The following is a 72,089-nucleotide window of genomic DNA, read 5'->3' as shown; positions in this document are numbered from 1 at the left end:
CCTTTCTCTGCTTCATTGCCGACACAAAATACAAACCACAAACAGTACACTATGCCCACAGTGTAATGCATCCGCCCACACCATAACACACTCATCACATATACTACACTGTCACACCACACTACCACAACAATCTCCACATATACCACAGTGTAATGCCTTCTCCCACATGACAACACACTCACCACATGTACCATACTATTGCACCACACTACCACAACACACTCACCACATGTACCATACTATTGCACCACACTACCACAACACACTCACCACATGTACCACAGTGCAGTGCCTCCTCCCACATCACAAAACACACACCCCATGTACCACAGTGTAATGCATCCTCCCACACCACAACACACTTACCGCATGCACCACACTATCACAACAATCCTTCAACATATATCTTGGAGGCTGCCAAGATTTCTGTAGTCAATCCTCTGAGTATATGTATAGATGAGCTTGGAGTTGCAGCCACCACCACCAACCAATTTAAATCTATTTTATCCAGGGCCTGGGAGAGGGGGATGTTCCAAAACACAGGAACCTGAGCCCAGAAGCGGCCCACAAACCAAGGCAAGATTTACTAATACGTGGTAAATATTCTTCAGAGCTACGTAAACTTGAATTAATAGGTTTATTATCTATTGACAAAGGAATAAAATCTAAGAATTATTTTTTCTGCTTGAAGGGAAGGTGAGGGGAGAGACTGTTAGTATACTGTAGGTGATGGGAGGGTCAGAGGCCTGTAATGGTTTTTAGCACTAGGGCAACAGGGTCTCTCTCTCTCTCTCTCTCTCTCTCTCTCTCTCTCTCTCTCTCAAATCGCAAACCACCACAACCTATTCTGACAGACATCAACGCTATCAGAAACGCCCCAAAAGATCCACAGACAAAGAAAAAGCAACAACGTAGGAGAAACCAACAGCATAGCCTAAGATTTGCCTTAACAATCTTGAATACACCTAGTAAACATAAAAATCACCACCACCATGAACTAAAAAGATCCACAGACACACAGAAAGCATCAAAGTGGGAGAAATACCAACAGCATACCCAACAAACACCCTTGGATATATTACTCGAACTAATAAGCAATTGGCTGTGATGTTAGAAAGCTTACAACTTTATACAACATACTCTTCCTAACCTAATATTGCATACTGCACAAACTAATCTGCTCAAATAATATTGCTGATTTCTGAGCTGCAGTGGGTTCATAGATGATAGGGACTTGACATACAAATTAGTTCTTGCACATGCTTAAGAAAATATGGCAAATAACTGTGATTTGAAACTATATCAAAATGGTTCAGTCCACTGGGGCATCTTAGCATCATTCCATACAACATAAGGCACATTTTCCAATACCATTGCATATAAGAATAAAAAAGAAAATAACATAATTCAGCACATACATACCTATAGTCAATTTGTTTTCATCTGACAAAGCCAGTCATTTTTTATAACTTCAGTACTATTCATGGGTGTATATAGTTCAAAAAACCATTGTGATGAGGTAGGGATGAGCCTCCTTGTTTACTAGTCCAATTAACTCTCTAGTCTGACAGCACTTCATCAACCAAGCTAAGAGGTAATGGATCTCTGTCAGGTGAAAACAAACTGACAACAGAATAAATCAAGGGAAATAAAAAAGCACCAAAAAACATACCCACATCAATATATAAATGTACAGTAGGCCACAGGAAAAAAAATGAACAAAAGATGCAAACTGTATTAACGACAAATGTTCATATTTATGAAGGGAAAAACTCAGTTCATTAATCTCTGATATAAATGAAGGGAATCAGGTGGGAATGTGTAATGAGGGGAATCAACTCGGAATGGTTGTTATTCTTGGATATAAATGAAGGGAAACAACTCAAGACGCTCATTAATAGTTAGCTAAGGATGCTCATTAGTTTTTATTTTCCCAAAGATATGCAAGGCAGTATTTTTTTTTTTAATGCTGAGAACAAACAAAAGGCTTTAAGAAATAATAAACAAAAGATAAACTAATTCAAGATCCGTTTATTTTGATATTCCTGTACACATTGTTTAAAAGACTTGAGGTCACAGGTGGAGGGAAATACAGACTGAGGAAGACAATTTCAAAGTTGACCTGTTGCCAGTTAAAATCTTCTAAACAAGGACTATTGCATATTTTTCAGCATATTTCTTCCTGTGGCAGATTGTGCAGTACATCATTATGACATGGCGATAATAGAAATGAAAAAATAACATCTCAATATGAGAAAATAGGCATAAAAATATGACACAACAAAAATCAATATTTCAGGCAGGATAATATATGCAAAACATCTATTGTTACTGTTGGGTAAAAATGCACTATGACTTTCCAGAAGTCCTTTTATCTGCCACATTCTAGCAATTCATCTGGCTAACACTTATAGCAATCTACTACCTATGTGTATGTGTCCTGTTTATCTATCCATATGTGTATTTTTCTGTCTACCATCTAGGTGTATCAGAGTAATCTATAGCTATCTATCTGTGTACTTGAATGTCTATCTATCTGTCTGTCAACTTGAAATAATGTTGAGTTGATGCAATAACTTAGCAAGGAGATGCGCTAATCATGAAGATGTGCAATGGAAAGGTTTCAGAACTATCTGGTACTGGTATACCTTGGGAATTTGCTTAGAATACTCTCATTACTCTAACTTGGCATAAAATTACTATCAACAATAGTTATAATTTATCAAACAGAATAATGCAAGTCATGAAAAATTGCTATGGGAAGGATGTAGACTTGCACACTAATATAAATAAATACACAGATTATAAACTAAAGATCATGATCATCCTTAGACCCCAGGAATCACTCTCAGTTAAAAAAACATCTGGTGTTAGATGGAATAAAGACAGTTGCTTTCCCACTTACAAACATTTGAGCTATGAACTTTTGCTATCAACAAGATTAAAGATTTACTAGCTTGAGATTTTATTAGGCCCTGTGGCTAGTTTTACTGCTTAGAAGCTGACAACTTGATAGTACCAAGGACAGTACCAAGGACTGATTCCTGGCACTGCATCATCATCACTGTTGTCCATTAGCAAGTAAATTGAGTACCTAGATGAAGTAACTGGACTTGTATACCCCAGTGGTGGAATGATCTAGTTATGGAGGCTGGCACTGCTGTTGATCACAATCATCATCATCATCATCAGCCATAACACTCTTTCCCACCCAAGTATGGGGGGTGTAATTCTTAAGAAAAAATCCTGAGTAGGGGAGCAACTGTTAACATAATCTGTCCACATCAACTTGGCTTAAAAGTGATTTAGAAAGGATGCAAAGCCACAGTATTGCTATCATTGTCTTAATCTGCTTCTGGGTTATGAGAATTAGGCCACCAAAGAACAAAAATCTCTGCCAAGTCAAGGTGGACAAACCAAATAATGTGCAACTCATATATTTCAGGAGTTTGGTAGTAGCTGTACCAGTAGTAGTAGCTGCAGAAACTGGAGTCCAATGTCACAGGCCTAGCGGCAGCAGCATCACCAACCAACCCTAGTGGCAGCAGCATCACCAACCAACCCTAGTGGCAGCATCATCGCCAACCAACCCCACTGGCAACAGCATCACCAACCAACACCAGGGGCAGTAGCAGCAGTGACAGCAACAATCCTAGCAGCAGAACCACCACCTTCAACCACAGCAGTAGCAGGGAAAGCAACACGAGTAGCACAGGTGCTCTAAAAATATGACAAGTTTTTAGGAGATAACTTAGGTATGTTGGTGATTTAACCCTTTCTTTGTGGAGGAGTTCAATACTGATCTTAATTAACCCCCATAGTATTAGTGGTGGAGAGGGACTCCTTCATGTGGTGGCACCAATAGGACTGAGGGGAAAAGATACTTATATTAACATTTCTCAGTCCCATCCGTATCCCCTAACAGGAGATTGGAGGACTACAAAAGGGTAGTTCTTCCTACAGTCCACTAAGCCCCAGGTCCTTATGCTCCTAATGGGGTTGTAAAAGGTTGACTGATGTGTGGGTGGGTGGGTAATCTCGCAGTACACACGACTTGCCATCATGTGCCATTTGTGTATCGTTACATCAGTATGTGTTAGGCTGTGGAGTGCTAATTTTAAGAAAGAGATGGGGTCCTCACTGCTTATGTTAGAATGATAGTGGCACACTGGAGGATGACTCTTTTTGGCAATAAGCACTCTGCTCTGGTTTCAGACAACCAGATGATAATATGAAGCACATAAAACAGTGTGAGAAGGAAGGGTACTCTGTCATTCGGGGAGGACTGAGAAGTATGGAGGGCAGAGCATAATCCTGGCAAGGATTGTCTGTGAACTTTTGGGGACATTAATACCAACGGAACTTAAACTGTCATTTTCTTTTTCAGTAAATTAGTGGGGACACGCACGCACGCATGCACGCATGCACTTGCCAAGAACTTTCTTACTATCCAGCACCAATTCCATACCATGGTTCCTGTAGTCCGTTCTTCCCCGGGTGGCACCACTTGATCAAAAACCTCCAGGCACCTCTTGGGAATTGAATGTATGCAAGGCCATCACCCAGAGGCATTCTGACTAACAGACCACCAGGTACCTGAAACAAAAAGTCGTGCATGAAGACACCCTGATCCATGATAGCAAGAAAACTGCCCTGCAAGATGAATATATGTATGTAAATCAGTATTATCAGCTCATTTCCCACCTATGAATACAGTAAGGTGGGGTTCAAGGATCAAGAGAAACACATACACACTGTGATAGGGTTCAGTGGGCAACAAGAACACACACATTCACAGTGAGAATGGGTTCAAAGAGTGAGAAAAACACATACACACTGTGTTAAAGTTCAAAAAGCCACACACACGGACAGTCATAAAATAAATAGAAAACAATAAATAACCATAAAAAATAAAGCAGGGACATACATAACTGCATCTGTACGAGTACTTGTGAACTTATTTGGGACTGGGTTGCCCCATAATTCAGAAAATAGAATATGAAGTATGGCAATACTATTTACTCTTGATAAAAATGTAGTAATCATTGGTGAAGAATTGAACTCTGGTAGCAGTTGAAGCAGAGCACCAATGTTTTTTTTTTTTTCTTTTATCTTAAATATTCTGTACAGTACAGTATGTACAATGTTTGGTAGATAAAATGCAAGAGCTGTAACTCAGCAGGCTTCCTAAAAAGCATGCACCTCTAAAAGTTCCGAACATGAATGTTTGTGAGTTGGGTTGCAGCTATACAGTATAGGCAATGTTAAAAACTTTGTGAGTATATAGCACATGTGTTGGTGTGCTGGAGTTTGTGGGTGATTGTGACAGCTCTTTGTACTATAATTCTTTTATCTTAAATTGGCCTAAATACAGTACCAGTGTTTACCTTGTAGCTTAGTCTCTAGCTCATTGGCAGAAAAAGACATTGCTTTGACTCAACCTCTTATCCATAGTATTTCTTCATGACAATGATCATGCTGGCAACCTTCCCAAGTTCAAACTTCTAACCATGAAATATGTCCAGTGGTCAAGTACATTAAAGTAGCTGCCTAAACCTGGCTGTTTATGAATTTTACTATTTGTTTTGTGTGATGAGTAAGGATGGAGGTTTGGAGGGTGAAGTGCTTGAAAGGGTACAGCAGGGAAGAAAGGTTGCTGGTTCCTTGAAAGCAGTGATAAGAAACAGGGAAGTGAGCATGGAAGTGAAAAAGTTACTACATGACAGTATTGTGATACCAACTCTAACGTACGGAAGTGAAGCTTGGACATTGTTGGAAGGACACAAGTCAAGAGTGAGAGCAGTGGAAATGAGTTATTTAAGAGGAGCCTGTGGAGTCACGTGGAGAGACAGGCTGACGAATGAGGATATAAAGGAACGTTGTGGTGTGGATGTGGATGTGATAGGAAGCGTTATGAGGAATACACTGAGGTGGTTTGGCCATGTGGAGAGGATGGAGGGTGAAAGACTGACGAAGAGAGTGTATATGAGTGAGGTGGAGGGGGAGAGAGGGAGGGGGAGGCCGAGGATGAGATGGAGGGATGGGGTGGAGAGGTATATGAGAGAGGGGGGTGTGAGTTGGGAGCAGGGCAGTGAAATGGCGGGGGACAGGGCGACTTGGAGGCGATTTGTTTGTGGCCACCCCAAACGAGATTGAGGCGTCTGGCAATAGATAGATAGATAGATTAATTGGTGCTCAGACAACATATAACAGTCCACATGCAGTCCCTGAATTTATTGCAGGCTCTGACAGTGGATGTGTGTTTCTCTTTGACTACACTAATTTGAATTTTTAATTCTTGATAGTGGCCACCAAAATGCAACATATTAGTAGTTTTGAATGCAGTGTTCCAAAAATAGAAATATGTGAAACTTCCATTGTACAAAAAGTTGAAAGACAGTACATTTTTACAGAAGTTAGACAAGGCTGTGCAACCGGTTCCCATGAATCCATCATGGTATTGGACGTGCAATATGTTATAACAAAGTAATGAAAAGATTTTTTAGTTGTTGGTGAATCAGATTTGGGAATAGTTTAATGAAAGTCATGGCAGAGTGTTTCATTCAGCTGATTATGTCCCCAGGTTTTAAGTATTGTAAGAAAAGTAAAATCATTTTATTGTTCTGATAACGTATCCTTGCCTTTTTCAGCCACTTTAATTTGATTATTCTTATTCAGAAAAATGGAAACAAGAACTTTTGACTGAAAAGGGGACTAAGTATCAGTATGAATGGCAAGGCTGGTTGCATTTAATTTGTTCGTTTCGTCCATTCATAAATCATAAAGGCTCCAACATGCATGCATGCATGCAACAGCCTTAGTCACCAAATGTCGGCCCTCCATGCTGCTCGATGGATTGATAAAAAGATTCATTATTTGAATTCATCCTAGAGTACACCTTTCTAAAGCTACCAGTTATTTATAAAATTTAAATACAGCTTCAACCCAAGTGTGAACTTGGTAAGGTTGACTCTACTGTAGTCTCAGTCTCTTATTACAACTGTTTTCAGCATGGAATGATGGCAGATTTAGGCCAATTAAAATAAAAGGAGTTTAGGTAATGTAAACGTATAAAATTCAGCTGTACGTTACCTTTTTGTTGGCTTCATAGGGCTGCAGTTCAAGCTGTTTTATGGTCCTGAAGGGCACGGATCTCAATAAGTCATGGTTTCCTTATGGTTTGTTTGCTTGTAAAGACTCCATCATGCATGCGTCGCCTTGGTCTCCTGATGACAACTCTCGGCGCTGCTCGATTTCTTGCAGTCTTTCTGATCAGTTACTGATCCCTGGTGTCACTGATTTTGTCCCAGTCTATTTTTGGTGTACCTGTCACAATAGACATAGTACATTGCTCTTAGTTATTCAGTTTTAAGGCTAATAGGTGCATGGTTAGGTTGTACTTACAAAACTATTCACTGGACTTCCCCTTTCATTCAGTCATTTTTCCTAGTATTGCTTGAAGGAAATTATATGGTAATTTTCATTTACAGTTCACAGCATTGACTTAGCAGTGGTTTTTGTCCATTTACAGCATATTTCCCCTGGGTGAAATGTGATTAAGACAGTGCTGTGGCTCTAACCCTTTTTGTAACCTTTTTGTGACCAGCACCATAAACTAATGTTAATATCTTAATTGTATAGTAACAGCTAATTGCCAGAACAACAGTACAGTATTTTGCCATAGGTTTGTTCTCATTCCATAACACTTCCCTTAGTCACTAGCACCATTGGTTACAGGTCATTGTCAGATTAAAAATGTATTTTAAAAATGTATTTGACTCGGTCTGATCTCATTCCATAGCACTTCCAGTACACTAGCACCATATGTTACAGGTTGTTGCCAGATTAAGAGTGCATATTACTATAGGTAGATCTCATTCCATAACACTTCCAGTAGTCATTAGCACCATATGTTGCATAGTACCATATGCTGCAGGTCATTGGCAGAATAAGACATTTTTTCATTACTTTCACCATACCTTAGAGTTAATCTGTTGTCACAGCTTACCTTTCAAGATGGAGAGATGGCAGTTTTGGGCACAGTTACAGAGGAGAGCATAGATAAAGCCTTCCCATGCACCAGCACTTCACTCTGTGAAAGCCAACAGCTAAATGGTTTGCCTAACTCATTGCAGACTTAGGTTTGAAGCTTCACTCATTCTTAGTTCCATGTCACTGAAGCATAATCCCCGTATAAAACAGCCACTCTGAACAGGGTTTCATTTGACCTGAAGCTTCAGATCAGTTTCATCAGCCAGTACCTCTCTCTTTTCTACCTATCTCCATATTAGGTGGGAATAAAGGTCAGGGTAATGATAATGATATTTATCATGCTTTTTTATCCCCCCTTTCCTTGATTTAGGTGGGGTTAGACCTATTTTCCCTCAGTGGATCTATTTTCCTCCTATTTATCCATCCTTCCCCACAAATCTGTGTCCATCCCCCCCCCCCCCAGTGGTTTATTGTCCTGCAGTGGACCCACTCTCCCCACAGAATCCATTTTTCCTCAGGGCCCTACTTTGCTTTTGCACCTTCTTTCCCCCTTGGACCTATTTTCACCCAATGACCTATTTTACTTTCACCCAGGGACCTATATATACCTGTGGACCTGTTTTTAACCTTGGACCTATTTTATTTAAACTCAAGGACTTACTCTTACCCATGGACCTATTTTTTATAAACTCAAGGACTTACTCTTACCCATGGACCTATTTTATTTGCACTCAAGGACATACTTTCACCCATGGACCTATTTTATTTGCACTCAAGGACTTACTTTCACCCATGGACCTATTTTATTTGCACTCAAGGACTTACTTTCACCCATGGACCTATTTTATTTGCACTCAAGGACTTACTCTCACCCATGGACCTATTTCATTTGCACTCATGGACTTACTTTCACCCATGGACCTATTTTATTTGCACTCAAGGACTTACTCTCACCCATGGACCTTTTCTAGTTTTGCTCTTGAATTTACTGTCATCCATGGAGCTATCGTATTATCACTCGTGGATTTTCTGTCATCCATGAACCTATTATCACCCGTGGATTTAATGTCATCCATGGACCTATTTTATTATCACTCATGGATTTTACTGTCATCCATGGACCTATTTTATTATCACTCAAGGACTTACTGTCATCCATGGACCTATTTTATTTCCACCCAAGGTCTTTACTGTCATCCATGGACCTATTTTATTATCACTCATGGATTTATTGTCACCCATAGACCTGCTTTCACCCTTGCTTGTATTCCCTTCTTGGACTTACTTTCCACATAGACCTATTTTCCCCATTATGAAGCAACCGTATCTTTTGTAGACCTATTTCCTTCCTTGGAGCTATTTTTTATACTGGGTCTCTCTCTCTCTCTCTCTCTCTCTCTGTAGTACTGTGTACAGTGACAGTATTCTAGACACAGCAGTAGCAGTTTTACGTATGCAAAGGTCCTACATTTATTTCTTTGCCCCACGAAGGAAGAAAGGTGGACTGCAAGAGTAAGATAGCTTCAGCCTGCAGTCCACTAGGTTTGAAGTTCAGATGAGCTTTGGCTTGTAACTGCTACTAGTACACTACCCTTAGCATACATACCTGCGACCCTCTTCAGCCAGTCACCCTCCCCCTTCCTTTCATCATATCCAAACATACCAGTTTACATGGCTTTCCCAATGGTACTTCTGCCAGTTCTCTCACAGCACACTATTCTCGGATCTGTTACACTATTCTCGGATCTGTTACACCTTGGGACCCAACAGTTCTTTGTACGCCTATACTTGGCAAGGGATTTTCCTCTTGCAGCTTATTTCCCCTAGCTCAGTGGCAGTGGAGCCTCCCTGTTGTATCAGTACCACCACATGAAGGCATCCCCCACCAGCACTGGTTTACTGTACACTTCCCAGACCAACACAGCTGATAGGTGGAGGGGCTGGTTGTGTAGGAACTTAAAAGTATTTTTGAGTGATGGTTTAGGGTGTTGAAAATGACTGACATTTCATATGTAATACTGAAAGTTCATATGTTTATTTATTCATTTATATATGTACAGTATTTTCTTTACAATGCTTTACAGAAAAATTGGATTAAAGCTCCTTTGGTGCATATAAATGCTGAATTAGCAGTGTCACCAAGTTTTCAGTTCTAGATACCTGAGAAAGGTGTGCAATGTTGATACATATTGGTGGCATGTTGTTGCGGCCCCAGGTTCATCTGGAAGATAAACGTAGTGGACTGGAGGCTCAAATTGTCTTTCTCCTGCAGCCCACTATAAATCGTTCTGGGGATAAGGAAGTGGTTGAGGGATGTTAGTATAACCAGGCAGTGGAGCCACCTGGTTAATGTATCCATTGAGCATTGAGATCATACTGTACAAGATGTTAAAAAAAAAATGGTTGTCTACATGTTATAAAAAAAAAAAAAATGTGTGTAGGTCTGTAAGCATTTCAATGTACCCAGTATATTTCAGAGGATTCTACAGTATAGTGCATCATTGTCATAAAATGTATATTATGTATGTAGAGTTCTGTAAGCATTTGTATGTACCCAGTATATTATTTCTGAAGCATCATAAAATGTATATTATCATGGAAAGGCGTAAATGAAGACTGGGATGTGTGAAATCAATGGTTATCAGTATTTCATTAGGTTGCCTTGTTATACCCATACATTATACCATTGCTCAAGTGAATAATGCCACATAATATCAAAAACTTGTGGCTTTACATTTTAATTTCTACATGAATTCCATTTAATGCACAGCTGACATCTAACCATTTGTTAGTGTTGTGGCCTAAGCGCCATTCGATATAAATCCAGTGTATTGCTGGTTGAAATGGTCCCCTCTACAGTCCACCATTCTTTTGGGGAATTGGTAGAGAGGATGGAGTAAGGTTTAATTACCATTATACTTGTTAATTATGATATTGAAATGTTTGGGTACCAATGTTTGTGATGTGTAGTACACTGTACTGTTTACTTAATTTTCCTAACACAGGAGCATAGAAAGAGAGAGATGTAGAGGTTTATCTGATTATGTGACTGTGGTATGCATTGTAACACTGAGAGGAGTGTGATGAATATGGGCAGAGAGGAGTACTTTGAGTGAAACTGAAGTGGAGAAGTTGAGAAAGAAGCAGTGTCAGATGAATACTAGCTAAAGGTACTGGAGAGTTAGTTAACACTAAGAATCTCCTTGGTTACTAGTCATATCAGGCCTTCAGTTTGTCTATATCTTGCCATCAAATGTTAGAATCTCCTTGGTTACTAATCATATCATACCTCTTTCCTGCTATCATACTCTAGAATCTCCTTGTTTACTAGTCAAATCAAACTCATTCCTGCTATTATACTCTTGAATCTCCTTGGTTACTGGTCAAATCAAACCTCTGTTTCTTGCAATCAAGCTTTAGAGTCTCCTTCGTAGTCAGATCACAACCTGTCCTGCAGTCACACTCTACAATCTCCATGGTTACTAGTCAAATCAAACTTCTATTTCATGCAGTCAAGGTTTAGAATCTCCGTGGTTACTAGTCAAACTTCTGATTCCTGCAGTCAGGTTTTAGACTTTCCTTGGTTACCAGTCAAATCAAACCTCTTTCCTGCAGTCGTACTATAGAATCTCCATGGTTACGAGTCAAATCAAATCTCTGTTTTCTGTAGTCAAGCTTTAAAATCTCCTTAGTTACCAGTCAGATCAAACTTCTGCTTCCTGCAATCAAGCTCCATGTTGTTGTCATTGTTGACATTTAAGTTAAATCCTCATTGTCAGAGTGGGAGTCTTCGGAGACGGAGGTATTTCAGTAACCTCTCCATGGATTTCTTCCCTCCTTTCATTTCTGTTATAAATTTCATGGTACATTTCCTCTTTTTGCCTCATGTACCCTTTTTGAATTTATGTAATTTATGTCCTATTTCTTAGTTTATGGATGGATGAAAGTAAAAGTACAGTTTTAAGCTAAGTTAGACTGAAAGGAGCATATGACATTTTAACCAAGCCATTGAGTTGCGTTTGATCCCAGGAGGAAGCCAGCCCAACTCAATGCTGGTCCCAAGCCCAGATAAATTGGGGAGGGTTGGTGTCAGGATTGGGATCATTACCGTATCGTTTATCTTACTGAATATCAGGTGTTTTCACTGGCTAAATTGAGTAAATGTCCCAAGATAGAATAAATAATAATAATAATAATTATTATTATTATAATACTATAACATGAAAATTACACCATCTTGCTCAGTAGGTTCATATTTGTAATAAAAATCATTTTAGTAGATCTTTTCAACTAATATGGTACACTGGTATGTTGATGTTATTTTTGTTGTAACATATCACACTGGTCTAATTAATGCAGTTTATGGTCCACACCTTCCTTGACAGACAAATGTCTTTACATGATTATTTTGTTTATGTTGATAACTCTCGTTAATATTGTCAGCACTGTAATGTACATACGCAGACATTAATACTGCTCTAATTAAGGTAATAATGTTGCAGCAATGGCCTTCAAATGCCAATAATACAGTTTAGGAGAACTTTTTAAATAGAAAAAAGGGAACTGTCTGCATTTGTGCATTACTCTGCATCAACTCCAGAAAATATCATCAGTCAGGTGGTTGATAGTTGTACAGTAAGCATTATTTATTTTTTCCCTCCAGGTATTTGTGAATGGATTTTGTTAATGAAAATTAATTCTTGATGTATTAAAAATGCCTTTGTCAATTTCTCCCTCCACTTTTTGCCCCTCTTCCCCCTCCTCTTCACTCGCCCTCTTCTCCCCATCTTCCCCTCTTACTCTTACCCTCCCTCCTCCCTCTGCCTCTCCTCCCCTCCCCTTCTCCCGCTACATCCTCTCCTCCCCTTCTCCCGCTACATCCTCTCCTCCCCTTCTCCTGCTACATCCTCTCCTCCCCTTCTCCTGCTACATCCTCTCCTTTGCTCATCCTACTACATCCTCTCTCTCTTTTCCTCTCCTCCCGCTACATCCTCTCCCCTGCTTCTCCCTCTTCCTCTCCTCCCACTACATCCTCTCCTCCCCTCCTTCCTCTTCTTCTCCTGCTACATCCTCTCCTCCTGCTACATCGTCTCCTCCCCTTGTCCCTCTTCCTTTCTTTCCTTCCTCCTCCTCCCTCTTCCTCTCCTCCTCCTCCCTCTTCCTCTCCTCCTCCTCCCTCTTCCTCCTCCTTCTACCTCTCCTCCTCCTCCTTTCCTCCCCTCCTCCTCCTCCTTCCTCTCCTCCCTCTTCCTGTTGTCCCCTCCTCATTCCTCCTGTCCCTTCCCCCTCTTCCATCTTCCTTTCCTTCTCTTCTCTCTCCCTCTCCTCCCCTCCTTCCCATTCTTCTACCTCTCTTCCCTCTTCTGCTCATCCCTTTCTCCTCTCTTTTTCTCTCCTTCCTCTCCTCCCCTCCACTCTCCTCCACTCCCCTCCTCCCTCTTCCTTTCTTCCCCTCCTTATCTCCTCCTCCATCCTCCCCATCCTTCTACCTCTTATACCCTTCCTCCTCCTCCCTCTTCCCCTCCCTTTCCTCTTCTTCTCCCCTCCTCCTCCATCTTCCTCTCCTCCCCCTCCCTCTTGCTTTTCCTCTCCTTCCCTCTTCCTCTCCTCCTTCTCTCCTTCCCTTTTCTCTTCCCCCTCTTCCCTCCCCTCCCCCCTCTCCCCCTCCTCCCTCTTCTCCTCCCCTCCTTCCTCTTCTCATCCTCCTCTCCCTCCCTCTTGCTCTTCCTGTTCTCCCCCCTCCTCCTCCTCCCCCTTCCCTCCCCCCTCCTCCTCCTCCCCCTTCCCTCCCCCCTCCTCCTCCTCCCCCTTCCCTCCCTTCCTCCCCCTACCTTCTCCTTCCTCCCCCTACCTTCTCCTTCCTCTTCCCCTTCCTCCTCCCTCTTGCTCTTCCTCTCCTTCCCTCCTCCTCTCCCTCCCTCCTCCTCTCCTCCTCCCTTCCCTCCCTCTTGCTCCTCCTCCTCCCTTCCCTCCCTCTTGCTCCTCCTCCTCCCTTCCCTCCCTCTTGCTCCTCCTCCTCCCTTCCCTCCCTCTTCTCCTCCTCCTATCCTTCCCTCTTCTCCTTTCCTCTTCCCTACCTCCTCCTCCTCTCCTTCCCTCTTCCTCCTCTTCTCCTTCCCTCTTCCTCCTCTTCTCCTTCCCTCTTCCTCCTCTTCTCCTTCCCTCTTCCTCCTTTTCTCCTTCCCTCTTCCTCCTTTTCTCCTTCCCTCTTCTCCTCCTCCTCTCCTTCCCTCTTCTCTCCTCCTCTTCTTCCCTCTTCACTCTTCTCCACCTCCTCTCCTTCCCTTCCCTCTCCTCTCCTTTCCTCTTCCTCCCTCTTCCCTCTTCTCCTCCTCCTCTCCTTCCCTCTTCTCCTCCTCTCCTCTCCTCTCCCTCTTCCCTCCCCTCCTCTCCCCCTCTTGCTCTCCTCCTCCTCTCTCTTCCCTCCTTCCACCCCCTCCTGTCCCTTTCGTCCTCCCCTTCCCTCCTCCCCCCTCCTCCTCCCCCTTCCCCTCTTCCTCTTATAGGAATGAATAAAGCCAGCGGGTGTCAGCAGGAATTAAATAAAATCGTCTGGCATCAGCAGGAATTAAATAAAATCGTCTGGCATCAGCAGGAATTAAATAAAATCGTCTGGCATCAGCAGGAATTAAATAAAATCGTCTGGCATCAGCAGGAATTAAATAAAATCGTCTGGCATCAGCAGGAATTAAATAAAATCGTCTGGTGTCAGCAGGAATTAAATAAAATAGCCTGGCGTCAGCAAGAATTAAATAAAATCGTCTAGCAAGAAAATGGATTTATAAGCCCACACTGTTTTATTATTCCTTCTACACAGCACAAGCTACATGAAATACCGGGATAAAAAAACTGGGAAGGGGGGGAAGAAAAGGGAGAGAAAGGGGGGTAGAAGAGGAGAGGAAAGGGGGGTAGAAGAAGAGAGGAAAGGGGGGGTAGAAAAGGAGAGGAATGGGGATAGAAGAGGAGAGGAAGGAGGGGTGGAAGAGGAGAGGAAAGAGGGGTAGATGAGGAGAGGAAAGAGGGGTAGATGAAGAGAGGAAAGGGGGGTAGAAGAGGATGCGGGTAGGAGAGGAAGGGGGGTAGAGGAAGAGGGTGTAGAAGAAGAGAGGAAGAGGGTGTAATGGAGAGGAGAAGAAGAAGGGGTACAAGAGGAGAGGAAGGGGGGTACAAGAGGAGAGGAAGGGGGGTACAAGAGGAGGAGAGGAAGGGGGGTACAAGAGGAGGAGAGGAAGGGGGGTACAAGAGGAGGAGAGGAAGGGGGGGTACAAGATGAGGAGAGGAAGGGGGAGTACAAGAGGAGGAGAGGAAGGGGGGGTTAGTAGAGGAGAAGAGGAAGGAGGGGGTAGTAGAGGAAGAGAGAGAGGGGGGTAGAAGAGGAAGAGAGAGAGGGGGGTAGAAGAGGAAGAGAGAGAGGGGGGTAGAAGAGGAAGAGAGAGAGGGGGGTAGAAGAGGAAGAGAGAGAGGGGGGTAGAAGAGGAGGAGAGGAAGGGGGTAGAAAAGGAGGAGAGGAAGGGGTTAGAAGAGGAGAGGAAGGGGGTAGAAGAGGAGAGGAAGGGGGTAGAAGAGGAGGAGAGGAAGGGGGTAGAAGAGGAGGAGAGGAAAGGGGTAGAAGAGAAGGAGAGGAAAGGGGTAGAAGAGGAGGAGAGGAAAGGGGGGTAGAAGAGGAGGAGAGGAAAGGGGGTAGAAGAGAGGAAAAGGGGAGGGGTAGAAGAGAGAAAAGGGGGAGGGGTAGAAGAGGAGAGGAAGAGGGAGGGTAGATGAGGAGAGGAAGGAGAGAAATGGGGGGTAGAAGAGGGGGAGAGGAAGGGGAGGCAGAAGAAGAGGAGAGGAAGGGGAGGCAGAAGAAGAGGAGAGGAAGGAGGAGGGTATAATAAGAGAGGAAGGGGGGGGTTAGAGAGGAGAAGAAGGGAGGTAGAAGAGGATGAGGAGAGGAAAGGGGGGTAGAAGAGGAGAGGAAAGGGGGGTAGAAGAGGAGAGGAAAGGGGGGTAGAAGAGGAGAGGAAAGGAGGGTAGAAGAGGAGAGGAAAGGGGATAGATGAGGAGAGGAAGGGGGGATAGATGAGGAGAGGAAGGGGGGATAGATGAGGAGAGGAAGGGGGAAGAGGAGAGGAAGGGGGGATAGATGAGGAGAGGAAGGGGGGATAGATGAGGAGAGGAAGGGGGGATAGAAGAGGATGGGGGTAGAAAAGAGGATTGGGGGGTACAATGCCCACATTTTTTTTTTTTTTTTCAGTGAAATGGTTATGCTTTATGGTAATTGCTTAGCTTTGTTATATTACTAATATGGAATTACAAAATACCCTTGAAGGTCAGGGACAACGTCAGCTACATACCATCATTAAATGTTCCTGCTGGCTACTATTATTAAACATAAAGATAGCATTTTTTTTTTTTTTTTTTTTTTTTTTTAATATAAAGTTAAACTTCCAGATCTTCATCAATATTATCAATGCTACCATTATCATTCTCTTCATGTTCTTATTACTTTAAATGATTCACATGATGGCAGTGCATTGCAAGGGAGCAGGGGAGGGCATGGCTGTGCATTGCAAGGGAGCAGGGGAGGGCATGGCTGTGCATTGCAAGGGTGCAGGGGAGGGCATGGCTATGTATTACAAGGGTACAAGGGAGGGGAGAACAGAGCAAAGGTGCAGGCAGGTGAGTGATGGCAGGACAGGACAGGAGTGACAGGCCATGGATGACAGGACAGTGATGGAAGGACAAGACAGGGATTGCAGGAATAGCAGGGGACATCTGGCAGGGTATAGCAAGGGTGGGTTGCTGGGTGGTGGTGGTTGGGTGGGTTGCAGAGTGGTGGTGGTAGGGTGGGTTGCAGGGTGGTGGTTGCAGGGTGGTGGTGGTAGGGTGGGTTGCAGGATAGTTGTGGATGAGAGGTTGGACGGGTGGTAAGGTGAGGAAAAGGAGAGGAAAAGGATGGACGAGAAGAACAAGGGAGAGGAGAAGAAGAGGAAGCATATGGAGGAAGGGAGCCTAATACAATACTTAACTATATGAAATACTAAAACACACAGAGAAGAAACACTCAAATCAGTTTTTGTATGTAGTATAATGCCAACAAGGGATATCATTAGTTTAAGCTTCAGAAACTGCTTGTTAGTCAAATAATAACAATAATAACTTACTGGCAAACCCCTATCAGTAATTCCCCATTTAAGATACTTTCACTGAGCACAGTTTCTCTCTTAATGTCAGGCAAAAATACAAACACTTTTCACATAACATGCTTCTTAATTAATCTCAAAGGTGTGCCGTGCAAGGTCAAGATTGATTCATCTGAAAATATTAATTTAAATTTAACACAAATGCATATCTTGATTTGCTGCTGTCTTGCATATGATCCTTACGTGCTTGAGATAAAGTCCCTCTTGCTGGGACTTAACCCTAACTTCACAGAATGGTCACCTGTCAGCAATTTACAGCAATATATATCAATTATTAAATGAGGAATTACCTTTTGCTGGCATTATACACAAACAAAACTCACAATTTACACATATTTAGTTTGTAATAGTGTGGAAAATGTGCCCTTACATCTCAGATGATGTGTTTTAATATAATTCAATCCTATGCATATATATACTGTACTGAGTTTCTTAAATAACCTTGAAATGCATGGTGGGCCTGTAGAAGTGATTCAGTATTTTTGTATTGTTCATATATCATTCGTAAAGGCTCCAACATGCTTGCAATGGCCTTGGTCACCTAATGGCTGCTTGATCTCTGGCAGCCTCCCTATTCGGTTCCTTATCCCTGAGTGTGATGCCAGGCAGACACCTTTATGTGGTGCCACTGATGTAACCAGGCCACATCCAGTAAAACAGTCCAGATGCTCACTCACTGACCATTTAAGCCCCTGGAATCCTGACTACCTCAATTTTTTTCTACATAAGTGCTTTGTAATTATCAACTCCATGACTTTCCCATTCAACATCAACACCAATACAATAGCAGCTGGTGTTCTTAGTGCCAAAAATCTCTCATGGCTAAACACACAGACACAGGACAACCAAGGGACTCTCAATCCAGAAAAACAAGAACATGTAAGCAACCACCACACCCCAACAAGACCCTCACACAGACTTATAAGGCTCCCTCCTTCCCCCAGCCTCACTATGTACCTCTTCATAGTAAGTTATTATTATCTGACAGAACTGGACCAATCCCATGAAACAGTGAAATTTAGTAATGAGACAGGAATGAGTCTTCTTGATTATTACTTAAAATGACCCTCCAGTCTGGCCCCACTTTGTCAGAAGAAAATAAAAGCATTATGGCCATTCAAACCACCAATGAAGTTGTATTAGACCAATCACTTGACCACTGCCCCAAATTAATCAAAAAGTGACCTCCATCTAAATAAAACGTGCAATCATTTTTGTGTTTTATTTTTCCTCCCTTTTTTCTGTATATAATTTATCCTGTATACACTCACTACCTAGACACTACAGCCATTCAAAACTTTCAACACTACATGCACTGCCTCAACAACATCCCCCTTCCTCCTCTAACTAACACTGTATTTTCCTCCTCTTCCTTTACTCAACACAACACTGCCCTCTTCCTCCTCTACCCAATACTACACTGTCCTCTTCCTCCTCTACCCGGCAATACACTTTCCTCTTCTTCCTATACCCAGCACTACACTTCTCTCTTCTTCCTCTACCTAACACCTCACCCATTTTTTTCCCCCTACCTAAACGACATCCATCCTAATGAGACTGTGTTCTGAAAAGCATATTTTGTTCATACTGTTGAGTGGCTAAAACGCATATTTTGTTCATACTGCTGAGTGGCTAAAACAAGTATCTGTGCATATTTCATGAGGAATTTTTTTTTAATGCAAAGAAGTAACTGATGGCCAGAAGCCTGCATGATTGTTTCCCTCCAAGAAAAAAATAAATAAATAAAACAGAGCCAAATTCAAGATCCGTTCATTTTGAGATGCCTGGACAAACTGCCTTAAAACTGAAGATTTAAGGTGATAATTTCTGGGGCATCAAGCTTGTCATTATTGTAAACAGCTTAGTGATATTATTCACACTAATACATTTTACAATGCCATAATCTCATAAAAGCCTGACCTTCCATTTTTGTTGTGACATATATCTTCCAATAAACAGTAACCACTCTCTCTAAACAGTATATAATTTCTCTCTGTATTGATAAGCATCTGATATGGCATCCTAAATAAGTGTTCATACTGTGAAATGTAATACTGCCACAAGCTGGTCTTGGCAGAGCTCCGGCAGTGAAATGTTTTGTGAATCAAGTTCCTGAATAACAAACTTGGTCTTATGATTCAATTATTACATGGCATTCAGTGTCAAGGCAGTTGGTATGCACAAATTCCAGGGCTATATAAATCTCCATTCTGCCAAGTTTTATTACTCTTCTTTCCTTTTTAAGTGGCTTTACATTAAGTGACAAACCTAGAGGGTTCTTGTAAGCCAGGAAATCATTTACAACGCTGGGTGGTAACCATATAACCCAACCATACATGTTCCCTGCGTGTCAACAAGTTCTTGGTGGAGGGTTAGTGCCCCTCCCTGTAAAATAACCAACTCAAAGACAAATGACCACCGCTTATGGGATAATGGTGTCTGGCTATAGATAGATGGACTATGTACACCAAATATTAGCTGTGGTAAGAACTGTCTCCCTATACTGAAAGAGTAATCAAATGTAATTTGTTCTTGTACAGTAACACTCAAGAGAGGTGGGTGCAATCATGTATATCAACTCTCCTGAGATATCACTCATTACATTTTGACTTTTGGCAACACTGACCCCCTCCTGCACAGCTACTTGTTTTTGCAACTGTATACACTCACTACCCAGCACCTACACCCATTCAAAACCTACACTAGTGCTTCAAAAATATCTGTTCTCATCCTACACCCAGCACTAAATTTCACAAAGATATATTTAATACATTTTTTTTCCTCCCCCTAAAACAGCCCCCATTCAGAAGGACCTGTGCTGTGAAAATACATGGAATTTCACAGTACAGGTCACCAGCTCCGACCACCTGCAATATTTGCAGTCCGCCGATGGCTGTGGCTGTCAACCTTCTTCTTCTTTTTTTTTTTTCAACTATATTTTTATTATTTCAAACTGTACGTAGTTTTTTTTAATGCAGTACTTTATTGTTATTTCCGACTGTACATAGCTACTTATCTACACACACAAGGCCACTACAGCCATCTAAAAATATCCAAGAAACAGGACCCTTCAAAAACCATCACCAGACACCCACCCTTCACAAACAACCCTACCCAGCGAAACATGAATACATCTACTCTCTCTCTCCCTCTCTTTACTCTAACTTGATCTAAAAATGCCTTGTGCTCTCTCATGAATGCTGCGTTGTAAGAATACAGTATATGAGCACTAAAATGTGATGCTTGTTATAAAAAAAAATGCTATGGAAAGCATTCAAAACCTACGCTACACAGAGTGCTTCAAAAAAATCTGTTCTCATCCTATACCCAATAATAAATTTCACAAGGATATATTTCTCCTATCCCCTTAAAACGGCCCCCATTCCAACGGAACTGTGCTGTGAAAAGCATGTGGAATTTCACAGTACAGGTCACCGGCTCCGACCATCTGCAATACCTGTAGCCTAAGTGCAGTCCCGCCTGTGGCTGTGGCCGTCATCCACTTTTTTTTTTTTTCTTTTTAAACTTTATTTCTACTACTTCAGACGGTACATAGCTACTACCTAGATATACAACAGTAGCCTTCAAAAACCATCACCAGACACCCACCCTTCAGACACAACCACACCTAGAGAAACACAACCTATACTCTTTCTCTCTCTACTCTAACTTGGTCTAAAAATGGCTTATGCTCTCTCATGAATGCTGAGTTGTAAGAATACGGTACACAAGCATTAAAATATGATGCCTGTCACAATGAAAAGCTATGGAAAGAATGCAGGTCTAATATTTTGTTTCTGCCAGTGAGAAACATTAAAAAAAAAGCTGCAAAAACATGAAAATTTGTGCCAAGTTAGAGTGAAATGAGTATACCCAGACTTCAACACAATCATCATCTTTCTCTACTTCAGTGCCAACACAACATACAACTCATATACAATACACTATGGCCAAAGTGTAATGCCTCCTGCCACACCACACCACACTCACTTTTATCACTGCAATGCCTCCTCCCTCACCACAACACACATCACACCACACTACCACAAAACACTCACCACATGTACCACAGAGCCTCCTCCCACACCACACCACACTCACCACACTACCACGACAGACAATCCTTCAACATATATCTTTCGGGCTGCCAGGATTTCTGTAGTCAGTTAAGTGGGATTACAAGCCAAGATTTACTAATACATAAATATTCTTCCAAACAGCATAATTTTGATCAAATATGTATATCATCTGTTGACAAAGGAATTAAATTTACCATGAGAACTAATTTGTCTGCTGGAAGGGAAGGTGGGGGAAAAAAATGACAATACAGGTGATGGGAGGGTCAGAGGCCTGTAATGATTTTTAGCACTAGGGCAAGGTTTCTCTCCCGATTTCTCTCTCTTTCAATTTTATTTCCTGTGAACAAGGAACAATGAATGAACAAGCATAAAGGGGGGGAACTATCAGTACCATGCCTAGTGAAGTGTACTAATCATCATCATCATTGTCATCACCACCACCACCTTCGTAACCAATTTTCAATCATCATCGTAACCATTTTCTTTCTTTTTCAAGCAGTCATTACCACCCTATTCATTTCTCTTAAATACATATGCATGAAATATATAGGGCCCATAAAGCAAAGAGGAAACCTAAAAAGAGGGAGAAACTAGCCAACTGCAAGCCCAATGAAATGGCTCACACTCATTCACTCACCATTCAAATCCGAGTATCTTACACACACACACACACACACACACACACACACACACACACACACACACACACACACACACACAACCATGGGGACATCACAAAACCTTGCTCACTCCAACACTGATATTAAACCACTGTCATTTACATATTTCACTTTTCAATCTCTCCAGAACTTCACTCTCTCACTCTCTCTCCAGAATCATAAACCACCACAACCCAACCCAACAGTCATCAACACCATCACAAACACCCAATCGATACACAGACAAACAAAACGCAACAATCAATGAGAAATATCGACAGCATAGCCAAAGAATAAGCATAGTGATGGTTCTAAAATGTATAAACAATTGGCTGTGATGCTGGAGACCTTGCAACTTTATACAACATAGTCTGCCATCATCCAATCCTCTCACCCCATAAGGAGCATATGAACCCGGGGCTAGGCATACTGCACAAAATAATCTGCTCAACACATAATACAGTACTGCTGATTTCTGAGATGCCCTGGGTTGAAAGACGATAGGAACCTGACAGGCAAATTAGTTCTTGTACATGCTTAGGAAAATATGGCAAATGACTGTGATTAGAAGAGGTATATCAAAATAGTTCACTCCATTGGGCACCTTATGAACTTTCCATATCTATCTATATATCTATCTACACCCCGACACCCTAATCCATATAGTTATAAAATCTTTAACACCTGCAGATGACATTTTCCACACTAGATGACATTTTCCACACTATCTCAAATATGAATAGAGATATAAAGACAACATATTACAATTCAACACACAATTATAGTCAGTTTATTTCCATCTGACAAAACAAAGCAACTTTTATCACTTCAGTACTAAATCATTGGGGTATAAAATCCAACAGGCCCTAGTGATGAGGTAGGAATGAGTCTCCTTGGTTACTATTCAAATTAACTCACCAGTCTGACTACACTTGGCCATAATCCAGGCTAGAGGTTATGAATCTCTGTCAGGTGAAGCAAACTGACTACAGAATAAATCAACAGAAATAAACAGACACCAAAAAAATATACCCACATCAATATATAAAACATACAGTCAGCCACAGGAAAAAAAAATATATATATATATATAAAACATAAACCATATTAACGATAAATGTTCGTATATATGGAGGAAAAAATCTCAACTCGTTATCTCTGACCTAAATGAAGGGAATCAACTGCTATGTTTAATGGAGGGAATAAACTCAGAATGACTGTTATTCTTGGATATAAATGAAGGGAAAAAACTCAAGCTGCTCATTAACCTTTGACATTAATGGTCGTTAACTAAGGATGCTTATTAGTTTTAAAATCTCAGTGCTATTTAGGGCAATACATTTTTCTTTTTAATACAGAGAAGCAGAAAGTGAAGGATGCAAGAAATAATACACAAAAGAGAGCCAAATGCAAGATCTTAACCCCTGCCCACATTGCATTTACAAGACTGGAGGTCATAGGCAGGGGGATATATAGATTGAGAAAAATAAATTCAAGTTGACTTGTTGCCAATTAAAATCAACCAAAGAAGGACAAGAGTACGAATTTTTTTCAGCATATTTTTTCCTGTGGCTGACTGTGCAGCAAATCACAATAACATGGCAAAAATAATAATGCAAATATAACAAGAAAATGGGCATAAAAACTGGCATACAAATATAATAACCAATATCAACACTTTAGGGAGGATAATATATGCAAAACACCTATTTTTATTGTTGGGTAAAAAAGCACTATGGCTTTATGCAGAGTCCTCTTATTTGCCACAGTTATTTACGATCTTTTGGGCTGATAATACCTGCTGTTGTGGTGGTCCCTGGCTCATTTTAACTACTAAGAACCAGAGTCAATGCTGGAGAAACTAAATACTGGAATTAATCACAGAAAAGAGGCAATATGAGCTCCAAAATTATCCTTACAACATAGATTATCCTCTAATAATTTTTTATAGAAGTGTGTGTGAATCTTTCAGGAGTCTTACTCTGGAAAATGACATGCATATATCCTTAGCAAAATTTCTCAGGTCATTTAGCCACATCTCATTCAAGAAGCAAGATGATCAGTACTCACAGATAAGCTGACACTGTTTTACTTAGGGAGCAAATACTGTATAGGCAAAAATGCTGAAATTGATGCTATGTCGGTTCAGAGAAGTGGTTTGATTATAGCATCACTACAGAGGAATACAGGACCACAGCAACAGCAGCCCACTATTTACTGAACCATAATACAGGGCTGCCCATATACATCCGGTGTTGTCGGCTCAGTCTGCGGGTATGGGGGAAGCACGTATTTTGACGACTTTATTCAATTATCCTCTGTTTAACTGGGGATTATATTACCATCTTTCCTTTGTAAATGCTAGTTGAAACAAGACTAATATGGTGCTAGTCATGAAGAAGTGCTATGGAAAGGATGTTGGGCCACAGTGATATCTTATTCTGCCAGAAATCTCGTCTTCTTGTGTCAAGTTTCTGTCATACCTTGTGCCATGCTTTTCTGTGTCATGTCTCTGTCTGCCTCATCTGTGAGTGTCATGTCTCCTTGAGTCATGTTTCTGCATGTCATGTCTCTGTGGCTGTTCAATTTGTATATGGATGGAGCTATAAGAGAGATAATAGGAAGGGATGTGATTATATTGGAGTGTCTAATGAAAGAGGGTAAGAAGTGGAAACTTCCTGTGCTGTTGCCTGCTGATGATACTGTATTGTGAGGAATGTGAACTGCAAGGCTTGGTGAATGAGTCTGAGGATGTACATATTAAACAGAATCCAAAAGAGAATGTATGTATGGGTAACGTTATGGTCTTGAGGGAATTCACAGCATACACAGTGAGACTGGATGGTGAGGAAATAGATAATGAGAGTGCATCCAAGTACTTTAGAGTGATGAGTGAGGATGGAAGGAAGTGCTTGAATGAGTACAGCAGGGTAGAAAGCTGTGATAAGAAGTTGGGAAGTGAGCATGGAAGTGTGGCTTCGATCCTGCTGGAAGGACAAAAGAGTGGGAGCAGTGGAAATGAACTGAGGAATGTGTGGAGTTTTATGGAGAGACAGATACACAAATGAGGATGTAAAGATGCACTGTGGTGCTATTAGAAGAAATACTTTTGAGATAGTTTGGCCATGTAAAGGATGGGGAATGAGAGAATGACTAGATGTTATGTGTATGATGTGGAGGGGGAGGGGAGGAGGGGAGACCATGGCAGAGATGGAAGAATGGAGTGGAGAGATACGAGGGAGGGGGGTGTGAGTTGGAGAGAGGGCAGTCAAATGGCAGAAGACAGAGTGACATGGAGCTAATCTGTTTGTGGCCCCCCCTTATGGGATTGATATGTTTGGCAATAGATAGATAAAAGTCAGAGGAGGGTAAAAATTTCTGCTTACTGAGAGAACTTTAAGTAATTACTGAAGCAAATGCAAGAGGAGATATTAAATTACTTGATAAAAAAATGCAAACAATAGATGCAAACAATCACTATAAAGTAGGAAAGGATTATGGGAAACAGAAAACAATGCAGGGTAGAGATGGTAAAGCTGACTGAGCCTCCATCATTTCAATCATCAAATAATCATCAAAATCAATAATCATTATTTATTATTAAAATCATCACTGCAATCACCATCATCATCATCACCCTAGCCTCTTCTTCCCACCTAAGGATGAGGTAAGATATGGTTCAAAAGAGGACCACACAACACATGGGATCAGACATGTTATATATGAACCACCCTGTATTTGCTAGTATCTGTGGCATATAACCAGGATTTACTGCAACTGTCTGTGATGTACAGGCATGTGCAAAAGTATGCCAACAATACTCTGCCAGCACTAACTTGTATTTCATATATACCACTTCCCCAAATGACAAGTGAGTAACATCCTTTTCCAACTTGTTTTCCTGATGCTTGGAACAGACACCTTCTTTTATGGGAATGATCAGATATTGAAACTGTCAGGTTAAACTAACAGCCTTCAGTTCCTTTACTATCCCCCTAAGGAAGAATGGTGGACCATGAAAGAACAGTAACGTTGATGTGTCCTTACCACATAAAATATTTCACACAACACCTTCCATTCCTACAGCTGGCAGAGAAGTGTCTACATATTTTTGCTCGTGCTAAGGACAGGCTTTTTGCAAAACATTTTATAGCTTATGGCAATGTACAGCTGGCCAGTTGTCTATAACCTTAGTCACTTTACTCGAATCTGGCGAAGATGTCTTCTTTCAGAGCTGACAGCAGCAGGTAAAGAAACTGGTTGTTTGATATGATTACTAATCAAAGTGGACATCTCGTGACTATCATGAGTGACAAGCCAAGTGGCTTCTTGCTACCAAGGATATAAGTTACTACACTTGGTGGTACCAAACAACTACACAGTCGCCTGGTGGCGTAAAGAGTTACCGCGCTCCACCTGGATGAGGCCCTATACGGTATTAAATTAGTCAGTAGCTAGTCCCAGGTCTCTTGCAAAATGGGGAAACAAAAAACTGGTAAATGAATGGGTGGATGTGATGTGTGGTCCAGCATCTGATAGATGTGAACAAAGTGTGCAACGTCTGGCTTGCAATATCCACTTAAGAATGTATGCCCAATCCTTGAGGCATTGCCTAGGCCGTAAAAAATAAACAAAAAAACTGGCCATCAAACACAACCCCCTCATAGAGCATTCCACCCCCTTACTGTACGGCCACAACGTGATTATTGCAAGCAAGGGCTGTGTGCATGTTTACCTATAAAATCATCCACCTGTGTGCCATTTATCCTTCCAACATATGCAATGATGGACTCCTTCGCACTGTCCGACAGCCCCCATTACCGACATCAGAACCAATATATATCATGGCACATAATGGTGGGTTGTGTGTGCTGTTAAAGTGTTTACCCAACCACCCAGTCATTCGCAATCCCCCAAAACCCCACTAGCAGCAAAGGGACTTGGGGCCACACTACACGACAGTATAATAGCAACTAATTCGGCACGAAATTTTTAAAGCTTATTTTTATGACGCAGACTTTTCATTCATTTACTGCTGGCATCATACTTTAATCTCCTCAGTTTGAATTGGAGCTTATTCTTTTCACAAGCGTACCGGTACTTAGCATTCCAACTTCCACACGGGGGAATTGATAGGACGAGGTTCGTAAACAACGAGTAACACCAGCACTGCAGGGTCGATTGGTGTGGGTGATTGAAACGGACAGCACAGCAACAATATACACAAGTATCTGAACAACTGGCCAAACCACAGGCTTTATTATAAAAACCTGTCCACTGTGCATCAATTATAATACAAACATCAACATAATAATCAATCAATAATCATATGCATAATTCACTAGGGTGTCTTTTAGGTGGCTCAGGAAGCTTGCTAATTGATAAAGTTAGGAAATCACCCCAGCCACAAAGAAGATGAGTCATTTTGACTGAACTAACACCAGACATTGTTCAACTGAGAGAAACACTGTACTAGCAGTCAAAGGCATAAAAAATAACATGAGGAACCTTCCTATCACAAAATTCTTGCAGTTTATCTATCTAGTTAACACTTGCTGCAATATGTCTACTATCTATGTGTATCTGTGTAATGTCTACTTTATCTATCAGCCTGAAATAATGCTGAGCTGAGGCAACAGCTTAGCAAGAAGACATGCTAATCATGAAGAAGTGCAAGGGAATGGTTTCAAAACTATCTGCAGCTGGTAAACCTGGGGTATTTACTGTAATTTGTTACTCTAACCTCACATAAAATAAGCATCTCAGCAATGGTTTATCAAGCAGAATGCTAGTCATGAAGAAGTGCAATGGGATGGATGTAGACCTGTAGTACTGTGTTATTCTACCACTGAGATATATGAAAAAAGCTGAATGGACAAATCCCAGGCCAAGTTAAGATGCAAGAAGTATGATAATCGAGCACAGACAAATATAACTCAGTTAAAAATCCATCCATCCATCCATCATCCAATCCTATGTTGCCCCACAGAGGAACGTAGGAACCCGGGGCTAGGCAAGTTGGTCCTGACATTTAAGATGAGAGTCAAATAAGTTAAAAATAAAGATCATTATTATCCTTCGACCCCCAGTGCATCACTCTCAGTTGAATAAAGCCATCTGGTGTTAGTTGGAATAAAGACAGTTGCTCTCCCACTTACGAACATCTAAGCTAAGAACAATTGCTGTTGAGATGAAAGACTTACCGGCTTGAGATTTCATTAGATTGTGTGGCTGCCAGCTTGAAAGTGCCAGGGATTGACTCCAGGCACTGCATCATCCTAGCTTATCATCAATCATCCTTGTCGTTATCAACAGGCAAGTAAAATCAGCCTCTAGACTAAGTTAACTGGTCTTGTACAGCCTAGTGGTGGAATGATCTAGTTATGGAGCCCAGCACTAACTATTCTATCATCAATCATTGCTGTCGTCGTCGTCGTTGTTGACTGGCAAGTAAAATCATCATCTGGACTATGTTAACTGGTCCTGTATACCCTAGTGGTGGAATGATCTAGTTATTGAGCCTAGCACTGCCACTGATCATAATTATCATCATCATTAGGCATATCATCATCATCAGTCCTAACTCCTTTTCCCACCCAATAATGGGGTGAGGAATTCTCTATTAAAATATCGTAAGTAGGGGAGCAACTGTTATACTCTGTCCATCTCAACTTGGCCTAAAAGTGATCTGGAAAGGATGCAGAGCCACAATACTGCTAGCCTTGTCTTACTCTGCCACTGGGTGATGCAATTAGGCTGCCAAAAACATATTTCTCTACCAAGTCAAGATGGACGAACCAAAAATTTTCTAACTCACATTTCAGAAGAATGGTGGTAGCTGTAGCTGTAGTGGTGGCAGTATTAGTACGTGTAATTTTCAACACTGATGGCCCAGGGGAATCATCAGTAACCTCTTTAGGGCAGAGTATTTCACAGTGGTCTGAGGTATTTCCCCATACATTATTGGTCATTGTATGAGAGATACGATAACACTGAAACACTGAACCAGCACCACCAACCTCACCGGCTGTGGCAGCACCAACACAGCAGCTGCCGGAACAGCAACAGCAGGAGCTAGAACAACAACAACAACTGGAACACCAACAGCAACAGCAGGAACAGGAACAGCAGCAGCAGCAGGAAGAGCATCAACCACAGCTGTCTGAGTGGCACAGTGGACCCTGAGAATAAGGCAAGGTTTTAGGAGATAATCTCAAGTGTGTTGATAGCTTAACCCTTATGTCTGTGGAGGAATTCAATGCAGATCTTAATTAACCTCTGGTGTATTGGTGCTGCAGTGTCACTAATAGGATGGGGATAGGGGGCTGCCTGATTACATTTACACTTCTCAATCTCACACCTATCCCCCAAGAGGAGAATGATGGACTACAGAAGGGTAACTCAGCCTGCAGGTCCACTGGGTTAATGTTCTGCTGTACCCGGGGTTGCAACTACTACTAGTACACAAGACCTAAGATGAACAAATCCATTGTACTTCCTTATTCCCAGAAAGGGAGATGGTGGACTGCAGCGGAACAAAAAAATCCTATGGCTCTGCATTATTTACCTAACTCTCCATGACCTGCATTACCCCTGTGTTAATCTTTTGTTACAACTCAGCACTAAGGAGAGTTGACAATTTAACCCCCCCCATCCCGACGTTTTCTGGGCAGTGGTACACCCCAGTCCCGACATTTTTGGACCTTTTTTTTTTTCTTTTGGCTCAAACATCCGCTTTTGGTGAGAAACCGAAAATTCATAGAGAAATTGCTCACCTGAGGTTTAAAATACTCGATCCAGGTAGGAATACCTCCTTACCTTACAGGGTTTTCTATCAGGCTGGCTGCAAAGAAAACGAGTTCTATGGGAGGATAACTATTCCACACCACTCATAAACGATATTTATTTATTTATTTGGTACGAATTTATATGTAGTACGAGAGTATATTGGTTTTCAAACAGTAATATAGGCATTATAAGCATTGTTTCACTCACTAACTCATCACCATTCCTGACCTTTTTTTGCCACATTACCTGATCATCATTTCTGACTGTTTCTTCCTCTAATGTTTGTCCTCCACATTGTCATCGACTGGGGAATCACTCTGGCCCTGAATTTCGTACCGTGGCATGACATGGCTTTACTGGGCAGGTCACTGATAACAGGTGAATTGCTGAGAAAAGGGCATGGAGGGAAGAAGGAGGTCATGCTGGGTAAGGCATTGTCCCTGCCTGGCATCTTGTAGAGGAAGGTGTCCCGTGTATACGTGCCAAAAATCACTCGCGAAAATTGAAAATTGTGCAAATTAAATTGAAAATTGTGCAAATTAGGGACCTTGCAATGTTGCCGCGTTAATTTACGTCTCCGGGATATGAGTGCACATCATGTGAGGACGTGAATCCATGTCTCCAGGATGGGGAGGGTTAAGCAGCTAGTGGGTAACAGGGTTGTAGATAGATGAATTCCTCCACGACGATGGCTGTCTCCTAATATGAATGAAGAGTCTACTGGTAGCATGTATATTATGACATCAGCCGAAGGTCCCATACTACAGGTCCCTTTGGCAAAATTTAAAAAAAGTCCCTATAGGTGCTTACCAGAGAGACTCACAAACCATCTTCCAATTATTCAGACTCTGACACACTCTTACAGCCAGTCTGACTTTCATTCACTCCTCTAGCCAGCCTCTCATTCTCCATCCTTTCCACCAGGCCAAACCACTTCAAAGTATTTCTCTAAACACTTAAAATCACAAAATATTTCAATTGCACTAAGGGGTCTTTGTATGCAGCATGTGTTAGGAGTGTAATGCTGCATGGTAGTGAGACCTGTACAGTAAAGGAAGAGGGTATTCGCAGGCTCAAACGTACAAAAATGGCAATGATTAGGTGGATGTGCAGTGCGTCCCTGAAAGGCTTGGGGGGGCTAAGTTTACTATGGAAGAGTTAAGAAGTAGGATGGGACTGGAGTGTATTGGTGTTGTGATGAGGAGAGGTAGATTGAGGTGGTCTGGGCATGTTGAGAGGATGGGGGATGATAACTGGGTGCAGAAAGTGAGAAGAGTTAATTTTTGGGGTGGGGTTGCAAGAGGTACACCAAAAAGGACCTGGGACGAGGTCATTAAGTGTGACCTCAGGGTTAAGGGACTGAACAGAGTGGCTGCCAGAGATCGAGCAGCAGGGAGAGCCACCCATTAGGTGACCAAGGCCGAAGCAAGCATGTTAGAGCCTTCAAAAATTAAACAAATCACACCAGGTACAGACTAGAATTTTCAGCCATGTACCTGCAGTAATAGTTTGGTTTCTAAGGATGCTGTTTACCCCTGTATAAATATAATATTTTTTTGCTTTCGTTTTATAATTCTGACAGTTTGTTTCCTTACATGTGACTGTATGTAGCAGCACAGATTATTTGCCACACAACACACCCAAGGACATTACCCTACATGGAGTTTCACTGATGACTGACACTGTTTAGGCAGAGCTGATGGAGAATATGAGACAGTAGAAGGTCAAAAGCAATAGAGAAGTGAACTCTGTGTGTGTGTGTGTGTGTGTGTGTGTGTGTGTGTGTGTGTGTGTGTGTGTGTGTGTGTGTGTGTGTGTGTGTACTATGATCCCTACTCTACAATATGGAAGTGAAGCATGACCTTACCTTGTGACACCCTGTGGAGATCTCAGCCACTCAGCATCAGTTACACTGCGCCGCTGCATCAATATATTCTTGCAAATACCCTAGCCTGTTGCAGTATGTGGCAAGAGGTGCTGTGTCTCCAATCTTCTGCAGGAAGGCATCTAATTTCAGCTTGTGCAGGTAAATATCTTTGTGAAATATCCCTTGCATTCATTCTCCAGCTTGCTTCTCTTTTCCCTCCCTTCTTTTACTTCCTCTTCCTTCCCACTTTTCCTTTGTCTCCATCCTTTCCCCCACTGTCCCTCCGTCAACCAGCTTGAGCCCTGTTATAATGAAAATGCTGGCTTTGTTTTGGATCCTTTGATGTGGCAGGAACTTACTCTCTTGCTATGGAACTTTTACTCAAGCTTGGGCAGTACCAGACTCCTCCACAGGGTTAACATGCTGGTCTCATCCCTGGTGAAAGGACACAAGTCAAGGGTGAGAGCAGTGGAAGAGTGGAAAAGAGTGAAAAAGTGTTATTTGAGAGGAACATGTGGAGTGGAAAAGAGTGAAAAAGAGTTATCTGAGAGGTGCATGTGGAATTATATGGAAAAACAATGACAAATGATGAAAGTGACAAGCAATGTGATGTGGATGTAAAATACTCTGTGATGGTTCAGTCATGTGGAGAGCAGAGAATGAGACTGACTAGGTGGTGTATGTGAGTGAGGTGGAAAAGGAAACTAAGGCTAAGATGGTGGGATGGAGTGGAGAGAGATATCAGAGGAGTTGTAAGCTAGAGGTAGGTTTGCCAAATGGCAGAAGACAGAGCGACGCGGAGGCAATTTGTCTGTGGCTACACCTTGAAGGATTAATGTGTCTGGTAACAGTTATACAGATAGACAGATAAACAGATACACAGACAAGGTCAAAGGGTATCTGCTGGTAATGCATGACTTCCTGTAAATGTCTCTTACTATGACCTCAGTCTTGGCTTAAAAAAAAAGAAAAAAAAAAATGCCATATGGATCAAACACCTTACATTCTGCAACTGTGTATTTTCTCTCTTTTTCTGTTTCCTTTTTTCTTTTCTATTTTTTTTAACTGTACATTAGTGATTATTTAATGCATAGCTTCTCCCTTTCCTATAAAAATTCTAATGCTTGATCTTTTTAAAAACACCTTCCTACCTTTCTTCCTGCCCCAATCCCTTGCTGGATGGTGTAGAGGGCAGGAGATAATCTTAATCCTGTCTATTCTTTTCTCACATGTTTGTTAAATCTTTGTAGCCTCACATCCACTTTTTTTTCTCTCACCACATAACCTTAATATGTGGCAATAGGTCCCCCATTATTCCTGCTTCTTGTGAACGCCTGTATAAACTTGATAATTCCTCACTCAAGTCTTCATTCACTCTCACGCATGTACAGCAGCTGCCCATTCATAAAATTTCACCATCGACCTGACAATCCATTCATTAAGACACAGCTTTCTCAGAGCCCATTTTTACTATCACCCATGGAACTCTATCAAATGCCTTCTCCAAATTCACAACCATCATTCACCCACTTGATGTAGTCCTGCCTACTTCTTCCTTCCCCTTTCTCATTCTATCTGTGTGTCCTCTCTTCCTACTTCTCCCTTTCCATCCTGTCACATTTTATTACTTTTCAGTTCAGGTAGCTCTACACTGTGTGACAAGCCTAATGGTTTCGTGTAACTGAGGAAACTGTTTATAATGCTGGATGGTAACCATATAACCAGATGATGGGGTGATGTGCAGCATACCTTAGCGATTTATTTTTCCATACGCCGCCTTACCGGCACTGCTCTCTTGTATGGTGCTTATATCTATTAAACACCAATATGGAGGTCAAAAACAGTACACAAGGGATTATCAGTATATTGCAATTTTAAAAAGATAGTAAGGAAAAGGTGCTTAGGAGCCTCCTTCACTGACGAGAAAATGGGCCCGTGCGACCAGCATGGCGTCAACCTCCTTGGACCACCCTTCTCACTACTTAGTTTGCTTACCTCGTTCACTGGATGTCCTACAGCTCCACATGCAATATGAATAAGCCAGAAGTGGTGCAGCTCCTTAGAATGTCACTTGATGGCTCATCTTTCGTTCAAAAACATTAAGCACGTGTAAATTTAAATCCCCTTCCGTCCCTTTAATTCTCTCTACCGTGGTCGTCCTAAATGTTGGCAATGTCTTTCTCGGAGTTCGGATTATCCCGTGAATTTCTTTGTATGTTGTCCAGTCAACACAATCTTCCTACAGTTAAGCAAAGATTTTTTTTTTTACATTGTTTATCATGATAAAATACTCTAGAATACTAAACTGTATATTTAAATATGAACGTCTCCATTAGCAAGATGGTGCATCGGAGTCTTCAGCATTGGCAGGCCTTTTAAACTGGCTCATCATTTAAAGCCACTAGACTGTTATCGAATATAGGAAGCATTTCTTGTTTACAGATGAATAAAAGCTAGCTGACATTACGGTAGAGGTCTGTTGGGTACAAAAGGCCCCAACAGTGTTTTCAAAATGCATGAAACTGGGTTATCATGTCAAATTTTCAGAGAAACAGAAATACTCCCAGGTTCGCTCCTATTCTGGAGGAATAGGAGGGTGATTACGAGTATCTCAGGAACCAGATGGCATGCTCCTCCATATCCTCCTCTTCCCTCGTACCTCTTTACATAGCCTATTTATCTATCTATTGTCAGACGCCTTAATCCTGTACAGGGTGGCCACAAACAAATCGCCTCCACGTCGCCCTGTCCCCCTCCATGTCAGTGCCCTGCTCCCAGCTCACACCCCTCTCTCTAATATACCTCTCCACTCCACCCCTCCATCTCATCTCCGGCCTCCCCCTCAACCTCACTCACATACACTATTCTCGCTAGTCTCTCGCTCTCCATCCACTACATATGGTCAAACCACCTCAGTGTATTCCTCCTAATGCTTTCTAGAACATCCACATCACAGTGCTCCCTCATTCCTCGTTTGTCAGTCTGTCTCTCCATGGAACTCAACACGCTCCTCTCAAATAACTCATTTCCACTGCTCTCACTCTTGACTTGTGTCCTTCCAACAAGGTCCCAGTTATACTTTCATACAGTACTATCATTCAGCGATTTTTTAAATTCCATGCTCACTTCGCTATTTCTTATCACTGCTTTCAAAGAACCAGCAACCTTTCTTCCTTGTTATACCCTTTCAAGCACTTCACCTCCAAACTTCCATCCTTACTCATCACACTACCTAAGTACTTAAATGCATTCACATCTTCTACATTCTCTACATAGCAAACCTATTAATAATGTCTAAGGTAATGGATGGAAAAGGTGTAGAGTGCAGTATTAGCACAGCATCAGGTCTGTGGTTATTGTAAGAGATGAAATTAAAACGTGTGTGCTCCTGTATATACAAAAATCATATTAGCATGATGGGGAGAATATGTATTGCCATGAGGAATGATACTAGGCAGCTCATCAGAACTAACCTGCCATATAGTCCACAAGGTATATGGTGATCCACTGGCACAGATTCTAGCCTGGCAGCATTAGCTTTGTACGGTAGTCAGCAAGTAGTCTGTCAAAACTGCCTTTGCAAGCACTGAAAGGGGCATAGTAGCTTCACTGCCTGGCATGAAGGTGGCCAAAACATCCCCTCAGAGGACTACCTCTCTCTCTGACTTACACACACATGACAAAACTTCTCAGCTTACAACCCATTTTTTTTTCACCAGACAAGCCACACAAGAGTGACCAAAACATCTTCTCAAAGGACATCATATGAATATAAAAAGAGAGGATAACTGCAGTAGGCCAACTGACCCATGTTCGGCAGCTCCTACAAGACTGTAACTAATCTACTAGAATGGGTCAAGGAGAGCAAAGATAAATGGTTCCCCCCACCCACCAAACTCTCCAACTGAAACCAACAGGAAAAGTGAGAAGAAACACCATGTAGTATAGAAAAACTTATTTTGATATCTTCCAGGAAAGTGCAAAATGAGAAAAGAGACTATTGTAGTGAAACCTGAAAATAAAAAAGAATAAGTAACTATAGTATGTAATTTTTCATATCCAACCCTTACCTGTCATATGCTTATCTAGCCTATGCTTGAAACTCGCAATGAAAGGGGTAGCAACTGTATCACAAAGTGGTTTATTCCATTCGTTCATTACTTAATTGCCAAACCACATCCCACCAAACACACTGTCAGCTGTTGGACCCCATTTGTTGTCTATATCTGAATATTTCGTCATGGTTCAGCATTCTGCTACATACAGTACATACATACAGACTCAACATTATATAGTAACATACCTGATGCAATACCTACCCAATAATAGATGCTGTTAAGTAAGCAAAGGTCCAGTGAATTTTGCTAGCGTCATCTAATTCTCACCAAGTAACCCACTGAATTCCGCCAGGCAGAGAGATTGCGTATGTGGGTATATCCAAGAAGAGTCTGAAGTGTTAGAAGTACCCCGAGATGGTTTGGCTGTGTGTAGAGTGAGAGACAGACTAGGAGAGTGAGAGAATGAGGTGGAAGGGGAGATAAGGAGGGAGAGACTGGGTATGAACTGGAGGGACAAAGAGCTACGTGAATGAAGAGGTGTGAGTTAGAGGAAGGACAGCTTGATATCAGAGGGCAGTATGATATATAGACAATTTATTCATGAACTTCCTATCTGGGATTAAGGCATCAGGCTGTAGATGGATGAACAGACAGAAAGTTAACCAATATCCAACTGAATAGTGGAACCTGTATATCTAGGCAGTCATGTTTTTCTGTCAACTGATCTATAGGAACACTTTAATCCTGATAGGGGTGGCCATAAACCCTTCCCTCTAACATCACACCACCCTTCTCTCCAACTCACATGTCTACACATCCCATCTCTCCATCTCCCCCTTGGTCTCCCCTACCCTCTCTCCCCTTCACAGGAGCATAATATCAGAAAAACGTTTTAATCCTAGCCATTATCATCCGTCCTTTTATGTTCTGGCATAATATAAACTATCAGAAAGATTTAGGTGATTAGACAAGGTTAGTTGCTACATGATTTGGCTAGGCTCTGCTGCAATTAGCTTTGATTGAAGTTCAAATTTTATACATATATGGCTAAATCAAGCTAAGTTTGTGAATACAACTCGTGCTTTTCCAAGGATGATATGAAATAAATAAAAAATACTGTGTTTATTTACATTTGCAATAGTAGTACCAGGTATTCACAGTCTTACATCCCTACTTTTACAAGGATAATAAAAAATTTAAAACACTGTATTTAACACTGCAAGAGTAGTACTAAAAATAAATATATGACTTTATATAAAATCAGCATTAACATACAGCAGGAGCTATTAGGAGCTAATTTCTAAGTATATATACTGTTTGAATATCTATGTAATGTATTGTCTGATGTATCTTGTGAGGGAAAGTTTCAATAGAATAACCTTCAGGCATTTCTGTCCCTACTTAATAATATCTGTAACCACTGTTCATACATAACATATTCCTTAAGGCACTATAGTCAGTTTATTTTCACCTGATGAAACTGGGGCCCCCTCAGTCATAGTCGCATGAAATCTGATTATCTTAAAATAAAAAAAGTCTCTCCTTAACTTACAAGTCAAACTGACCCTCCAGTCTGATTACACTTAGCAAATAAGTGAACTGAAAGTGCTTAGGGATCTTCATTAGGTTAAAACAAACATGCTATTTACTGCTCATTCTTGCTACCAACAATCATTATTATCTGTACTGCAGTATACATGCAACTTTTTCACCTTGATGAATTATATGTAGACTTCCAATAACCTCTTCACTACAAAATATGCTGGAGAGGGACACTTTCAAGTAGTGGCAACACTATAAACAGAAGGCTCCACCATCCAGATGTAATTCTCTTAGTACTCTCATCTTAAATGTCAGGACCAACTTGCCTAGTCCCAGGATCCTACGCTCCTCATGGGGCAATGTAGGATTGGATGATGGATGGATGGACTACCTATGAAACTGATCTACCCATTATCCAAAGTCATGAATAACAACAGTATGGAAAAAGTTGTCATACACTGGAATACATCCCTGACTTTAAATGAACACTGACTCTTGATATCTTAATGGTCTACACAAGCCCAGCATCCACTGCCATACAATGGAAAAGAGAATTTGGTTTCTGGAGCAGAGCTGCTGGGGTGTCAAACTCTGCTATCCTTCCTTGCTCCAACACAAGCACTCTGTTAGAGAGAGAGAAAAAAAAGGATATTAACAGTGCAGGAAATCCTCACTTAACTCTACATTTTCACTTAACAAATTCTAGATGTATTATGTGAAACTCACTGTAAATAATGGCTATGTTCCTACAAGAAATAATTATCCAGTCAAACACAACAAAAATACAATTTAAAGCTACAAAAAAGTAAAAAAATGCAACTGATGCTGTGACTGAGTGTATATGATGTACTAAAATTCATTAACTGGTGAAAGATATCTTCATGTGGTGGCATTAATATAACTGTGCAGCTCCAATGTCCCCAAACTCCTCTCTCTGTTTCAAGAGGAGGATGGTGGACTGCAGAAGCAGGGCATCTTCACCCTGCAGTCCACCAGGTTCACCTTCAGATAAGCCAGGGTCACAGCAACAACAACAATATCATAGTTCAAGATGGCATTAGGACGGTAAATGAAGGTGGAGTAAAAATTCATCTGGTGTTTACCAAAATGAAGTATCAAAATGTTTCCACAGCGGCACATTGATCAGCAAAATACAAAACGTTGATAATTGTATATACCTGTCAAAGTTAAAATGCTGGCAAGACAGTTGGTGATGCTGAGAAATTTCACAGCAACTCAATAATTATGAAATACAGACATCATCAGCAGCATCATTACCATCATCATCCCAAGCTCTTTTTCCCACTCAAAGTGAACAAGAAAAAAAATGATAATGGGAGATGCATCAAAAGCCTGCCCAACTGTAAAGGCTATGATCTCATTCATTAACCAATCAAGCCCCTGGAATCCTGACTCCACCACAAAAATACAATGATCATCATTATCATCATCATCATCCCAAACTTTCCTCTATCAACAGGTGGGGTGAGGTAGGGTCCAGACAGCAAGGGAAAAAAAAAACATGATAAAGGGATAACGAATCAACACCATACTCAATTGAATGAGCTACACTCTCACTCACTCACTCACTCACCTACTATTCAAGCCCCTGGAATCCTGACTCTATCTCAAAATACAAAATACTGATAATAAAGTATACCTATCAGAGTCCATGATTGTGTTAAGACGGTGAGCAATGGTGAGGACAGTACATTGAGAGAACTGGGCCCTGATTGTGGCCTGAATGAGGACATCAGTCTCCAGGTCGACGGCAGCTGTGGCCTCGTCCAACACCAGCACTTGGGAGTTACGCAGAAGGGCTCGAGCCAGACACACCAGCTGCCTTTGTCCAACACTGTGGCACACAGAATTATTTAGTACCCCACATCTGTACTCCATTGATCTGTCTGTCCATTCATCCATCATCCACCCATCCAATCATTTACCCATTATCAATTCATTCATCATTCATCCATCTATTCACTATCTTTCCATTCATCCACCATTCAGTCCAACAATGCAACACATAGAATTACTAACCTGTTGCACATTTCCACTCAGTCTATTAATCCAGCCAGCCATTCATCAATCCATTAATTATTCATCCATTCATCCATCCATCCATTTATCCACCAACCAGTCCAACAATGCAACACATATAACAATACTCTTTCCACCTTAATTTGGTCTAGGTTTTAGAGCATTTTAAGCTTATTTCACAAAGCTCAACAGTAAAATAAGACACCACTAAGCTCTACATCATTTCCATAAAACTTTTTCCAGACTATCATTATATTCTTGTATTAATCTCTTATTACAACTCAGCACTGGAGGTGTGTGTGTTTAAGTCAAGTTAGTGTGAAAACAGTATAGTTTATTCACTCCTGTCATTTAAAGTGAGAATACCTGATTCAAGTCTAAAATCTGATGCATCCTTGTCCATAATGTTCTGAATGCCAAGAGGCTGGTTGCAGATGAAATTCCTATAGTATGCCAAATGGAGAGGTAACAATTTCAAGCCAAGTTACTTGAAAAGTGTATAGGTTATTCATACATGTCATTTACGGTTAAAGAAACTAGTTCATACTGTACCTGAAATTTGACCCATCCTCATCCACAATGTGCTGAAGACCAAGGGGCTGTTTGCGGATGTAACTGCTAAGGTGTGCCAACTCCAGCGCCCACCAGATGTCAGCATCAGACTTTGTGCCAAATGGATCAAGGTTCATGCGTACAGTCCCACTGAATAAGACAGGGTCCTGGACACAGATAATGCTTGTATTATATAAGGGGATACCACCGAGGCAAGCTTTTGAATCATTATAATTATCATCATCATCATCATCATCATCATCATGACCTCTCTTCACACCTACAGATAAGGTGAGGTAGGGTCTAGAACAGAAAGAAAAAGTATGATAGAGCATGAATAATGCACAGTGAAGTAGGCCAGGCATTCATTCATTTACTATTCAAGCCCTGGCAATCCTGACTTCATCTCAAAAGACCTAAGCATATCAACATATTGTATATATTTTTTGAATTTTTCTTACATGTATCCTCGGCACAGAGTCTATATAATGTTAACACTCTCAGCCTGTTACTGGTCATCCTCAACTGAATAAAATAATCTGGCACTGGCTGGAAAGGCATATGAGATATTTGTATGACCATGAGAGGGTTACAGGTAACAGAATTAATATTTTCAGGCTTCTACAACTCACTCTTAGCTAAACATTATCATAAGATGGTCACTCTCATCTTAAACGTCAAAACTAACTTGCCTAGCCCTGGGTTCCTATGCTCCTCATGGGGAAACACAGGATTAGATGATGATGATGATGATGATGATCTACAACACATTACCAGAGCTGTTCTGATCAAATGAGCATTAATTATTTTGGAAAAAATGGTATGAAGATCCCAACAACAGGGCAACTAATATCCTATACTCCTGTTACCTGAGGGATGATGCTGATTCTTCCTCTTAGATCATGAAGACCAATCAAAGATATGGTCACATCATCGATCTTGATGCTTCCTGAAGAAGCCTCAATAATACGGAAGAGTGCCAATGTTAGTGACGACTTTCCTGCCCCGGTCCTCCCTACAATGCCAACCTGTAACATTAACAAAGCAGCAAATCATTATTATCCATCCATCATCCAAACCAGTATTGCCCCATCAGATGGGTAGAGGTCTTAGGTTAGGCTACTTAGCCCACCACTTGGCATCATATGACATGATGAGTGAATTCCAGCCACTTCTCAGAACACACTGTTATGGGCCACATGAAGTTGGAGTACCAAATTCAATGGGCCATGAAGCATCTAAAAATTATATGAGGGCAACAGGACTGTTACACTACATTATTACACAGCACGAAGGCCCACCTCAACAGTTAAAACAATACTAATGATTAAAGTTCCATAGCTGACTACAAAGTTGATCTACCCTGCAATTTCTCTTGCCTTATATTACCAGTTGCATGGTTTGTAAAAAAAAGTACAGCTTTAGCCTGCAGTCCACCACATTCAAGTCTAGATGAGCCTAGTTCCACAACAAAAACAAAAACAATAATAACACTAACAATATCATCAATGAAAACAATAACAGCAACAACAATAACAATGTAAACATACCTTCTCACCAGGATGGATGGAACAAGTAATGCCCTTCAGCACAAGGTCCAAGCCAGCCTGGTAACGGGTCTTGTAGTTGTTGAAGGTGATGGCCCCCTTCTCTGGCCAATACACAGATGGACGATGTGTCTCTACCTCCCATGGAGCCTCATGTTCCAACTGGCAAAATTATATCAATCTATTGTAAGTTTTAATTACATTTTTATACTGGAAGTCCTTGCTTTAAGTCACCTTTTTTTTTCAGGTTCCTTTTTGCTGTTAAAACCACTGAGGTGTGCACAGGCAAGGCCTATAGGGGCTGAAACCCTTGGCCCTTTGCCCTATCTGTTATGATGTGCTCACTTAGAACTCTCTCTCTCTCTCTCTCTCTCTCCTTCCTTTGTTCACTGGCAAAGTGTGGATATGGTTCCTCCCCCTCTTTTTTTAGCTGGAACCCCTGCCCCATAATCTGTTTGTGCACAATGCTGAAAGCCACAGCTGACAAAAGAATAAACAGCCTATTAAGGTTTCACTATTACTTAAGAAGATTTATAAGCTTCCCCCATTCTACAGATCACTCATACTGAAGGGATTAATAAAGGCCCTATCTAACATCTTCAGTTTGAAATCTCTCCAAAGCTGACATAAAACTGTTCAGAGATGGCAATCATACAATGAAACACAAACAGCTAAACTGAAGGAGTTAAACTTCCATTGTTGATATGCCATGTTCCTCCAATATATCGATATGATATTTTGGAAAACAATTTAAAATGAGGAGTGGGAGACTGAAGATGATGATGAGGGATGGGGTAGAGAGGTATATAAGTGAGGGTGGTATGGGATGGAGGGAGAGCAGCCAGATGGTAGAGGACAGGGTGACATGGAGGTGATTCATTCACTGTCACTCCCTCTAGGATTAAAGTATTAGGCTATAGACAAACCAACAGACAGAAAGACACATACAGATTGATAAGGAGATATTTAGATGAACAGACATGATAGACAGATACACAGATAGACAGATAGATAGATAGAGAGAGAGACACAAAAAGGCAGATAAACAGACAGACAGATGGGCCAATAGTTAGAACAAGAAAGAAAGCCTGTACTCACCTGTATATACTCATTTATCCTCTCCACTGACACAATGTGAGCCTCTAAATCGCACATAACACGAACCAGCCAATTCAGCATATTTGTAACCTGCAGACCAAATACATCATAATTATCATCAACACTATCATTATCAGCACTGTCATCATCATTATCACCATCACTGTCAGCATAACAAACACCAACATCATCATCAACATCATCACCATTATTATCATCATCACCTTCACTGTCATCATTACCATCACTGCCTTTACCACCACTGCCATCATGATCATCTCCAATCATCACCACTTTTACTAGCGCCACCATCACCATCATCATCATCAATTTTACCACCATAAGCATTCATCATCATCAATCATCACCAATCTTTACCATCATCACATCCACCAGCATCTTCATTATCAGTATCAATACTAACATCCTCATCCTTTACTTTCAACACCTTACCACTACCACCACCACCCCCACCATCATCATCATCATCATTATCATCATCTACACAAAATCCTGCCACTCACATTAAGTGAATAAGTAATAGCCAGGCCCAATGCCCCTGGACTGACAGTTTCGCGTTGTGCCACTCCAACAGCCGCTGCTACAAAGACTATCGCATTTCCGAGCCCTTCCAGATGGACACCAAGCCATCTGGAAGCAGTGAGAAAACATTACAGTGTAGGTTGTCATCATTATCACTGTTATTGTTGTTGCCCCTGGGTTAAATGAATGTGAATCTGGTAGATTGCAGGCTAAAGTTACCCTTCTCCTGCAGTTCATTAGCCTCCTTTTGGGGGATAGGGAGGTTGAATATAATTAGCTAGTGATGCATTGATTTAGATAAAAAAATACTGCATGTCACCCGACTGAAGGAGCTAATATATCACCAGGAAAAATGTTCATAAAAATTAATGTAACTTACCGGTTTACATACACATTGACATAAATTGCCTTGAGACTGTCCTCAATCTTGCGTAGTGACTCTCGAAAGAACTCATCCTGTTTCTTGAAAGCTCGGATAATTGTTGCACCTGAGTGATATAAAAAAATGAAATACAGTATACTGTAATACACTACCACACAAATTCAGTGTAAGTACTATATGAATACAACAGAAAAGTATCATACAAAGCCTCTTAGTCACTTAGGCCTGTATTCTCACAGGGTTAACAGGGTTTCTTATACCTTGTTCATCATTGCTTCATATATAAATACACCTCTCCCCCACTATTCAACAGGGATGTGTTCCATAAAAACTGGTTAAATAACAATTTGGTTGAATAACAAACTGATTCTTCCCATAAGATTGTTAAGAAATAGGGAGGATAGGTTCCTGACCACCTTCATCATTAAAAAAAAGTATTCAATAAAGATGGAAAAAATACCGGTAAGTATGAACAAAAGTGACACAGGGATTTGAGTTGTTTTCTTACTGACCAACATTCTCAAGGAAAATTATTTTAGTACAACATACATCTCAGATGACTGACATTTGATTTCTGATTTAAAAAAAAAATTGGAGAACAAATGAAATATAACTACTTAGCATTATTAAAAAAAGCCGCCTGAACACCTTCAGTAGCGTGTTTATTGCAGATCCCGCCTACTGGACATGACGTCACCACACCAAACAAACTTAAATGTATTCAACTTAAAACTAAAAATAGCAGTGGAAGCCAAACTGAAAGTGCTGAAACCTAACTGGGAGGCTTCATCCCCAGGACCCCAAATGATTAGAACCTACCTAACCTAGTGCAAACTAAGATGTGTGTTATGTAAAACTGGCACCAAAACAGTATCGTGTGTTAAGTGTTCATTAATCATTGGTGCAATCATCATCCGACCATGCAAGGGCAAAACACTCACTCATGTGAGCACATGACTGTGCTTGGCATGGGTAATAACAAGGGTTTTGGGTGGAACCATGGTGGTGCTGTAGTATTTCACGAGGCCAAACAGAAATGCACAAAGACGAAGAGGCAACCAATTAGCAGAGCAGAGCGCAGGAGACTGAGGCAGTTCAGCCAGTCTGTCTGGCAGCAATCAGTTTGAATTGTCGAAATGGTGAGGATAACCATGATGAACAACGAAAAAGGGTATAGATTTATAAATGTTGAAACAAGAAATTGTCAAATAATGATCGGTCGAAAAATGAGGACTTGGTGTACTCCAACTGATTGCATGCACTGACGTTGGTCACCTAATGGCCACTCAACACGATGCTTCAACTCTAGCACCCTGTTTATTCAGTCCCTTAATCTCTTGCTTATTTCTTTATGTATTTTGTTTATCATGTCTTATTTTTCTCTTTTATGTTATTAATGTTGCAATGGTAAGGAAGAGGTGTTAGGGAGAATGTGGGCCTCAGAATATGACTAAGCTGTACTCACCTGTCAGAGTTTCACTAAAGTGGGAGTACACAGGAGACTTGGCCACTGACTCGAGGCGCTTCAGTTGCCTGGAGGTTGCCACAAATACTTGCTGGATGCAGAAGTAGATGAACATGATGGGGGTAAGGAATGTTGCAGTGATGGGGCTGGCTCCAACAATCACTGCTAATGTAGTTATAATCTGTGAGGGAAATATAAATGCCCTTCACCATTCAATCTAGTGCTCTCCCAGCAGGAGCATGGTAAACCAAGGTTAGGCTACTCAGTCTAGCCATTTGAGGTTAGTATGGCAGCCACTCACTCCTGAGTGGCATTATGTGAGCAAACCTCCCAATGAACTCTTGGAGTTAGAGTCTTATGAATTACTGTACATTTGACTGGAGCTCCTTAATGCACTTAACCATCAGATGTCAAAAATACTGTAATGTAAAAAAAACAAAAAAAAAACATTAAATCATCATTATGGGCTACCTACATTATCATCTCACTATTCTACCACCAATTTAGCCTCTTTCATCTCAAGGGTTCTCTCTTAAGCTAGCTAAAATTGTCGACAGAATAATGTAAGAAAAAAAAAATCTGAAAAGAGCAATGGAGATTGCTTCAGACCTGAGTGAACGTGATATGGAAGGCACGAGTGTTGCCGGGCAGGACCCTATCAACCACATCCACTTCCTTGCTGAACCGGTTCATGACGCGGCCACTGGGGTTGGTGTCAAAGAACCGCATGGGTAGGCAGATGACCGAGTTGAGGAGGTGGATGTGGAGTAGTCTTGTGGCACGAAGACCACCCACCATCACCAACATTATCCCGCAGCACATCAGACACACTGAGAAAATATGTTATCATCATCATCAATGTCATTATCTTCATTACCACCATTGTCATCATCATCATCTTGTCCTCCTTTTCCCACCTAAGGATGGGGCAAGGCAGTTTTGCAAAGTATAGTCTTCCCTATGTTGTGTTTTCTCCTTCCTTGTTGTGTGGACCCTGCCTCACCCTCATCTCTAGGTGGAAAAAAAAAACGAGAGGTGATGATGATGATGATGATATATCTGAACAGTAAGACAACACAAAAAAAGAACAATACAGTTAAATAAACAATATGAACAATAATTACCTTGTCCTACTCCAATTGCACCATAAATGACAAGGAACATCTCTGGGCTGACCGAAGAGGAATTGTGAGTTGATTCTGTGCTGGACCACCGCGACAGCCAAACATTACTGCCAGCATTACATGCCTGAAACACAGTTTATGTCAAATACTTTTATTAATCAAGACTATCTATCTATCCATCAACAGCCAGATGTCTTAATCCCGTATGGGGTGACCACAGTGGAATCACCTCCATGTCACCCCATCTTCCACCATCAGGTTGCTCTCTCTCCCAGATCATACACCTCTCTTTTATATACCTCTCTACTCCATCCCTCCACTTCAGCCTTGGTCTCTTCCTTCCTCTCCCCCCCTCCACTTCACTCTCATAGTCTACTTGCTAGTCTCACATTCTCCATCCTCTCCATATGAATAAACACCTTTTCCTCATTCAAAATTGCTTATGATTCAAGATAATCCCTTCAATTTGAGGATATATTTCACTTCATTTTTGCCAACTACAAACAATTTTATTCAGCTTAGGAGAGTGTTCTAATGGTTAAGGGTTTTATGAAGACTATCTGATCCTGTCAATTCAAGGAGTTGATTCTAATTATGAGTTAAACTGTTTGGAATGGAAAAAAAATAAAAATGAAATAGAAAATACATTACTGGATTGAGGGGAATAAAAAGAGATAGCAAAAATTAAATGGAAAATACATCAGATAAAGTTGCTATTGTCCCAAATTGTAATCTGAAAACTAGATAAGGAAAATACCTGTGCCAGTGCAATACAGACAAAGGGAATGATGGCGAACCACAGCCCCATTGCCCTCCAATACACCAGGTAAATGTGTCTTGACACCTGGAAAAAAAAAAAAAAAAGATATGGACTCTCATCATCATCATCATCATCATCATAATCATATCTTTGTCACCATCATCATCATCATTGTCATCATCATCATCATCATTGTCATCATAATCATTCATCACTATCTTCATCACTGCACCATCATCATTATCATCACTGTCATCACTGTCATCATTATCATCAATGTCACCATCTTTGGTGTCATCATCATCATTATCAATTCATCATCATCATCATCTTCATCATCATCAGTATTACATATGAGACATAAAGATAAACTATGTTGATGCAGTAATCAGCTGGTATGATGTACTTTGTTTTAAATCAAGCAACTGTAAAATGGTTAACCCAGTCCCCTATTACTCTCATCAAGGTATAGGGACCTGAAAAATCCTACTGAAGTGAAGTATACTGATCCACTGAATCCAAGTGAGGTTCTTTTTAGCTGACTATTGTAGTCACCAGACAATTTTACTCAACTTTGAAATGGCCTCCTGTATGGAAAGGTTTAATAAGGCTATATTTAACTCTTCCCTTTTTGAAGAGTCTATCCTAAGTTGAATATAACTGTCAATGGGTGGCACAAAAATAAATAAAGAAAGAAAACTCAGGTCATGGAATTAAGAGTGGATACATTCAACACTGTGATGCTGTATATAGTACTTTCATTAGAGGCTTACCTTTCCTGTCGCTGAGGTCTCTTCTTGCACTAACTTCTGATTATTCTTAGTAGATTCTTCATTATTTAGTTTTGCCTTTGATCCTAAATACTGCATTTCATAGTGGTCTTTAAGATGCCCTCTGTTCATTGATGATATGCTCCCATTTTGTGTTCCATTAGATACTTTACTGATCTGGCGAAGGAGCTTAGGTGAAGATGGACATGGAGTGTGGACAGTGGGGGTACTGCCAGCCAGATTGCAACTGTTGGGCGTGGGCATGAACCTGCTGTCACAGTCACTCTCACTCACAAAACGACGCTTCCCTGATCTGCACTCTCTGCAACAATAAAATCATATCTGCCATCATCACCTTCATCATCATCATTCTGCCTTCTTTTTCCCACCTAAGAATGAGAAAAGATGGGTCCAAAAAATACAAAAAAAGAAAAAACCAATACAGGCATAACTAATAGCAGTATGCCCAGTGACATGGGCCATACACATATTCACTCACCATTCAAGCCCCCAGAATCTTGACTCACACTGTAACAGGCATAAATATGACACCCAATTTTTCCTCTTTATCTTATTTATTCAGTCTATTCATTACATCTATCCAACCACCATCGAAACCCTTACTGCCCCATCATGAGTGCAGTCTTAGGGCTTATCTAATCAGTCCAGAAATTTAAGGCAAGAGTGACCAGTTACTCATTCCTCAATGGAATTATGTCAGCAATTAATCCTTGCATAGCTGTTAACTTTATACATGGGTTTCATTAGTCCCTACGTAAAGTACAACTCTCATGTATAGGGGGATTCCTCACATACAGCTTTTCTTAACAAGGTGGAATCAAAGGTTTTTCATCTCATTAACTCTCCTTCTCTTACTGGTTCCCTTCTTGAATTTGGCTCTCTGTTATCTTGTTTTTGTTATTTCTTGGAGAGAACAATTTTGTGGGCTCCTGGCCTTCGGTTTCTTCTTTCTTGCATTAAAAAAAAACTTTTCAGACCCAGATCCAAAAGAACCACATCCACACGAAGTGCTGGCTATATGGTTACCAACCAATGTAGTACATAATTTTCTGGATTATAGAAAACCATTCGGTTTAACAGTGAGTGTAGAGACACCAAAGGGTAGCACTATATTGAGTAAGTAAAAACTATACTCTGACTGCTTTATTCATATTAACCTCACTGTGAAATTTATAGTATACTCTGATTCTTCCACTCATACTATCACTATCATTATCCTAACCCTCATTCCCATTTACATGGGGTCGAGAGATCCAGAAATAGGAACAACAAAGTACCATAAAAAAGCTATGAAAAAATGGGAGAAATGGAGTTCCCCCGAGCTAAGCCCTGTATTGGACTACAGTATATAGCCCCGCTAGGGTTACAGGAGGGAGCTACCCCTCCCGGCACGGCAGCCCGGGCGAGGCTCGAACTCGCAATCCCCCGATTACGAGTCCAGCGCGCTACCACTGTGCTACCGCGCCCCCCTAAAAAAAAAAAAAAAAAAAAAAAAAAAAAAAAAAAAAAACTATGAACTTCATTAAACTTTAACCTGATGTGATTATAATAAAGCCAAACAGTCTAATAAAGCTGTGAATAAAATTATGACTAACCTTGAAGCACTTCTGAGTGACTCTTGTTCGACGGACAGCTGACGAAGGAGGACACTACCACCTGAACTCTCTTGCAACTGCTCACAAAACTCCTCCAGATCTGTTACAAGTTATCATATTGCTGTACTGCCTTAGATTTACACAACTATTATACTGAGCTTTTTGGGGTGAAATGAGACAGTTACAAAATGAGTCCTGCACTTCTCACAATGGTGCCAGGGAGGGACAACTTTATAATATGATGGCACCATCAGAACCAGGCCTACTTGCCCAAGTGTACAAATGTCCCTCAACTTCCTTCCTATCCTGTGAAAGGAAGATGGTGGTTGTATGAGGGCAATTTATGCTTGCTGTCCACTGAGTTCTTGTTCAGAGAAACTTAAAGCCACAAGAATTCCTTAAGTAAAACAAGTGTCTCAAGCTGAATAGAAACAAGACTCTGGAATAGCTGACGGATAACACTGGCACACTGCTTTAAACACTCTAACTCTTCAGGATGCATTGGAAAATAAGGACAGTTCTAGAAATACAGTATACTCAAATATTTGTTTCATCAAAACATAAACATACATGAACCCACTGCCTGAGACAAAGTAGAAGCGTAATATATGGACCATCCTGTACCTTCATGAGTGAAGAAATGCTCCCACCTTCATCCACTGTGTCTTCATCTAAAGTGCTGATGTGCTGGAGTATGAACTGAGCAAAGTTTCCGCCAGCATCGATGAGTGTGGAGTACGGCCCCTGCTCCATTATGCGACCCCCCTGCATCACTGCCACGTGGTCCACCTGAGGCAGGTACACCACCCCATGGGTCACCAACACTCGGGTCTGTCAGTGCACATCAACAGCATTAACACCTTCAGTTTGAGTGGTCGTTTTTATTTTTTTAATTCTCTATACTTTCGGACAGTTTAATCAAACTCGAGAGACTTTCTGAACATGAGAGGATAAATGTGGTTAGGCAGCTCTTCTGCCCCATTAAATAAATGTCCCCCAACTCCCTCCTTATCTTCCACCAGGGGGATGGTAGACTGCGACAGAAGGGTTCAGTAAGCAGTTTCGCAGGTGCATATTCAGAAGAGTTTGGGGCAACAACAACAACAACAGATGGTCATAATATGATTTCTACACAACTGCAATTTGCTAACATACCTTGCCCTTCAAAATTCCTTGAGGACCAATGACTTGCTCAAAAATATGCTTGCCCACATGGGAGTCAACAGCGCTGAGGGGATCGTCCAGCAAGAACACATCAGCATTTGAGTACACTGCTCTTGCCAGAGCCACACGCTGCTTCTGACCCCCACTCAAGTTGATGCCCTGACAAAACACAAGAAGTATAAATGCTACATTGTATGTCGATAAAAGGTGCTGGAGAGGGACATCTTTCTTTGGTAGCAATGCACCCAGATGAAGGACCTGTCTGAATGTCCAAACCTGTCTCAGCTCCAGTCAAAATATCTCCAGACAAATTGGGAAAAATAAAAATAAAACAGAGAAGACATCATCAAACTAAATGGGTTACAAGCATTCTAGACTATACCTAAAGTTAGCTTTTTTCATCTAACAGAACTAGGCTGCTGCCAAAACATGAATGTAGTAGTATGTTGTGGTTGCATGAAATTCAGTGAGCCTTAGTTATGTGCTAGGAATAAGTCTTCTTGGTTTTGGTTACTGGTCAAATCAACATTCCAACAAGATTATACTTAGATTTCAACTACCTATAAGCTGAAAGGAGTTTGGACTGTTGGGACAGAGCAAATGCACTATGACAACAATTCACCTTTTCCCCAATCTCAGTCATGTCCCCTCCTGGTAACATATCAAGGTCGGCCTGTAGAGCACAAGCCTTCACCACCTGGTCGTAGCGGTGAGAGTCATATGGTTCCCCCCATATGATGTTGTCTCGTACTGTTGCGTTCTGTAGCCAAGCCTGCTGGGACACATATGCCACTTTGCCCTGTAAAACAACCATATTGTATACTGACATGAAATATGAGATTATGATGCTACTTATTATATATACTGTACCTTGCTCAAAAATTCTTGCCATGATATAAGTGCTCATAATGTTATGTATTATACTGTGCTTTGTTCAGATACTCTTGGTATGATATAATGCTTTATAATGTTATGTATTTCCCTTTGTTAAACTTTTTATTTTTTTTAAGGAAAGATCCAAAGTAGGGAACCCTACAAAAAAGTTGCTCTCAATGAAAACTGAACAAAAGAGAACCAGTTTCAAGAAAGTACATGTATTATAAAACTAGGGGGTATGCATTCCCCTTTGCAATTTAAGTTTCAAGCATATGGCTTGCATATCTACAAAGCACAGATAATGAAAAATTACACATGCAAAACTAAAAATGATGCACACAATAACTACAACTAAAAAAAATTATAAATATAAACTCTGGCTGCAACTCACACCAACTACAACTTTGCCAGTATTCTTCTTCATTTCCCCCAAAAGGGCAGCTAGGAGCGAGCTCTTGCCAGCACCAACCACACCCACCACCGCCACCAGCTGACCAGGGGCAATGCTAAGCTGTATGTCACTCAGCTGCCATGTGGCCTCACTATCATTGTCTTCCCAAACAAACTCTCCTCCCTCCACCTTTACTGTTCCACCTGAAAGTTTACATCACATTAGATAGCCTACATCATACAGGTATTCTCCTCCTCCTCCTCCTCCTCATCATCATCATCATCATCATCATCATCATCATCATCATCATCATCATCATCATCATCATCATCTCATCATCATCATCATCATCATCATCATCTCATCATCATCATCATCTTGTTCGTTTTCCCACCTGCAAATGGGATGAGGCTGGGTCCAGAAAGCAAGAAGTAAAAAACATGACAATGGGAGAACTAATCAACAGCATGCCCAATGAAATGGGCCACACCCTCAGTCATTCACCATTAAAGCCCTCAGAATCCTAGCTCCACCTCACAGGCACACCTTCCACACATAGCTTCAAAATTACCTATCAAAAAGAGTCAATCTGACAAATGTCAAGTCTTAAAAAGGAGGATGCCAAATCCTTGTCATAAACCCTTTTGTACAAAATTCATCTAACCAGCTCCTTCACTTGTCATCTACATAGAAAACACACACACACACACACACACACACACACACACACACACACACACACACACACACACACACACAATGATGATATAATGAGGATGCACTCCATGCTTACGGTTGGAGGAGTCACCAGTCACAGCCAGTGGGTCAAGTTCAGTGGCATTCAGATACTTCTCTATTCTCTTCAGAGCAACGTTAGCCTGTGTGGAAAAAAAGTTATAATCAGTTTTATATATTATTTGTGGCAGTGGTGTACCTGAGGGGGAGGGCGGAGGGGGGCTGTTTAAAACCGCCCCCAGGCCCCCAATTGAGGGGGGAGCCCCCCCCAAAATTAAAAATTTATAAGCTTATTTATTCTATCTATCTATATATCTATTGCCAGACGCCTCAATACCGTTCGGGGTGGCCACAAACAAATCACCTCCACGTCACCCTGTCCCCCGCCATTTCACTGCCCTGCTCCCAACTCACACCCCCCTCTCTCATATACCTCTCCACCCCATCCCTCCATCTCATCCTCGGCCTCCCCCTCCCCCTCCCCCCCTTCCACCTCACTCACATACACTTCTTTCATCAGTCTTTCACCTTCCATCCTCTCCACATGGCCAAACCACCTCAGTGTATTCCTCCTAACGCTTCCTATCACATCTACATCCACACCACATCGCTCCTTTATTTATTAATATTTAATAATATATATATTTATCATCCCGACAACCCCGGCTGAGATATTAGATATTAGGCTTTTTTATCAACTAAGTGGTGGAGCATGTTTGTTCATTGCAAATCCCTTTCATCAAATCTCACTAGATGTCGGAGGGGGGCCCAGCAAAGAACCTAGCCCCCCGGGCCCCCAAATCTCTTGGTACGCCCCTGATTTGTGGACAAATACAGAAAGAATTGCACTCGTTATCTGTTTTTCATTTTCCTTTATTTCAACAATGCTTACACCAAAAGATACTTACAGCACCCTGTCATTTTTAAGCTCCACCAGGAGATTAGGAAATATAATTTCAAGGCTATAATTTACATGAAGGATAACCATGCCATCACAGTTCACTTGAAAAAATGCACTAATATCACCTTTTCAAAGTAAGGCAGTGATATCTACAGTCATAAAAGGCAACTACAGCATTCTTAAAGTGTGACAAGGCATTAAATGTAGTGATTCAAGGCAAACTGATAAATGCATTGACTTTAAAAAAATTTAACAACAAATATTATTTTCAAAATGCATTAAAAAGCATTAGAGAGAAGTACTTTGAGACAATCTGGCCAGGTGGACAGAATGAAGAATGAGAGACTGACTAATGGTTAGGAAAATGTATGTAAGTGGGGTAGGAGAGAGGAGGGAAAGACCAAAATGTGATGGAGAGATGAGTTGGAAAGGTTTATGAAAGAAGGGGATGTGAACTAGAAAAAGGGCAGCCTGATTGCAGAGTACAGGGTGAAAAGGAGGTGATTTGTTTGTGACTACCCCATCCACGATTAAAGAATCTTGCTACAGGTAGACAGACAGGCATATAAAATATCTATAGATCTATTTATAGCCACATGTCCTAATCCTGTAAGGGATGGCCACAAACAAATCACATCCATGTTGCCCTGTCCCCTGCCAATTTGATGCCCTCTCCCCAACTTACACCCCCATCTCATTAAAAACTTACCTGAATAAAAAGACTGATGATATCAGGCATCTGGATGACTGGCATTCTGATGATATTGAAGAGTGAAAGTGAGACAAAGGCTTTCTCTGCATCCAAGATGTTGTCTGGGCTGGACAGGATAAAGGTGGCAAAAGTTGCTAGTGACACCTGTCAACAAAGCAGTCATCATCAATATCATCATCATCATCATCATTATCATCATCCAGACCTCTCTTCCCACCCATGGATGCAGTGAGGATGGGTCCAGAGGAGCATGGAGAAATCTTACTGAAGGAGAATCAGAAGTAGCCCACCCAACTAAACAGACCATACTCACATTTTCTCACTAATCAAGCCCCCCAATTCTTGACTCCATCTTATAGAAATAAACATCCACACACACTTCAATACTGCCATTGATCACCATTATTATCATTAGACAGTACATGCTTATGAAGAATGCTGAGTAATCCAAGTGGCACTGAATATTTTTTAATCATCATCATCATCATCATCATCCAATCCTCCATTGCCCCATGAGGAGTCCTGGAGCCCAGGGCTAGTCAAGTTGGTCCTGACATTTAAGATGAGAGTGACCCGCCTCACTCATCCCTGAGTAGCATTATGTTAGCAATAAACCCCAAGCACCCCTTGGATATAAATATGCCCAGGCTCAATCTGACTGGAGTGCCTTAACCCATACAATCCCACCGTTGGCATGGTGCCGACAGTACAAAACATCTCGATTAATCCCAGCGACATAATGGTGCCGACAGCAAAATTGGAGCACTGTAGCACGTCTCAAACTGCTTTAATCTAGCTAATTTTTTGCTAAGGAGTAGCTTAATGTATTGGCAGCACTGTGTCCAAGCAGCTGTAGTACTGAGTTTGGTTCTGCAAGGGTGGGTAACATCAGTGTGCCACTGTCCGTCTTAGCATCAGAATGTTGCGAAAATCATGCCATTTTTCCACCTCATTGGGCTGGAGGAGGCTGTTGAAATTGTCACATGGACCCTTCTGTCCCTTCATTTAGTGATTCTTCAGAAGAGAAAGACCTGGATGCCTATTCTGGGGAGGAATATGAGCCACTGGAGGACACTGAGAAAGGGAAATCCCCCATTCTCCTCGCCCTCTTCTCTCTCATCCCACCCAGCTGGGTGGGAAAACATTGCTCACGGCTTGGGAAACTGGGCCAAAAACAAGACAGACGGCCATCCTGTTCTTATTTCTCCTATAAGGAGTACTTACTTTTTTTGGCTTTTCCTTGACTTATATGTCCTTTTAGATTGTTTTGTGCAATAAAATTTTTTTCCACTTTTGGTCCAGGGTTAGGTGGGTATAAAGCTGCATAAAAGCCTGGGATGGTACGGGTTAATTACCCACTACACCACCAGGCGCCATAATTTGGTTATATAGTTTTAATACCTGATATATTCTGGTCTTTACACTTCATTATCCTCATGTATTTTACTGATTTAAACAGCCATTATTAAAAAAATATAAGTTGCATACCACAGGATATTAAGGTGTAATATACAAAATCAATCATTAACGATAAGATGACACAAAGCCTTCTATGCCACATACAATACTGCCCTAAGAGATGAGCACTTACTGAATGACTGAAGTATGCTCAGTTTATTTGTATCACACTTCCAACAAAAAAATCTGATAAAATAATGCTATAAATTAGTACAAAATTCATAAGATAACTCACCATATAAGGGACTGCATTAAAGACAAAAGAGTTGAAGGCTTGTATCATATACAGTTTCCACAGCAGTCTCAGTTCCTGTTTCCTTACTTCCTTGACCTTCTCAGCAAAAGAACTCTCCCAAGCATAAAGTTTTAGTACCTGAGGGGAGAAAAAGGTTGAGGAAATAATAATTCATCATCATCATCACCATCCAGAACTCTTTTCTCACCTAGGGGTGGGGTGAAGCAAGGTTCAGGGAGTAAGGAAAACTCTGATAAAAGAAGAAGTAACAACAACAATAATAACAAGAATAACCATAATAATAATAATAATAATAATAATAATAATGATAATAATAATCTATCTATCTATCTATTGCCAGACGCCATAATCCCATAAGGGGTAGTCACTTGACTTTGAGTTATTTGTTTTACGGGGAGGGGCACTAACCCTCCACCAACCCACTTGTTGCCACGTAGGGAGCATGTATGGTTTGGTTATATGGTTACCACCCAGTGTTGTAGATGGTTTCTTGGCTTACAGGAAACCATTTAGCTTGTCACTCAATGTAAAGCCACCTGTAAAGGAAAGAAAAGCAATAAGAAGTGACAGGAAAGATGGGAGAAATAGGAAGAGATGATAATAATAATAATAATAATCCATCCATCCATCCATCCATCACCCATGAGGAGAGTAGGAACCTGAGGCTAGGCATCTGGCCCTGACATTTAAGATGAGAGTGATAATAATCATTTATTGATTCATTCATCATCCAATCCTACGCTGGCCATGAGCAGCATAGGAGCCCAGGGCTAGGCAAGTTGGTCCTGACATTTAAGATGAGAGTGACCAGCCTCACTCATCCCTGAGTGGCATTACATGAGCAATAAACCCCAACCATCCCTTGGATATAAACCTTCAATGGCTCAATCCGATTGGAGTGCCTTAATTACCCACTAAACCACCCGGCACCATAATTTGGTTATATGGTTTTCATACCTGATATATTCTACTCTTTACACTTCATTATCCTCATGTATTTTACTGATTTAAACAGCCATTATTAAAAAAAAATAAGTTGTATACTACAGGATATTAAGATGTAGTGTACAAAATCAATCATTAATGATAAGATGATACAAAGCCTTCTATGCCACATACAAGACTGCCCTAAGCAATGAGCACTTACTGAATGACTGAAGTATGCTCAGTTTATTTTCATCACACTTCCGACCAAAAACATCTGTATTTACCCATTAAACCACCAGGCACCAAAAATTTGGTTATATAGTTACCATCCAGTGCAGTAAATGGTTTCCAGATGTATAGGAAACCATTTGGCTTGTCACCCACAGGCAGAAGGAAGAGGAAAGAATGAAGGAAGAAAAGACAGAAGAGGGAGTGTAAAGCCACCCATAGGCAAAAGGATGAGGAAAGAATGAAGGAAAGAATGACAGAAGAGGATAATTATAATAATAATAATAATAATAATAATAATAATAATAATAATAATTATAATAATAATAATAATTAAAAAAAATAATAATAATGGTTGACTGTGGTAGGTGGGGGTGCTCACCATCCACTCACTCAATGTAGTGCTGCTTTGGGTGTCTGCCCTTTCATCTATTCCTTCCTTCCTCTTCTGTCTTTCTTCCCTTCATTCTTTGCTCTTCCTTCTGTCTACAGGTGACTTTACACTCCCTCTTCTGTCTTTCTTTCCTTTTCCTTCTGACTACGGCTGGCTTTATACTCTCTCTTCTGTCTTTCTTTCCTTCATTCTTTCCTCTCCCTTCTGCCTATGGGTAACTCTACAATGAGTGACAAGCCAAATGGTTTCCTGTACACCAGGAAACCATTTAATGCACTGGGTGGTAACCATATAACCAAATTATGGCGCCTGGTGATTTAGTGAGTAATTAAGGTGCCCCAATCAAATTGAGCCTGTGCAGGTTTATATCGAAGGGATGGTTTGGGTCTATTGCTCATGTAATGCCACTCATGGATGAATGAGGCTGGTCACTCTCATCTTAAATGTCAGGACCAACTTGCCTAGCCCCAGGCTTCTAAGCTCCTCACGGGGCAACATAGGACTGGATGATGGATGGATGGATGAATAATGGTTGAGCATTTGTTTCCTAATCACAACAATTCCTCTACAGAGTTCATTAGTCCTCAAAACCTCAATATAACCCCATGACTATCAATTCAAAAGTATCATAGACAAATCATAAGGGCTAATAAACACAGTGAAAACAGTAATACCCAATTCCTTATTATCCCCTTTGAGGTGTAGGGATCCAAGGCCCTACCACAGTCCAATAGCCTACAGTGAAGAGTAGATTGCCTGCCTACTTTCCTTAATGGCATTATATGGTCAAAAAACCTCCAGTCACTTCTTGGGGACTGAAGTATGGAAGGCCAGCAATTTGGCTAGGGTGTTCTAACCCCTAGACCACCAAGTAGACATAGACAGATAGGCTGATGGACAGACAGACAGATGGACAGATAGGCAGATAAACAGAGATAGATTGACAGATTACTAACTTTGATGCCTCCAATAATCTCACTGACCATCTTGACCCTTTTGTCTTTGAGTTTCATGATCTTGTATTGTGTTCTCTTGGCTTTGTTCATGAGGTAGCTGTTGAGAGGGATGATTAGCAGTAAAATGGCCAACCCTGCAAGTGCTGATGGGCCTGTAATAAATAAATCAACATCATCATTATTATTGTTGTTTTCCCCATCATCATCATCATTTTAATCAACATTGGCATCACTTCCATTATCATCAGCATCATCATAATCAACATTGGCATCATTACTGCCATCAATATCTGAAGTATAATTCTCATCATCATTATCTGTTATGATAGATGGAACGAATGCAAAAATTACAGTACAGTACTATACTGTGAGATAATGATTTACTCTTGAAAGTCAAGATAGCTGAAATAAGCTTAGAAATTATTGTGGCATAAGTCTACTGAATGGGTAAGAAGACTATCTATCAATCTGTTGCCAGATGCCTTAATCCCTTATACGGGGTGGCCACAAACATTGCCTCCAAGTCTCCCTGTCCCCCGCCATTTCACTGACCCACTACCAATTCACACGTCCCTCTCATATACCTCTCCACTCAATCCCTCCATCTCATCCTTGGCCTTCCCCTCCCTCTCTCCCCCTCCACCTCACTCACATACACTCTCCTCAACAGTCTCTCACTCTCCATCCTCTCCACATGGCCAAACCACCTCAGTGTGTTTCTCCTAATGCTTCCTATCACATCCACATCCACACCATAACATTCCTTCACATCCTCATTTGTCAGTCTGTCTCTCCATGTGACTCCACAGGTTCCTCTCAAATAACTCATTTCCACTGCTCTCACTCTTGACTTGTGTCCCTCCAACAACATCCAAGCTTCACTTTCATACGTCAGAGTTGGTATCACAATACAGTCATGTAATAACTTTTCCACTTCCATGCTCACTTCCCTGTTTCTTATCACTGCCTTCAAGGAACTAGCAACCTTTCTTCCTTGTTGTACCCTTTCAAGCACTTCACCCTCCAAACTTCCATCCTTACTCATGACACTACCCAAGTACTTAAACGTACTCACATTTTCCATTTCCTCATCATCCAACCTCACTGTACATTCACTGACTTCACCTCTTTCGAAGACCATAACTTAACTCTTCTCTACATTCACCTTTAAATTCCGTTTCTTACACACTCTCCCAAACTCATCCACCAAGCCTTGCAGCTCCCCTTCGTCTTCATTTAACAACACAGACAAGGAGACAAAAACAAATAAAAATCTTACCTAGCCTCTGCCAGATCAAGCTAAAGACAAGAAGCATGGTGGCAGGAGCTGTAATGAGTGTCGTCAAATGAAGATACACATCTCCTACGGACGTGGCATCTACTGCCATTAGGTTCACTATCTGGCCCACTGTGGACTCCCTTCGTGCAGATGCTGAGAGGTGCAGTGCCTGGCAAGAAACAGTACAGAAAGTCACAATACCCCTTTATCTCAAACCTGGCCTAAAGCTGCCATCCCTCCATCTTGAATGCTAAGCTATAAGAACAAATTAGCATTAAAAGATGCTGCTGGTCATGAAGTACTATAGAAAGGATACAGAGCCAGTGCAATATCTTCTTCTGCCATTAAGCTATGACAAGTACACTACAAAAGGATTAAAATCTGGGTCAAGTTATGGTGAAAGAACTACATCACTGACCTATGACAAGCAACAAGTGAAGAAATCAGGGCAAACTGCAGAGTAATCAACAAGGCCTGATTGCATAAATTTCAAATTACTTTTAGTGAAAATCTTTATATATAACAACTTAAAAATGTAACAGTAAGCACAGAATTTGAGGAAAGAAATACTGATTCACTTTTTAGTTGTACATTTATAAAACACAATACAGTATTCTGAGAAGTTTATTTAACTCAAAAGACCATAATATAGGGCATTGAAAAATATTGCTCACTGTTTGCTATTTATCATCATACAGCAAACTGATTTCTATGTCTACAATAGTACAATATACAGTATATATACATACAATACTGAGTACAGAAAATACATTACCACAACTGCCTGGTCTATACCTTGTTGTACACAGCAGCCATGAGTGTAGAGCGGACACGATTAACTTGCGTAAATGATCTTTTGAAAACTAAACTCTTCAATAGTGAGTAGGTTCCAGTGCAAGCAAAGAGTCCAACAGCATACAGATAGCCATGCCACTGTGGCTGACTGGAGTCACTCATGAAGTTAATAAGCATGCTGAAACACATACAACATATCTTTTTAATACTGTATATTTTTTTACAGTAATTTATCATCATCTTCATCATCATCATCATCATCATCATCATCATGATCTTTTTTATCCTTCCAAGGCTGGGGTGTGGTAGGGTCCAAAGAGCTTGGGAAAAAAAAAAATGAGGGAGAACTAAGCAACAGCACATTCAGTTAAATTGGTCACTCTCATACACCCACTATTTAAGTTTTCTGAATCCTGCTGCCATTTCATGGGCATAATTATCCACACTATTGCATTTCACATTACCTATTAACTAGATCTCAAAATAAAATCATATCAAATGATGCCATTATTTCCCTTAACCTCTGCTGGGCTGATTCTTTGTAAGGTAGTTTACCTCCCCTGAGTCATTGTTTTATAACCAATGTCAACTGTACCTCACATGAGGCTTGCAGCTTGGCCTGTGCAGACCTTCATTGTCTCTTATATGAGGTCTGCAGCTAAGCAAGGGTTAAGGATGTCTATCCAGAGGCAGACATGGTACAACTGATATTTTCTAAGCACTGGATTGGGAGCTACACTGTGCCATGACCAGCTAATTACTTCCCAGCAGTTGCTGGACATTTAGGAAAAAAGATATCAAAGATGTGTAGTACAACTTCTAATAATGTGATACTCACTAGCTTAGACTTTGACACATATAGTATTGATAAATAGTTTTTTTTTTTTTTTTTGTTCATTATAAGTACAGTAATAGATGAGCTCTAAAACATCACAATGTTTTGCATACAACTGTAGCTGTAAACTGAGGAAATCTGATGACCAAAACAAAATGATGACCAAAATTAAAATCACAAAAGAGAATCAGCAACAGTTCGACAGTGAACATTTCCTTAACAGACCAGAAGTTAATAAATGGACACCTTCACAGACAATATAATGAGGAAAAGTGCCCGGCATGTATCACTGTTTAATTCTTCACAACTGATTCACTCTGACATCCTTTTTTGTGTTATTTATATCATTATTCTATTGAAATAATTTGGAATGGTAATGGACACGAGCACTTAAGTGTGACATGCAAAATAAACTGGTGAGGAAATGGTTTTGGGACTGAAGACACTTAATATACAAGGCTTAAAAATGTAAAGGGGAATCAGCAACAGTTCTCCAACAACCCTTACCTTAACAGACTGGGGCTGAGTAAGCGCACACCTTCAAAGATAACGTGGTAGAGGAGAGTGACCAGGAAGTACCAACGTGTCATTCTCCATAACTGCTTCATCCCTGACATCTTTCCACACTGAGCAGTACTGGTCATGTGTGTGGTGCTTCCCTTCGTCTGGTTCTTCACAGCAAATAGGTTTCCTGTACCACCACTGGAATATCCAGCAGGATCATCTTCAGTGTGACCTACAGTACTCTCAGGGATAAATATTTGCATAATATTTCACCTCTTTGCTTTCTCAGTTTCATCTAATTGCTGGTATTCCTAAGATAAGACAGGCTTAGTATGTTTCTCTGCCCTAACATGATCTTCTCTTATAAGATGCATCAACAAGGAAAGTGACACACAGGCTCTAAGTGTGATGCAGATGCAGTGGAATAAAGGAACTTTTGTCCCCAGGTGCATGTGGTGCTGGAGAGGAATGCCTTCACTTGCCTGATTATACAAGCATCTCTCATTGCCCTCCCTATTCCACAGCCGGAGGATGGTGAACTGCAGGAGAATTGCAGGTTCAGCCTGCAGTCTGCCTGGTTTAAGTTCATTTGAGCCTGGAGCCACAAAAACACCAATAACAGGGATAACTATTCAGATTCCTTCTGGATATGGTTCTGATAGAAGGATGTCCTAGATCTATTTCCTTACCCTTGTGTTGCAAAGTTATGAAGCTGATTACATGTTGTAAACTAGTGGGCGGTGGGGTTGTCATGTCCATTCATCAAAGGGGAACAATAACACATGATAACATAAATCTACTGTGCTGTGTATGGATGTTTATGATATAACCAGTATAAGTAAGGCATGTAAAAAATTCAATAAACTGCATCATCTGACAAGCCTAGGGGCTATGATGGGTACCAAAGGATCATGCTGTTGGTATGGAATGCCTTCATGAGATGGCACTGATGTAAGTATGCAACTCTAATGTCCTTTTATAAAAATGTCACTCAGCTTCTTCCACCACCAAATGGAGAATGACAGATGACAAGTAGAGGGGCAATCTCAGACAGCAATCCACCAGATTCACATCCAGATGAGTCTGGGTCCACAACAATAAAATAAAAAACAAACAGGCTCCTGACAACCTTGAAGGTGCTGTACTGTACCTCGCTTGCCACCTGCTGAATAAATACGCAACACGGTTCTGTGGTTTGAGATCCCAAAGGTCGTCAGCAGTGAGAGGTCGACGCCACCCTCGCCAAATCAGCGGAAGGTTGTAGGAGAAGGTCAATCGGGATAGATAAGATGCGTGCAACTCTGGGCAGGATTTCTAGACACCAGGAAACGCACATAATCAATAAAATTTTCATCATTACCATCATCATCATCATCATCATCACTGTACTGCAAGTCCTCACTATAATACTTCCTTATATCTTCCAGGTAATAAATCAGAAAAGCTCAAATTGTAGCACATTATTACCATCAAACTAAACATAGTACAAAAGCAGTATTAAGCTACAATTCATCAATATTATCTTGGCAAAGATTTTTTGTCCTTTTGCAGCTTATTTCAACTGGATAAGAAATACTAAATGACTAGCATCAAATTCAAGTGTCACTCTGTTACATTTTAGGATCCAAAGTGGAAAGATGGCAAATTTGGGCCAAGTTAAAATGAACAGTGTACTACATAGATCAAATGAATGTGATAGATAACCACATAAACTGCACCTCTGTTAAGTAATGCTGCTGGAGCTTGGAAGGTGCATCACTGAAGCAGTTAGCTAGAAAGACTGCCACTGAACTGAAGTACTGTAGGAGGAAGGTGACCACAAGGACAGCTGGTAGTTGCCTGTCCTGAAAAATAAAGAAATAGTTAGCTGCTTATAACAAATAACGCCAACACGATGAAAACATATCTTTATCATATTCTTGTGAGGTGGAGGGAGGGAGAGGAAGGGGGAGGCTGAGGATGAGATGGAGAGATGGAGTGGAGAGGTATATGAGAGAGGGGGTGTGAGTTGGGAGCAGGGTAGTGAAATGGCAGGGGACAGGGCAACATGGCGGCGATTTGTTTGTGGCCACCCCTTACGGGATTAAGGCATCTGGCAATAGATAGATAGATATATAGACAAAACAATCACATACAAACTGGGAAAGATCTCAAGCAGTCTACCTATTGCCAGATACCTTAATCCTGGATACAAACAAATCATTTTCATGTCACTCTGTCCCCCACAATCAGGGTACCCTTCCTCCAACCCATCAACTCATAGAATTCTCATTTAAACACCTCATTTCCTCCACCTCATCTTTGATCTAATCCTCCATCTCACTCACATTCAATCTCCCTGTCAAATACTCATTCTTTTTTCTCTCCACACAGCCAAACCATCTCAGCGTATTTCTTTTAACACTTTCCAGCAAATGAGTCAGACAAAGTTTGAGTTACCTACCATTGGAATTGTGGGTTTGAGTTGCCTGTGATGTGAGCTATGGGTCTGGGCTACCCACTGTGAGAATTATGGGAGTTGCCTACCATGTGAATTGTGGGTTTCAATTGCCTACCATGAGAATTGTAGGTTTGAGTTGCCTACTATGAGAATTGTGTGTCTGAGCTGCCTACCATGTGTATTATGGGTTGGAGTTGCCTACCATGTGAATTGTGGTGGTGATCGTGGAGTAGAGTTGAGGGATGCCACATATCAAGACCAGTAGCCAGTAGAACCATAACAAACCATTACTGCGGTCACCATGCAGCCGCCCCACCAACACTATCATCACTTGCAGAACCTGGTAGAAAATGGCATGTACTTGTAGTCTGTCCAAATGAACTTGGTTGAGATTTTCATCTTTTTGCAACTAATATCACGAAGCTCAGTGCCAGAAAAAGACTACAACCTTTCTATAGCACTTCTTCATGATTAACACCATATTCTAGAGTTATCTCTTGTCAAAGCTCGGCATTCAAGATGGAAAGATGGCAATTTTAGGCAAAGCTAAAGTACAAAGAGTACATTTCTGGTGGTCTATAATTACAGTAGTTTGTTTTCATCTGACAAAATTGGGCCACTTCCAAAACTTCAATACTGAGCCATCATTGCACAAAATCTGATGTGCCTTGATTATGGGGTAGGAATAAGTCTTCTTGGTTACTACTGTTCATTCACTACTTGAAGGCAAGATAAGTCCAGTCCAATGATGTATCATTAGTCAATCACAAGCTATCCATACTTCAACAGAAAGTTCTTGGATATATTTTACACAGTTTCCGTACAAGTGTTGGTAAGTTTTCCTCTTTTTTCAGTCTTTATTACTGAATGGTCTCATCATCTATGTCCACTATAATAATACATAGGCAGTTTAGAAGTGTTTGCTTAAAATCAGAGTGAAAAATATTACACATTATTCTCACTTGAGCCCTCCCTTATTGCTGGGTAGGTGATATTACATGAGCGATTAACCCCGACAAACCATCCCCTGGATTTACATCTACAAATTTACTGTACTGATAAACTGAATTCAAAGGTTTCTTACATATGTGATGAAGAGAAGAGATGGTGCTAATACATCTGAGGTGGGGACAACAGCAATCCCTTCCATCATTGTCCACACAAACTCCACCATTGCCACCACCATCAGCATCGACACTAACATCTGAAGCAAGTAGGTTGAATCAGGTTAGCATATGTTTAAGTCAATGTTTATCAGGATGGAATTTTTGAAAACTAGTGGGAAGCAATCAGCTGGTTTTTGTACCCAGTTTAGCTTCCAGTTCAAACAAAAATTCACCTGTGTCATGGCCAACCTCAATGTGGGGTTCCTTAAGAAAAGATGGCATCATTGTTATCCATGTGTGTGTGTTGACTTCCATTTATAACCAGAAGCAACCTTCACTGCTTCATACTTACAAGCTTGGTGTAGATAAGTGCTGTCCATGGTACTGGGTCATAGGGCTTGTGTCTGAGGTAGAGAAGGTAGAAGGGTCCACACAGCCACAGCAACAGGCATGGCAGCCATATCAGCACCGTCCGCTCCACACATACACTGAATTTGGGAGTTTCTGTGTCCCAGGCACTGCTTGTGTTCTGAGTATGGAAAGAAATAGAGAGAGTTCAGGTGAGGAACAATGTTATAAAACTGATGTCTACAGCAGATTCAAACCTACAACCAAACTCTACTTATCATTTTTACCAGAGAGAGATGCCTCATGTAGTGGAACTGATTTGAACTGATGACTCTTCTGCCTGGTTTTACAAATGCCCCTTATCTCTCTCTCCCTATAACCAGAAAGGAAGATGGTGGACTGCAAGAAATGGGCAACTCCAGCCTGCTGTATACTATGTTTATATTTAGATGAGCTTGGGACTGTAATTGCCAATGTTACTCTATCCTGATAAAGATTCCTCACCTTTAGCTCAGTTGATGGCCAAGTCCAGTCAGATCAGAAGGTCAACTTGGCTAGTAACCAAGGAGACCCATTCCTACCTCAAAATTATGGTTCACTGAAGTTCAACCACCCCTTAGTATTCAGGTTGTGGGGATGGCACAGTTTTGTAAGGTGAAAATAAACCAACAATGCAACACTTACCCAAAATGGTTCTGTGCAGAGGTTGGAGAGGAAGAATAGAGGGTCAACCACATCCTCGTCTGTAGAGTTCATATTGGCAGGCCAGACAAGAGAAAACAATCTGCAAAATAAATAATTCCTTTCACTTGATTGTGAGGAATGGTTGGGTTTATTGAAATGTAATGCTGCTCAGGGAAAGGCAACTGGTTCCTCTCAAATTCGCTGTCTGGACTGAGTAGCCTATCTCTGGACCCCTACACTTACGCTAGAGCAATACTGAAACGAATGATGGATGGATGGACATAATAAATCTGCAAAATGGCATTTCCCTTATAAATAATATGAGACAGTCAAGAGGCAACACACTAAAACAAGACAAAGTGCATTATCCCCATCCCACACTTAATCTATGGGTCATATATTTAACCTTGCTCTGTGACCTTGCCCTTCAATTGACTCTTCCCAGAGTGGAGCTTCATCCCTGACCAACCCTCTATCCTTCCACTAAAGTTTGGTTCAAAATGAATAAAAACTAAGTTGGGATTTTGCCCTCTGACCTTGACCCTTGACCCACTGTTCTCAAAATGGAATCGCTTCATCCTTGGTTGACCTTCAGCATATCTACCCTTCTAAAGATAATATGAATAATTAGAAAAAGACATCCTCGCAGTGGACATGTTAATAAGCTCTCATGTGGTATTTCTGATATGTAATTGTTAAGCTACGTGTGATAGATGTGTCTGTGGGGTGAAGCCAGGATTCCAGGGGTGTGTATATGGTGTGTGAATGAGCGTGTGGCTCATTCCACAGGGCATGCTGTTGATCAGTTCTCCCAGTTTCATTTTCTCCCATCATCCTTGCTGTCTGAACTCTACCTTACCACACCAGAGGGTGGGAAAAAGAGGTGAGATGATGATAATGATGATGGTGGTGGTGGTGGTGACATGTTTTTTGCCAACGAGAATATGACAGTATAGACCATATATTCTTGGTGGCACTGGAGGTTTCATAGCACTTCTCCCTTAGAGATTTATTTTGCATAGTACACCTTAACATTCTCTTCTATGTTATTTAGTTTTTTATTGTTTTAACATCGACATCGTCTGCATCAGTAAAGTACAAGAGGCTACTGAGGTGTAATATGCAGAATAAACTGCTAAGGAATAGGTGTTATGAAATTCCCAAAGCCACTCAGAATACCTCAGGATATCGAGGTGTAACAAGCAGAATAAATCGCAAAGGAAGAGGTGTTACGAAAACGCCAAGGCCACTTAGTATGCAATCCCCGTGTATTATCAGTAACAGCCGCTGACTTTCCTTGCAATTACACCTACGACACTACAGAAATTCGTAGCATCATTCCCTAAACAATTTATGCTGCATATTACACCTCAGCATTCTCTTTTCGTTTCACGAGATAACATAGACATACTGTAACTGGGTGCTGGAGCTTTCCGGTTATACAAACGTCCCTATTCTCAAAGGAGGATGGTAGCCAAGCTTTAGTCCACCTGGTTCGCGTCCAGATGAGCCTGGGGTTGCAACTATTACTACTACTATTACCACTACTACTACTACTACTACTACTGCTGCTGCTGCTGCTGCTAGTACTACTACCACCACCACTACTACCTAGCATACAGACTGCATTACTATCACAGACGACAATATCTCCATCCATATTCAGAAATAAACTGATAAGGAGGAGATACTGAAATGACTTCTACGAAAATCCTGGCTAAGATTTACTGCTCTCTCTCTCTCTCTCTCTCTCTCTCCTTACGGTTGCCTAACACACACCAATATTGTCTCTACTCATCATTATTTAGACTTAACATGTGCTGTATACCTATAGTGTTCCGTCAGCAAGATAATATTTTCCGTTGTCAGCCATAGATTTTGTGACAGGGTAAGAGGGCGGGGGTGAAGCTCCCTACAATCCTCCCCCCTTTTACATAAATAAATAAATAGATAGGTAGACAGATGGGTACGTCGTAGCATTTTGTAGGTGGACAATGCAGATATTTTAGCAAATTAGGCAATAATTTCCTTGCCCTGGGGTCTGCTTTGCTCTCCCCCTCATCCCTCATAAAATTCTCTCTCTCTCTCTCCCTAAGACACGACATCGAAAGTTTGCGAGAGGATTATGTGCTGAAGACAGTGCGGTCTAAAGGCATTACATTTTTGCAAAACCAGCAAGACTTTGTGAACACTCAAATTTGTCATCTTATCAACTGCCCTATCTATCTGTTTATCTTTATCTATCTATCTATCTATCTATCTATCTGTAAGGCAGTGGGTACTCTGAATCATCATTATAATACCTTAAAATAATAGCTCGTCTTAAGAACAACCACTGTCTTAAAATATATAGCCGTCAGAGATGCTAAGGGGAGTTCGAAACCCACGAGAAAATTCCAAAGAGAGAGAGAGAGAGAGAGTGTGTGTGTGTGTGTGTGTGTGTGTGTGTGTGTGTGTGTGTGTGTGTGTGTGTGTGTGTGTGTAGATTGGATGATTCAGTTCAGTTAACCTAGTTTATGGATTTCTCTCTCTCTCTCTCTCTCTCTCTCTCTCTCTCTCTCTGTCAGAAGGATTACATGTCTCAGTTCGAAGCCGATCTTAGACACCTGATATACGAGAGAGAGAGAGAGAGAGAGAGAGAGAGAGAGAGAGAGAGAGAGAGAGGGGGGGGGAGGGATGGGGGGGAGAAGCGTGTCGTGGTATAAATAAATAAAAAAATATTGCACATCACCACAAATAGCCGGAAGATTTGCACATTTGTCATCCGAGGGATATGGATCAATGTCAAGTTATCAACCTCAATATGAAGTTCTGGTTACATAAAATTCGACAGAGGGGTCGGGGGAAAGGCGTGTCGTGGTGTAAATAAATATTAAAATACTGCACATCATCACAAATAGCCGGAAGAATTGCGCATTTGTTATCTGAGGGTAATGGATCACTGTCATCCTGAATACTAAGTTCTTGTTACATAAAATTCGACAAGCCTAGGTTACGAGGTAAGAATTAGTCTCCTTGGTTCCTAGGCTAATATGTACTCCAGCCTGACTTCATCTAATCGTCAACTGAGCTAATGGGGATACAGATCTGTAAAACAAACCGACTAAATCTCTCTCTCTCTCTCTCTCTCTCTTCCAGCCAAGGTCATAAGAAAGCACTATTCAGCACAATTCTACCACATAAAGAAGCCGCCCATTAGCCGACCGCGTATGCCTATCTCACACTGCCACACTTCACAGCAACACATCACACTGCTACACATTATCTAATACCGCCACATTTCACACTAACGTATCACATTACAGCACCTCACAGTCATATCTCACATTGCCGCCACACTTCACACAACTACATCTCACATCTGCCACACTTCACATTGCCGCATCTTACTGCCACAATTCACTTTTCCACTCTTCGTACTGCCACATTTCTCACTGTCACACTTCACGTGCCTCATCCCACTGTCACACCTCGCTTTTCCACGCTTCATACTGCCACACTTCACACTGTCACTGGGCACCATATGCTAAAGGCACTGTTTAAAAGACTGAGATAAAGGGGTGCATGGGCAACACCGTGAAATTAGGTTCACCTCTGCCTTACATCACCACACCCCTTCCATTGTTGAGAAGACAAGATAATGAGAATGAGAGACTGACTGGATGAGTCTATGTGAGCGAAGTGGAGGGAGAGAGGAGGAGGGGGAGGGGGAGACTAAGGATGAAATGGAGGGATGGAGTGATATATGAAAGAGGGAGGGTGAGATGGAGGGAGGCCAGTTCAATGCAGAGGACAGGGCGACGTGGAGGCGATTTGTTTGTGGTCAACCCTTACGGGACTGAGGCATCTGGCTGTAGATAGACAGGGACAAACAGGCAGACAGACAGACTGACAGAAAAACAGACAGAGACAGATAGGTACAACAACAGATAAACAAATTGATAGACAGATGTCTACAGTATTCTCTTTTGTAAAACAATTAAAACAGACACAAGGTAATCAGAGTTCATTACATTAATTAATATTCACCTCACGTTCAAAATATAGGAAAAGTAAAGCCAGGATAATGATGATTTCTACTCCCATCCCCTTTTTACATAACCGAAATAAAGCACACAGCTGTAAACAATAATCCTTACGTTCCCTTATCCTTAGACAGGAAAGAAAAAAAAAGGTCATGGTGATGATGACTGATATTTTCTACTCCTTTCATTACAATATGGAAATAAAACACACATAACCGTAAAACAATAATCCTTACATTACCTCTAAATTCTCCTCCCCTGTGTTCCTTTCATACACTACAGAGATATCGCTATAATGACTTCACCCAGCACGACCTGGTAACAGAGCTGGGTTTGCCGCGACTCTCCACGTCGCTGCCCTTGTACGCACTGAGCCTTCACGGGCACTTCGGCACTGCGCCAGTCCTTCCTTTACGCAGCGTTGCATCATTGTACGTCACACGAGCATCATGGGATAAACGTTTTTGACCCGTTTTCTAATATCTTTGCGCCCCCTTCTCAACATTTATCTTGAATATTACAGTTCAGTAAACGTTTCCATGCAATGTATAGCCCTTTAACACTGGTGTACCTTGTACAAGTGACAAAAAGACGTATATCAAACGTTTTTGACCCGTTTTCTAATATCTTTGCGCCTTCTTCTCGGCATTTATCTTGAATATTACAGTTCAGGAAACGTTTCCATCAAACGTTTTTGACCCGTTTTCTAATATCTTTGCGCCTTCTTCTCGGCATTTATCTTGACTATTACAGTTCAGGAAACGTTTCCATGCAATGTATAGCCTTTAACACTGGTGTACCTTGTATAAGTGACAAAAAGACGTATATTAACATGCCATGTACAAAAATAAAACGGTAAAAAAAGGTGCCCGAGAAAAATGCTTCGTAGCTGATCTTTTGCGACTACATGAATTATTGCACCTCAGTATTCTCTTTAGTTATTAAATCGACACATTATATGAACAGAGTAAAAAAAAATACGTTAATGTGCCATATACAGGAATAAAATGGTAAGAATGAGGCATCCGAGTGAAAATATTCGTCGCACCTCTTAGCTATTAATCCTGGACATTACACCTCAGCAACATTTTTCCTGTCATTTTAATACCGAAAAAGACTGCATAACTTAAATACAAGGGTATATTAGCACGTCACACACAGAAATAATCTGTTAAAGAAGAGCTCCATACCTCTTTCAGCCCAGGTGTAGTCATGGTGGAGGCTTGACTAGTAGCCACGGAGACTCATTTCATCTCATAATCGAACTTCACATAACCATGATTTACCATTCAAGTTCTGAGTGGCCCAGTATCATCATATGAAAACAAACCTACAGGCTGTATTCTTGTCGACTTGAAAGGCTTCATAACACCTCTTCCTTGGGGATTTATTTTCTGTAGTACACCACAGAAAGTCCTTGTATGATGCGGGTGAAAACGATATTGGTATTAAAACCACTGTTGTGACCACAGACTAATCTGGACATAAACCCAGTGGACTGTAAACGGAAAATACCTCATCCTGCAACATACCATTTTCCTTTCGGGGGATAGGGAGACAAGGAATGTCCGTGAACATAGCCGCCCGGATATATCAGTGCGACAACAGCAAGGCGTTCCATAATATGATACAAATAATATGAGAATGTTATGGTATCGCATAATAAACTCCAACATCCTAGGAAGCTCCAGTGCCAGTTACAGTACGCACTGTGAATGTTGTAAATAACAGGAAATTGTGCATACGTATCTTCAGAGGAGATTACTGAGAATCAAGCACGTATGACGCAAGGAATGACATCACACAATTTTGGCTACCCCTTGTTTCCGGTGACTTTTGTTACATCCGCGCTCACGAAACGAGATCGGGTTAAGCTCTGAACGGCGTGCAAAATCAACTTAAGTAGTTTTTATCCTATTTAAACCATACCTAGGAAGGGTATGGCACGATCAAAGTTATTCAGTTTTGAAAGAGGCCACTCAAAGATCAAGGCCACAGACCAAGGTTA

General features: G+C 41.1%; 1 protein-coding gene across 3 annotated transcripts; it reads right to left on the bottom strand.

The window, feature by feature from the left end:
• Positions 1 to 37,564: 37,564 nt before the first annotated feature.
• LOC145391869 (ATP-binding cassette sub-family C member 3-like) lies at positions 37,565 to 70,436 on the bottom strand. 3 transcript variants are annotated; one of them, XM_080266359.1, is made up of 32 exons: positions 70,323 to 70,436; positions 66,057 to 66,156; positions 65,377 to 65,553; positions 65,003 to 65,122; positions 64,121 to 64,258; positions 63,197 to 63,322; positions 62,629 to 62,792; positions 61,482 to 61,676; positions 60,140 to 60,317; positions 59,345 to 59,513; positions 58,066 to 58,217; positions 55,540 to 55,677; positions 53,844 to 53,990; positions 52,292 to 52,376; positions 51,499 to 51,701; positions 50,854 to 51,030; positions 50,223 to 50,390; positions 49,718 to 49,898; positions 49,068 to 49,167; positions 47,455 to 47,773; positions 46,679 to 46,765; positions 45,922 to 46,045; positions 45,407 to 45,627; positions 44,798 to 44,978; positions 43,330 to 43,438; positions 42,932 to 43,058; positions 42,408 to 42,497; positions 41,313 to 41,471; positions 40,632 to 40,790; positions 39,763 to 39,929; positions 38,831 to 39,025; positions 37,565 to 37,793 (listed from the first exon to the last, which is right to left on the bottom strand). In XM_080266359.1, the coding sequence occupies exons 2-32, from the start codon at positions 66,126 to 66,128 to the stop codon at positions 37,682 to 37,684; spliced, it is 4,740 nt and encodes a 1,579-aa protein (XP_080122485.1). In that variant the 5' UTR covers positions 66,129 to 66,156; positions 70,323 to 70,436; the 3' UTR covers positions 37,565 to 37,681. The 3 variants fall into 3 exon arrangements, with proteins under 3 accessions (XP_080122485.1, XP_080122486.1, XP_080122487.1); XM_080266360.1 differs by lacking the exon at positions 53,844 to 53,990; XM_080266361.1 differs by lacking the exons at positions 62,629 to 62,792; positions 63,197 to 63,322; positions 64,121 to 64,258; ... (1 more) ...; positions 66,057 to 66,156; positions 70,323 to 70,436 and having other exon boundaries at positions 65,377 to 65,504.
• Between the last annotated feature and the right edge of the window lie 1,653 nt (positions 70,437 to 72,089).

The sequence above is a fragment of the Coenobita brevimanus genome, chromosome 20, assembly GCF_032717465.1.
Source record: "Coenobita brevimanus isolate Jiangsu-jjx chromosome 20, ASM3271746v2, whole genome shotgun sequence".
Taxonomy (NCBI): Eukaryota; Metazoa; Arthropoda; class Malacostraca; order Decapoda; family Coenobitidae; genus Coenobita; species Coenobita brevimanus.
Note: the sequence above shows the minus strand (reverse complement) of the source record. Positions and strands in the feature narration are given on the sequence as shown.

What these genes read in the sequence shown, in the direction of transcription:
- LOC145391869 (XM_080266359.1), bottom strand. Translation starts at nt 66,128, where the DNA reads ATGAACTCTACAGACGAGGATGTGGTTGACCCTCTATTCTTCCTCTCC. An exon ending in AGATTATTGGAGGCATCAAA is followed by an intron (nt 55,678 to 58,065) that starts GTTAGTAATCTG and finishes TTCTCCCCTCAG; the next exon opens with GTACTAAAACTTTATGCTTG. An exon ending in CTATTACTTATTCACTTAAT is followed by an intron (nt 42,498 to 42,931) that starts GTGAGTGGCAGG and finishes TTTGGTCTGCAG; the next exon opens with GTTACAAATATGCTGAATTG.